General features: G+C 41.3%; 3 protein-coding genes across 3 annotated transcripts; all 3 read right to left on the reverse strand.

Moving 5' to 3' along the window:
* Positions 1–6,415: 6,415 nt before the first annotated feature.
* On the reverse strand, positions 6,416–13,699 carry LTO1 (LTO1 maturation factor of ABCE1). Its single transcript, XM_074885097.1, has 5 exons — positions 13,607–13,699; positions 12,876–12,981; positions 10,347–10,417; positions 9,269–9,386; positions 6,416–8,908 (listed from the first exon to the last, which is right to left on the reverse strand). The coding sequence occupies exons 1-5, from the start codon at positions 13,663–13,665 to the stop codon at positions 8,840–8,842; spliced, it is 423 nt and encodes a 140-aa protein (XP_074741198.1). The 5' UTR covers positions 13,666–13,699; the 3' UTR covers positions 6,416–8,839.
* Positions 13,700–17,793: 4,094 nt separating this feature from the next.
* FGF19 (fibroblast growth factor 19) lies at positions 17,794–23,436 on the reverse strand. The gene is made up of 3 exons (XM_074884725.1): positions 23,155–23,436; positions 22,966–23,069; positions 17,794–19,648 (listed from the first exon to the last, which is right to left on the reverse strand). Exons 1-3 carry the CDS (start codon positions 23,366–23,368, stop codon positions 19,316–19,318), a joined length of 651 nt encoding a protein of 216 aa, XP_074740826.1. The 5' UTR covers positions 23,369–23,436; the 3' UTR covers positions 17,794–19,315.
* Positions 23,437–52,220: 28,784 nt separating this feature from the next.
* Positions 52,221–55,267, reverse strand: FGF4 (fibroblast growth factor 4). Its single transcript, XM_074885007.1, has 3 exons — positions 54,964–55,267; positions 54,092–54,195; positions 52,221–52,397 (listed from the first exon to the last, which is right to left on the reverse strand). Exons 1-3 carry the CDS (start codon positions 55,265–55,267, stop codon positions 52,221–52,223), a joined length of 585 nt encoding a protein of 194 aa, XP_074741108.1.
* Positions 55,268–71,852: the final 16,585 nt, after the last annotated feature.

Below are 71,852 nucleotides of genomic sequence, written 5' to 3' on the forward strand. Positions count from 1 at the left end.
TTAATCCATCTGCAAGCTATATTCCAATAAATGCTTGGTCTCCTATGACAGCTAACACATTACCCACCATAAGGATGTTATTTGTAACATTAGCACCAGTCTCCAAGAAGCTGAGATGGGCAAATCATTTAATAAGAACCACTAAACCACCACTAGAGCATTACGACAACTCACCTGAGCCAGCACTGAACAAGTGACCTGGTGTCCTAAGTCACTACTCTGATGGCAAACCATCCGAAACGGACAATTGAGCTTTTTGATGTTTTATTTCTCCTTTTATTAGATTTTATCTCTATAGATTGTTTGAATAGAGGGTATTATTTCTGAACAGCTTTTTTTCTCCTTAAACACCTGCAGGCCATAGTTCTCTACATTTGGTTTCTGGCTACTTTTAAGTATGAAGACCAAATCTTCGATAAATGTATACTGTTAAATATAGCTATATTCTTTTAAATGCACAGACATAACATCTTCCCAAGATTTCCAGAAGGCATCAGCAATTACTTACTCAACAGTAAACATTATTTCTTATAAACATAATACATTTATTTCATGTTTTTGACTCAATATTTCTGTAGCTGTTTCAGTCATTCACTATGACCACTTCGTTCCTTTCAGACAATAGATCTACCAGCCACATATTAATTCAGCTTTCTCTTTTCATAGAGACCCTTGGACTGCAAAGGATCAGAAAGGCTCCTCCCTTATGGACAATCTCTTTCCAATATAAGTGAAAGAGTTCATCCGCCTTCACTTCTGCATGGTAGTGCTCAACAGTGCTGTAGACTCAAACAAGTACATGCAAAGCCTCACGTTTGTGGAACCACAAGTGTTCTCTCATCCTCAAACAACTTCCCAATAACCTAAATACAGCCCTCCATGTTGGTAAATCCCTCTGTAAACCTGCTTAAGATGTTTTCAGGGATCTCTTTCCACTTCTTCCATACAAATCACAAGTCGAAGCTCCTTGAAAAAGTCCACATTTTTCTCTAACACAGTTTGTTTCTTTCTCATTAGTTTGAGAAATAATGATGCTACTGGATTTTTTTGAAGTTTGTCCTCATCTTACTGCATAAGAGAACTTAAAAGAAGAGCAAGACATACAACTATAATGAGCCAGATTCTCAACATGTGGTTCTAACAATGTACCTATGGTGAAGCAGGGTTATGAATTCCCAAATTGTGCTCAAATCATTCTCCGTCTTACTCAGGTGTTCTGGATATGACGCATAACACGATGCCATAAGTCCATGTGGTTTTAGGTTTACAGTGCACTTGACTAACTGCCCCACGAGCAAGGTCTCCTCAAGAAGGAAATACACTGCAGACATAACCTCTAGCTCTGCTTAAAAGTAACATTGTTTATATATTATATAAATCTATAATATATATTTATATATTATTATATCGATTCTTAGTTTCAAATAGTAATTTGTTTTTTAATTGTAGTTCAGAAACTGTCAAGACCTTATTAACGATAAATTCTGTATGTATTTTTTAAAGGAGGTAAATGAGGTCTCAAAAATTCAATGTCTGCACATACATTGCAAAAAAAAAAAGCCAGTTTAGAGAACAATGTAGGCATGTGTTTTTAAACTACTGTTCGTGCAGTCTGGTCAGGACTGTGTGACACAGTATACAGTGTTTTGTCATCCAAGGAATGTCTTTGATCAAGAGTTTATGCAAGAAGGAAAAAAAAGCCATGAAACCCTAATCCGTTCCCACAGTCCAGTAAACGTGAGCTGGACAAACAGTGGACAATAGCAGTAAAGCTTGCTGCTGGAACAATAGCTGCAACTAAAAAAATTAAAGGGTTGCTGACTCACAGTTCCTACTATCAAGAAAGATTCCATGCAGTGTTGATTATTCTCCAGAATCCTGAAGATGCTGAAGGTTAAAAACTGTGATAAAGCAGCAAAATATGCTGCTAAACAATAAAAATAAAATGAAAGACAGTGACAAATACTGATGTTGATTCTGTCTAGTGCAGAGTCAGGATGCAGAGACTGAATAATAAATCTTCCTTCTGCCTAAACAATTTGCTAAAATAAACTCCATAATTTTATTATAAACAAATATCAGTTAAGTTTTTGGTCAGTACGTCACTGTTTCAGATACCATCCATACAAATTCTGCACAATTACAATCAAGCTTTCTAATTTTTCAAGACAAAAGCTATACGCTATTTCTTGTATCTATTCAGAAATCTTCTGTAGGCAATTTTGCCATGCCAAAACCAGATACACAGAACACTGTATTATTGGTCAATTACATGTATATGAAATATGATAGAACAATTAAAAACATCGTATAGCAAGCCACTTCAGAATTAACTGGCAGTTACTGTGGCTGATTTTTTTTACCTGTCATATAGTTAATGAGAATGAATGGGTAATACTTTAACTTAATAAAGATTTCCGAAGTCTCCTATATTGGCTTTGTTTCAGATAAGCTTAGTGACCACGTCTCCTTCCGCATAGTATTACATCATTTGGTAGAGTTATATGTATGTTCAGGACTTGCAAAGTCCTTAAAGAATCTTAGGATAAAAATGCTGCAAGAATGTGATTATTACACTTAGGAAATAAACACTCCTGTGATTAAGGTAGGAATATTCAGTGTGATGACAAAGAGGTACTCAAGTTAGCTACAAATGAGCTGACTGTATAAGCAGTGTTAAAACCAAGCTTATTTGGATATTTAACAGCACTGTACATCGGTTAGATCAGTGCTTTGTTCGAACATAGGGATACTCTTTCTGCTGCATTAGGCTGGCTTTAATTTTAGTCCAGATATCATCCCATTGCACAGTGTCATCTAGACAATAACAAAGAATCAAGAGCTCCAAGTTCTCTTCTTGTCTCTGCTAAGGAAACCATTATTTTCAAGTCTGAGTGCACGGAGTTATATACTTAAACTGCTTTCAAAATAGCGCACAAAGCTTTTTCCATTATTTTTCATGTCAAGAGAGGCTGAGCTGGTTCTGCAATTCCAAACACTGGGACACACTGAAGCACTTCAGTACCAGATTGCTCTAGCTGGCCTTTAGACATCAATCCTAGACACCAAAACTTGCAACTGGAAACTTGCTGCAGAACTCATTTCACACTTCCCAAATCCCCTTTTTCTCTGGTGATATATACATTTCCATGGTAATGTGTACTGTCATAACTTTATTCATTAAAAAACCAACTCTGGCAGACTGTAAAATGAGAATCTTCATGGTTACTTGCCTAAGTATGAAAGCTGAAGTTTTAGGCTGTAATTAGACTAGAACCCATTGTCATAAGAAGCTTGCAAAGGGCAGTATTCAGAAGGCACTAACATTCATAGTGAGTAGCACCAAGAATATAAAGAATTATAACACTAGTAGAAATATTAAACCTTTTGTTTCAAAGCAAAGCCTTTCTCTTTACAAAGATCAGGATGAGATATAGTATCACATGTACATTGCTCTATCTGCCTGATCCAGCTTTGTATAACCTTCTCTGGAATGCCCTGAACAAACTCCCATCAGAAATAAAAGTTCTAATCCAGAAAGACTACAGATAATTCTAATCTTCCAGCAGATTTCAAACTATATTCTTAAAATGATGCACACCAACACCAGCAGTTTGTCAAAAATGTGTAGTGCTTCATGCTGCTATCATTGCAGAAATTGTTTAAAGAAAGCAATTACTCTGACAAGAAGTCTTATCCTCATCTTGCTTGCCCACACCTTTACCTCCAGAAAATTACATTAATATCAGCATTCCCTTTCAAGCATGCAACACTGCCAAGTAATTACAGGACATTATAAAAAAAAAAACCAACACAACAAAACACCACAAATGTTCAAACAAGCCACCCAAGGAGAAGGCACCCACTTTTACTTGAGAATGAAACTAGAAAGGATCTAGCATTATTAAATCAGATCTTGAAACAGAAGGCTGTATCTAATAAAATATACAGCTTTGGCAGCTTGTGAGTAAATAAATATTAGATCCAGGCCTGTAGTTGCACGATTTTTATAAATAAAAGATTTTATTTTTAATGCTCTTTTCTTGTAATACCTTAATGCAGAGATAGGCATTAAAACTTTACATTCAAAAAGGAATGTAGATGAATACTGAACAAAAAGATGTCAATAGAACAGGATTTGTGCATTTACAACCTTGAAAATTCAGAGTATTTGATCTCTTTCTGTGGATGAAGTCATGTATCTTAAAAGGGTACCAGTTCTTACTTTAAAGCACTGTGGAGTATTAGGGAGCAGGCAGACCTTTGACAGACGGACCTCCCTTTGTTCCAATACGGGAGGCTGTATTTTCAGCCGAAGTGTAAATAAGCATTCATAAATACATCATAGGGCTCAAACTCTTGCACCTCTTCATGAAGCAAAACCTATACAAACTTTGGAACTCCTAATTTTATCTCAATGTAATCTATTTAAAAATAATCAATAAAAATGTGCTACCTTTCTAGAAATCCTAAAGACAAAACGTGTCCTTTACTCATCAAATAATCCTACAAAAACAGTGTTTAAACCAGTCTTTATTTTTCCTCCTCTAACTGGTGTATAGCCACAAAGCTAGCAACATGAGTTTGCACAGGTGCTATGTGCACATTAGAACACACTACTGCTTATATATTTCATACCTCAATGCAATCAGATCAAAAAGTCACATAAACAAATAAAGCATGCCAAACTGGGAAGTCAGACTTCCCTTACACATCCACATGTAAATTATCATAACACTGTTTCAGAAAAACATAACAGGATTTGAATGAGCCAGACTTCTCCTACAGGGTCGATTTTTAAGTGAACAATTGCATACCCAGAATTTTTCAGATTTCACAAATTTCTGTTGAATTACAGATGCTCATTCAAAGCTGAAATTGATCCCCTTCACATTACAGTTTACAACAAATGGAAAGAAAGTTTGCTGCTTAATGAAGATTTAACAAGTGCTTTATTCACGAATTTTACTAGGAAGCTTTAACAAACTCCTATTTTTTTTTTTTTTTTACTGTAGTGATGTAGTACAACAACACAGATAACCTACAAAGTCAGATTTACATGTTCTAATGAGGGCTGATTTGGTATTAGCAGCTGATGATCCCATGGCTATAAGACAGCATTGAATCAGCTTGCAATTCTGCAGAGAACGAATTCACCGCAGTCCAGAGCTCACCCTTCTCTGCTGATGCCTCAAAACTGTGTACTCATCACATATCATAGAAAGAAAAGTTACGAGTTCTGGACTGCAAAGACTTCAGTACACTAGCAGTAATTAGCTTGGTATCCACCTTTTAATAGAGTTCTGTATTCCACAGCTTCAGCTGAGAGATGATCATGAAGAAACAAAACAAGCTAGAACGAAGCCCAGGCAAGTCAGAAATTTCTAAGTTAAATGTTTCAAACATTCCTCCCTAACTACTGAGCAATAACTAGATTTGATAAATACAGTGTGATATATTTTTAAGTCTTAGCAACTTAAAATAATCTTAGCAGAAATTTTCCATTAAGAAATTTTCCAGAAATTTTCTGAACAGATCAAGTATATCTGAAAAAATTCAAACCTGTTTGAAGATATAGCACAAAGCCACAAATTAATAACCAGTATTATAATCTACAAGATTGCATTTTTTTTCCTGTATCTTTTCCACCCAGGCTTTAAAGCAATACCTAAGTTGCACAGTCAAGCATTCAAACCAGGAAATGCCTGAGCAACCCTGGTCCACAAAACTTTATTCAGCCCCTCTGTGCACAGATCTTCTGATAGGGTCTTTAATTACAGTGTAACACTTGTTTCCACCAGTCCTGACCATTCAGGACAGGATGAGTAAACAGGGTGTGAAACTAATGAAGACATTTATAAGAATTTGTTTTCATTTGTTACAGATTTCAGGAAGATGTTAATGTAACAGGAAAGGTGTCAAAAGACAAGAAACCATATGCTTGTATCTCACAAAACTGAATCCTGATTTTAGAAATTTGGATAGATTTTGTTTTTCCCCCAGTAACATTCTAGCTGGCTTAAGCACACACCTTTCACAGGTGTTTGCTAACTGTAATGTTCCTGATTTTCTAGGTGACTGATCTGAGAAACACAGGCAAAAATACAAACATGCAGAAAAGCTAGGTACTCAGTCACTCTTGATGTTGGCAAGAAGCACATTCTGAAGTATTTAAGCACTCAAAACACAAAATTTGGAATGAGCCACATTAGACATCTCGCACTGGTTAAGGCAAATCAAAGATATCCTTGATGCAACCTGGGCTATAAATAATGTATAAAAATACCCCTATAGCATGCTGTGAAGACTCCACTGTTACAGCCCTGAACATCACAGAAAAACCCACAACTCTGCTGCAGAAAATAGTTTAAAAAAATGGCACTGAAGAAAGTATACAACTACATATCCAACAGAATTTTTAACCATACCTCATTTAATAAACACCAGCAGGCCCATACAAGACATGAAACACAAGATATTCAGGAAAATACAGACTCATGCAATAAGAGACTCCATCAGTGTGTACGCACATATGGAGCTAAATTAAAGACCTAATAAGCAACCGTAAACCTGGCATATCCCAGCTTGAAATCCTGGTTGCTACAATCTTTATAGTTAAATATATGTATATACATATACTTACATAATAATTTATTCAAATAATATTAGTTTGTTATAAATAAAATTAAAGCAATACAAGAAAATTACCCACCAAACCAATTTTCAAAATAACAGTCATTGATCACTTGACCTACAAAGATCCTTTCTCAGTCAAACAAAAATATTTTTTTGATGCAATCTCTAGAGTACCACTTTGCATATAACTTAAATATCATACACGTCTATCTAGTACTTTTTATTAATTTGAAGTAAACAGGTAAAATACTCTGATTCGCACAAATAAACTGGTTTGTGGATGCAGAGACAACTTTTTCAGATTTGGATTTCTCTGAAGTGATTATGAAACCAGATTAGCTCTCTTTTCTCTAGTATGCAATCTTTTTGGTTTGTGTCTATCTATTTACTGAGATAACAAGGTATGCTATTTTATTTTGCTTCTATTTTAACATACTTGCAGTCTGGTGCTTGTTCTGATTCCCAGTGGTTTAGCTGCATAACAATTAAAAGTCAACTGTACTCAGACAGCCCTAAATGAAGAGGCCATCAACGCTGTTACGTCTCTTGCAAGGTCTCAAATGAGGAACAAGCTACAAAGTTACTTTATTTCAAAGAAATTCACCATATAATTAGAAGAGCTGTATCATGTGTACATATGTTCTGTACTCTCTATTTTAACAACTTCTATCTATATAAATATTTGTGAACTCTTATAGTTTCTTACACAACAACCTCCTCCACTAGATGGCCCTAAAACTCAACTATGTGTATCAAAGCTGTTTGAACACTTACAGATGTAAGACAAACAAACAAAACAAACAAACAAAAAATACACCAGCAACCAGTTATTAAGAAAAGCCTCTGATATTGGCATACTTGCATACTCAGGAAACAGACAAAAAGTAAATGATTATTTTGAAAGAAACTGATACATACACACACAACTCCCTCCACATAGTCAGCAAAACTGTTGGTTATCTTCAGAGTCCAAAATCCAAAAATTTTAGCAAAATGCATGTCCTTCATATCCCAGGTATGAATACACAGTGTACTTTTTAAAAATTCAAGTTGCTTATTTTCTTGTATAATAAAAAAACTGTACAAGTAAAACAGAACAGAGGTCTGGATGACATAAAGTAGTGTTGTTCGAGGATATGGCCATATTAAAACATGTCCTTCACCCCAGATACTTTACCCTGCACACAGCTTCTGACACCCAGGTAAGTCAAATCTGTCTTTATGAAGCTACACTATGCCATGCAGACTTAGCCAGACATGCATATGTTACAACTGATGAAAGGTCTTCTAGAATTCATTTTATACCTGTATTGCAAATGGTATATGCCAAGACATCCAGCAGCCCAACCCAAAATATCTTTCAGGTAAAATAACTGATGTATTTCTCTTAAACTAACATAGTTAAATAGATTTAGCTGATAGCATCCATTTTTTGGAATGAGACAAAAGAGTACATTTTCAAGACTGAAAAATAAAAAGCTATTCCTTGATAAAAGGTACTAGTAAATACAGTAAATAAGTATCACAACTCCTCTGGTAGTCATGTTTCTCTTACTGATCACTTAAGTCGCTAGCTTTTTGGGTTTGGGTTTTGAGGGGGGGTTAGGGGGATTCCTGACCCCCCCACTGGATCAGTCTTGCAGAACTTGTGGAAAATGCAAATTTCATGTTCTGAGCTGCAGTTACTTTATGAGCAGGTATCTTAATCTTTATATTCTGACTTGATTTGTCGTTCTATCCTTTACCCACAGAAGTGCTACCTACTGCAAAGTCTGCAGGCAACTGATTATATTTTACTTCACCTACAATATCTACACATTGTGTAAACTGAATGATCTGCATACACAGATTTTTAAATAACATACACCCTTTAAATAAGGAAACTTTGCAAATGCATGTTTTCCTTTTGAGGAATTAATCTATCGGTTCAAGGCTAGTGAGGAATTAAAGCAAATGTTTCTACTTAACAGGTTTACACACTAGTGTTTCAGTGATCCTAAATAAAACCTGGAGATAATAGACAATAAATGACGTATGAGAAGTACTATTGCAAGTTCAACAGTTTTCCCTTTCTCCGTTAATATTTAGCACCTCGTCACTATTTTAATTTTGTTTAAAATAAGAGTAGATAAACACTTCTCCAGTTATCTGTTCTTTTAATGTTTCTTCTTTGGTCATCCATGTTTATCTTCATCTGTTACATTCAAAATGTTAGTGAAGGTCTTTCAGTACCGATTCTAAAATCAGACTGAATATTTAGCACTGAACAAACCTAAAAAAAGAATACACGAAAGTGTTTCAAAGCATCTATTTTCCAAGAAGAATGCTCAACAAAACTCCCAATTCCTCCACTTTTCTTCTGGTCCCAGTTGTAATTCATTGTCAAACAATATTTTTAATTTTCTTTTAAAGAATATTTATCTTTTATTTTGCATTTGCTATCAGTTGGGCAATTTTCAACTATCAAGTATTTTCACTTAATTCACTTCATTTCAGGTATTTTTACTATGATTGCAAAAGGAGAACAGTAATTGCTCTGCACAAATACTGTGGTTTTGAGCAGGTTTAGAGACTAAATATTTTCAAAAATTAATACCATTTTCTGCTAAAATAACAACTTAATCCTACAAACCTGTTTAAATTTTCCTCTGATTTTTTCCAGATCTTCTTGCAGTTTATCATAGGTGGGGTCTTCATATGGGAATTTCTGAATCATCCCTATTAATGAATCCAGAGCTCTTATCTTTTTACTACAAAAAAAAAAAAAATCAAAACAGAAAAACTAATGAGCCTACTACAGAAGTTTTTTCAGTCCATCAATATGAAAATTATACTAATACTTATATATAATAATTCAGAGCGCAGAACCCAGCCCTCCATTCTTCAATTCAACTTCTCCCATCTAGCTCAGTGTATATTTGATATATATTTAAGCCATAATCAGAAATTAAGCTGCAGCACAACTGGCAAAGTAAAAGTTTCACTTTTAACTTACCTGCCAGAAGTTGACAAATATTCAAGAATCTTCAGAAATATTGATTAGATGACTGAGCAAAATTAAGAAATGCAATAAAAAAAAGCTCACCAGAACACACATTAAAATGGCTGACAGTATTGTGGCAATTCTGACAGATAATTTAATCAAAACTGGACAGAAAAAAATTATGGAGAGAAGAATGAAAGTCATAGAAAAATGTAGGTAGGAAGGGACATCTGGAGGTCATCTAGTCCACCTTCTGTGGAAGCTGGACTAACTTCAAAGCTAGATAAGGTTGCTCAGCGCCATCTCCAACCAGATTTTGAAAATCTACAAAGATGGAGCTTTTAGAGTCTCTCTGGACAACTTCTCCCATCGCTTAGTTACGTGCATTGGGAAGGACCTTCTCCTTATGCCCCATTAGAACTTGTTTCAAATTGTGAAAGTTGCTTATTATCCCTCCACTGTGCAATTCTGCAAGGAATGTGTCTCTACCTTATCTAGCACTTCCTCTGATGTGGTACAACTAAGTATCTCCCTTGTCTTCTCTTCTGCAGGCTGAAGAAACCAAGTTCCCTCATCCTCTTTTCAGTATCTCATGGTCCAGCATATGATACCACCCCAGTGGCCCTCTGCTCACCTGTCGTCTGTTTTTTGGTGTTTCTTCATGCAAAACTGAACACCATAATTTGAAACAGTATTAAAGGAAGAGTAATTTTTTTTTAAACCTTACCTGTTCTTCTCATCCGTGCAGTTCTGGAGCAGACACTGCCACGTCAGTGCAAACCCAAGGTAGCTGCCAATCTGCAAATTTATAAGAACGTCATGAGGGAAAAAAAAAAAAAAATACAGGCAGTATATATACTCAAACAAAAATAAAACACTACATTGTATCCAATTCTTCAGGAAACAAATCACTGGATATACAAACATGTTTCTGCACTGGAAAGTTCAGTAAATTAAGGTAGGGTAAATGAGGGCTGTGTTACACATTACAAGAGTCAGAAAACTTCTTGTAAGAATCTACCTAGCATCAGAGGGTAAAATATTTAAAATGCAGCATAAAAAGCAATTCTGCAAAAAATAGATATATTTTATTTGCTTTGAACCCTCAGATTTAACAAAACGTAGTAGTAGGGAGACAGTTAGAAAACAACTTATTTAAGATGTTTTGGTAAGTATTCATTTTTGCAGCACTGTCAGTTTAAGCAGCCCACACACAGCCCTACAGAAAGGTGTACCAGCTGGAAGGAGGGAGCTACCAAAGAGGAAACCACACTTTTTTTTCAGAGTTAATATGCAAACAATTCTACCGGCCTAACTCAACAGGGTAGCATGGAATCAGAAAGAAGCACAAGGAGATGACTAAGGTAGCCTTGCTGCCAGAACTTTTCATTATAACTTTGGACACCAAATGAAATAGAAATATAGGTAAGTTCTTCAATGCACCAACTGGAGTCACTTTCAAAAGTGACTTAGCATTCACAGAAAAATAACGCAGACACCTGAAACAAAAGTTAGCTGACTTTGAGAAACTGAGTCAAAAATTACAGCCTAATCCCACTCAGGTCCCTACGTGTGCATGTACATACACCTGCCACTTAAACTTACAAAACACTGTTGGACTTGTAAGCTCCTGTGGCCTGCAAACCCCTTCAGACTAGAGTGGCAGTGTCTGCTAGTTCCAGTCTTCTGTTAGGTACGTTTATTAAAATACATAGTGGAGGTTCTTTTTAAGGCCCAAACATGGGTTTGGGATTTAACATCCCATTAAGTGCTCAAACATATTTGAAGTGAGACTTCCAGTTATTTTTTTGTTGACAGAAATTTAATCTGCATTTCCCCAAACTGCTTAGAGACCCAAGGTAAATGAGGGAAATTCTCAGGAAAATTAGCACTGCTCAGGAAAATTAGCACAGGGGCACAGTGCCAATCTTCTGCTTGAGCCCAAGCACATACCGAGGGATGTGCCCGAAACAGACACCTTTTAATTATAACATCTTTAATTCTCTGTCAAGCAAGGCCAGTATTAGATCAGCATCATAATTTTGCCCAAGACACAAAATGGGCTGACAAGTCTAAGATTACCCAAATCACTCTTTCTCCCATTTAACGTGGCTCATGGTCTACAATCTTACTGTCCTCTGCAGCTTCCTCAATAAGTAAATTAGAGCACTTAACTATTATGGTCTGTCTAGGACCATTCTGTGTAAAACTATCCAGCTTTGGAGGCTGCTCTTTAATATTCTCATCTTGGAACTAGATACTTGTTGCATAAGCAGGAAAATACTTCATTATTGTACATCTCTGTATCACACCCAAATACAAACCAAAATTTTACAATAACCATCCTTTCAGAATTTGACAGTTTACCTTTTTCACTTCAAAATGGATTAAGGCCATTGCTACTGTTCTTTCTGTAGGTAAATAACTTTCTGAGACCTGAAAATATCAAAAGGGCAAATTGCCAAATTACCTAAATTTCTTCAGTAGATTGACTAGATTTAGATTTGTGGTGCAGTACCTGAAATAAGGCCTGCCATGAATCCTCTAGTACAGCTTCCCATCAAAGCTGAAAAAATCCAGTTCAGGTCCAACAGTACTGTAACTACATTGTACAGCACTGAACACACTCCACATTATGATAAACTTCGAGCTGGACATATGAGACAAGTCAAGGTGCCTCACCACCACTCCCAGGTCCTTTTATTTCCAGAAAGGCTTATTGATTCAGGGATGCCACTGTATGGCAATACATAGAATTGACTCCATCTACCAAAGAATAATTGTGCCTCAACCAACAAACTCTTCCAGTATTTAGAAATAACAATGAATAAAAACAGAGACACCCAGAATTGCCCCTTCACGGTTCTCTATCCAAGGTGTCTCAACGTTCCATGTTCTTCCCGAAAGTGAGCCACAATTGAGATGGTACAGGGGAGCCTTTAGCCACGATTTTGGGTTACAAAAATAAATGTAAAGTCCATCACAATTTTTTAATTCTTATCCTTCCTTTCAGAAAAAATTTACTCAAAATTCCATATAGTAAACAAGCTCAGAAAACATAAAACCATCTATATAACTATTCAGACCAAAATACCACCTTCAAACTAACTTTATGAGTCCTCTTGTACACATACAAAGCAGTGTAACATAGCAGGCATCAGACTACCAATATATCAGTCTTTGCCTAGCAGTTTCAGTGCCACAGTAATTTTCTAATGACAAAAACATTGCGATTCTGTAGTATTTTCCCATTTACCTCAGACCCAATCTTGGCACCATGGAGGGATCCATATCTCCTTCCCTCAACAACTCCAACGTGACTGCCTTCAGCATACCCCTCCTGATACCCCTCACCATGAAACCTGTAAAGACAAAAGTATAATTTTTTTTATCGCCTATTTTCATTTCCTATCAGATTCACCCTGCACAGAAGCAACTCACAGAAACAAAACCATACTGTATCATCTCTGAAAAGGAATTACCCATATTCAGAAATATCACATAACATTGATTTAAATTAAGATGTCACTAAGCCTACTGTAATCTTTTCAAAGAGGTTTATAATAATTTGCCAAGAACAACGCACTCTGCAATCCAACTCAGTACTTTCACCAGAATAACACTAACTACAAGCTCACAACTTCGGGTCAAGTTTGCACCCAGTGGAAGAGCTAAGATCGAGCGGGTCGGTCGCTCAGCAAAAGAAAAGAAGAGAATTTCACTCGCGTTTTTTCCTCCTCACCCCTTACCCACTCCTCACCTTGCTCACTACCCGCCCTTCACCCCTCACTTTTTCCTTCTCAGCTCCTACTGCCGGCTGTGGAAGCCCAAGCCCAGACCCAGGCTGAGGCCCAGGCTCAGGCCCGGGGCTCCCCTCCCTCCGTCCTAGGCCGACGGTAACCCGCGGCGAGCGAGGAGTCCCGCTCCGGCCCCGCCTGCCCCCCGCGGTCCCCCAAGCCCCAGTCAAGGCTCCCCCACCAAACCCACCTCTCCTCGGCCATCACAATCTCATCAAACATGTCCGAGCTCGGAGACGCGGCCGCCATCGCGCCGCCAAAGCCCAACGGCGGCTCCGGCCCAGACACGCCCACCCGCTGGGCATGCCGGGAAAGGACGGCAAGCCGGAGGGGCCGCGGCAGCCGTCGTGCCAGTGCGCAGGCGCGCAGGGCCCGGCCCTTCGGGCGGACTTTGAGCGGCGAGGGGGCGGGGCCCTAGGGTCATTGACCACGCCCCTTCCAGTCTCGCCCCGCCCCTCGCCCCGCCGCCGGGGTGGGCGTAGCTCCCGAGGGAGGCGGCGCGGCGTGTGCACACAGGGGGGCGCTCGAGCGCCGCGGCGGCGGCTGGAGGCCCGGCGTCGGGGGGGGTGTCCGCCTCCGGTCCCCTTCGGTCCCCTCCGGTCCCTTCCGGTCCTCTCCGGCAGCCAGCCTGGTGCTGGCATCGCTGGGGGAAACCTCGGTGCCCCGCCGGGAATCGCGGCGTGAGCTGGAGGTGGCCTGGGAAAAAAGTAGAATTAACAGTGAAAGGATCAATTTTAGTCTGTTTCCCGGGAAACTATCAGGAGTTGTGGTAGCGGGAAAAGTGGGAGGCTCGTTTCCAGCCCCCTAAGACCTGGGCTCCGATACAAGCCGGTTTTGCGTTGATATGAGGTGTTTCTGATTTTCAGGTAGTCTATTTTTGATGTATATACCCAAAATGTAAACATTTTTTATGTAAATACCCAAACCAAACTTTAGTGTGCCATTCTAGATTGCTTTATTAAAACATTTATTTGTTATCAACACTGGTAAAAGAAAGCATTTATACTTCTTTATAAGCCTATATTTTAATGTTAGCCTACACTGTTGTTTTCCAGATACCTAATTGAAAACGTGGCTCTGGGCACGCCAAAGTAGTCTGCCAATCCGAGCAGGGGTACAGGGTGTCTGTTATCCTCAGAATCAAACACAGGAGGGCAGAGGTCTCGAAAAGACAGATTTAAAATCCAGAGATGGGTCTAAAGAAAAACTAAAACTATATTAGAGTGAAAATAAACTCATGCTACTAAAGGTTTAGCTAACCAGGTGCAGCAATCACACATCTTTAAAAATGCTCCATCGCAACAAGTTTTACTGATTTATATAGAGCAACTGTAGTCAGCCAGCCAGCTCGTTTTCTGCATTAATTTAAAGTGTAGATATCACTGGATCTCACATGAAATCACTGAAGGTTTGCGAGATGTGGATATTTACCTGCTCTACAACCACACCATCACAGGCAAACACATTCTGTTCACTGATGTCAGTGGAAATATAAGATGTCTTTGAAGGTTTCCTCTAAGGTAATAGCTACAATTTAAATCTTGCTTTGGAAGTTATTGAAAAACAAGTTATTTGATCTCTGTGGATAGTGGGACTGATGAAAAATGCTGAAAATACAACGTATTGGCGAGAAGACTACGAGCACTAACCTCACTTGGGGGCATTCTTACCCTCACCATTACCTTCAGCAATCGGTCTCATTCAACAGGGTTCCTGATAAACTTGCTGTGTGCCTAGACTGTCACAAATTCACCCCGAATTCAGAGTCCTAATAATGTCTTTTTTGCACTATTATTTGCTTTCAAGGCATCTCTGCTTGAGATGAAAGCAGCTCTGCTTTCATTGCATCTGAAGCTGCCTGAAAGGAGGGTTGGCTTCCACACATTTTTGAGGAAAGAAAGTACATTTCTGTAATTTATCGTGTCATTCTCCATTTATATACAAAGTACACTGGCAGAGTAGAAAGAGTGGTCCCAAATTTTCCAGGAACATAGTTTCAGTGCTTTGAGCACAGGTAGAGTCGATACTGTGGCTCTTGAATGAAAGATTTATAGCTTTTTACACTTCCCCAAAGTGGAAATGGAGATGCCCAGTATCTCCTTTCCTGCAGCCTTCCCACTACTCTAACAACTCGTATTTGCACATCATAGCTTCCAACTGAGACTTCACAAGGAGACATTTGACACCTGACCTTTAAAAACCTTTTAGGGCTGTAAAATGTACTATTGCAAATGAAAGCACTGCAATTGTCCTACTGTCTTTGAGAAACTATGATCAACCAGGATGTATATCGTGAATGGTGGTGGTGGTGTTTACATTCCCACAGAACCAAAGGCAACGGTGTTTCGGGGTTTTGCACACCAAGTTCCTGACCGAATCAGGTGTCTGATGGTAGGGAAAGCATTTCCAGTAATCCTTCCATTTCAAGATGTGATCTTGTCAGATTTTATAAGCAAAACAGCCAGGTCTGGTCAGAGCTTGGATGGGAAACCTCCAAGGAAAACTAAAGTGCTCCAGGAAGTGGTGTGGGTAATTTAGCTCCTGGCATTCCTTCCTCCGTCTGAGTAAATATTGAACCAACCTCTAACCATGCTTTTGCAGTAAGAAACATTGTGCTGCTGGTGGAAGATGCAAATCCAAAGGTGTCAGCAAATAGGGTCACTAGAGAGATCAAGATGCTGTTTGCAAGTGTAAGGTTGCTCATCTTTGCTCTCTTGAGCAATGTTCACAAACAACAACGTTACATCTACATAAAATATCTCTGGTTAGATTAAACAGTGTACCCTCTGAGCTCTGTTATTTGCTGTGTTTCCCATCAAAACCATGCTTTTTCTTTAGCGGAAAAGTAAAAGTGGATTTTTTGGACCAAACTTTAAAGGTTCATATTTATTTTATTCTGTTTTCTGGTTTTTTATTTTTTACAAAAAGGTCTTCAAAGATATCTATAGTTCAAAGAAAATATAGTGGCTGATCAAAACTGGAAATGAAAAATGGAAAAACAGAATGCCTCAAGCCTGAAAACTTTTGGAATAAAACGACTGAAAAAACAGGACTACATCTCCCAGTACATAAGGAGCAGGAACCCTCCAGATGTGTGGCAGTGGCTCAGCACAAAGGAGAATGGGAAACACCATGGGAGATGTTTGCCAGCCAAGTAATCTGCAATTCCTATAACTCACAGCATTTCCAAACAGAAACATTCAGTCTCTTTCCTGACAGAATTTGACTTACTTTTCAGGCAAAACTAACCAGTTTTCTCCCTGTCTGCACTGTTGAGTATGGTTTCCACTTCTAAAAGGGAGCAGCCTTCCACCCACACGATTTTTTGCATTTTGCAGGTGGATTTTGCGCAGCTGAAGAAGAATCACAGAAACCACACCTGATAGGGAATTTTTCTATCTCCACAAGGAATCACCTCCTCCGAGCAGCTGGGGGTTAGCACTCCTTTTGGTGTCCGGCACCTCGAAGGCTGCAAGCACTGTGAACGGCAGGGTTTAATGACATAAAGGAAATATGAAAGGAATGTTTCATAGAACAGATGCAAATTCATAACTGCTTTACTGCAGATGAAGTATAACTGATGATGTCTACAGGTAGCACTCACCATCCTGGATCTACAACTACTTGAAAGGAGGTTGTAGTCAGGTGGGTGTCAGTCTCTTCTCCCGAGTAGCAAGTGATAGAACAAGAAGAAATGGCCTCAAGTTGCACCAAGGGATATTTAGATTGGATATTAGAAAAAAATTCTTCACTGCAAGGGTTGTCAAGCATTGGAACAGGCTGCCCAGGGAAGTGGTTGAGTCACCATCCCTGGGAGTATTAAAAAGACATGTAAACGTGGTGCTTAGGGACATGGTTTAGTGGTGGACTTGGTAGTGTTACATTTATGGTTAGACTCAGTGCTCTTAAGGGTCTTTTCTGACCTAAATGATTCTATGATTCTATTCTGTGATTGAATGATGAGGGATGGGAAGAAAACAGGACACAGTCACACAGCTCAAAACTGAGCTTCACTCATTTGTTATATTAAGAGAATAATGATTTAGGACTTGATGGAGTGACCTTCACATATGCTAAGGTCAAAATTTAATGAGCTGTTTCCAAAATCCTTCCATAAGAGAGCCTTTTCTTAGATTTGCTGTCTCACATGGAGCTCATCAGTAACTAGTAGCAGACAGACTTGAATTCCAGCCTTGGCATTCACTGCCTAGCTTTGGGAAAACCCCTTTGTCTCTCTGTGTCCTTGTCTGTTGTACCTCAACTATGCCACCTTCACAAGGGACACACCATCTTCACACGGCTGCAGCGGAGCCAGATGCCATGGTTTGCTAAAGCTCCTTGAAGTCTCTAGACTAAAGGAGTGACAAAAGAGCTAGATTTCTGTGTTGAAGATGATTTTTTTTTTATTGCAAATGTACACATTACACTACTGATAATGCACAGAAATTTAAAAAGCTATTGTTTGCTAAAATTTCATGATTACAAAACTTCACAAAATTTATTACAACTAAAAAACCCACCTTCAGGAGTATATAAATAGAATTTTGAGCATAAATAACAGTAACAAAATAAACAGATGTATGTATTCAATAAATTAATTATAAATATTGCATTGGCAATGAAGTGCTAGGTCAGAAGAACACCAGTATTTCCAGTAGAGCTTTTTTTGATATAGAAATCTCTATTATAAATGAACCTTTGGAAATGAGTAGAATCCCCGAACCCTTTTCACACATTGCTTTTTCTTTCTTTTTTTCTTTGGTTTCCCCTTGGTTATTCCTTCATCAAATTGTTACAACAGGAGAACAGAACTGAAGACATCAGACATCCATGTTTTGGCCACGAGGTACTCATAATCCCTTCCTGCAAGAAGAACAGTGTGGCTGACCCAGTTCTGTAGCATTTAAGTCACTAAACTGTCTCTCCACTGATTTCCATGGATGCAGAATCAAGCCTGGAAGGGACTTGAAAGATTTGCTGATGGTTAAAGGTTAAACATGAAATCTATTTTGCAACTGATTTGACCTATACATCATCCATTTTCAGTCTTTCTCTCCATTTGCTAACAACATACATGCTTATATACAACAGAACCTTAATTTAAACACTAATTTGAACTGCTCATTCCCTATGTGATGAATATAAATGCTCATTCTGTGCACTCTTCCAACCACACACTGAATTCTCACTAATGTTAGTGAGAACTGTCTGCTGGATGATGCTGATGCCACAGTGAACATAAATTAGCCTATAAAAGAAATCAAAGATCCCGTTTTCCAAAGTACCTTTAGCAATAAGGGAAGGAAGAAATTTTTTTCTTTTTTCCCTTATTTCCTAAGGGAAGAAAAAGCACAATGTACAAGCAGAATTGTTTTTTTCAGTGGTATGCTTTCAATAGAAAGTTTTCCCAGAACACTGTCAGCAGCTTTTCAAGAAACAGCGTTAACTCTAGTTTGCGTAACCACATTTGCTAGGTTTTCCTTAATTGTGTTTTGTTCCAAATGTTTGTCTTTAAGGCCTCTGAAGAGGAAAAGGTTTTCTGCATTTGCTTCTAGAAGCAGAAATAACAGGTGAACATATGTGGTAATGAAGTAGATGTAGAGGAATTTTATCATCAAATTAAGTATTTTATCATCACCACGGTAATGGATGATGAAGATGATGAAGCTGCTAAGCTTTTCTTATTTAACCCTTCTTTTCCAAATAAAACTATGGATAGGCAATTTAGACTATGGAATAGCCTGTGGGCACTCATTTCTTACAGGTACAATACATTGCAAGGAAAAGGCTGGCTCCATACTGAAATATACAAAAAAGTTCGAAATATCACTACATGAAAAGCTAAAAAGCCTGCAGTATTCTGCAGTATTTCTTTAAAAACATGTATGTGTGATCAGAGTCATTTCTGAAAGCTAGGGCTCTTCACCGGCGACAGTTTGGAGGTGATGCCAAAGGGGTCCATGCTGTCCGTTTCAAGAGGCGAGGAGTACACCTCTGGTTCAAAGCCCTGGCTGTAATCACCGTATTCACCAAAGTCTGTTGATTCCACAGGCACAGTGTTGATCATAGGTAAGAAGTGAGATAGTGGAAGAAAATCTTTTCCTTTGAACTGTTGTCTTTGCTTGGCACTACTCAAAGACACCGATATTCCGTATTTTTTTGATTTATATACATTGTAGCCATCTGGACGAATCTCCTCTTCAAAGGAACAGTCCTCAGTGGAATACCTGAGCTGAACAGCAAGGAGTAACGAGAATTACAAAGATGCCCACCAGACTCACTGTACTCAACCACAACATACAACTTTGATGCGACCAGCCCTTCTCCCTCTGCTGTCAGTGGGGGTGTCCCTCTGGCTTGTCCCGGGTGCCCCAATTTGGTGCTCCTCGCAAACCCTGCTGCCAGATCCATGCTGGTGAGTTGCCTGCTGCCTCCCTGCCTGGCTGCTGCAGGGATGCAGGTGGGACCCATTGCTCTGGCAACTGCTCTTCTAGTGATGGACCACAGCCACCAAGATGAAGTGCCCAGAACTGGTCAGGCAGTTGGGCAAGATAATTGTTTTCCATCTGAATTTCCAACTGAAATTATTCTATTCTATTCTATTCTATTCTATTCTATTCTATTCTATTCTATTCTATTCTATTCTATTCTATTCTATTCTATTCTATTCTATTCTATTCTATTCATGAGAATAGCACTCCCCACGTTGCACATAGTATGCATTTTGGGTTACAAGGCCATTAAAAGACCTAATCCAGAACTCCTGAAGCTAATGCACGTCCATCACATTAAATAAACCTTGAATCCTGGATGTATACTTCTCCACAGCTATCACACTTACCCTGTCTTGAGAACAGGGAAAAAAGAATCTCATATGACAGTGCTCATTTAGATAAATTGTCCTTAATTGCTGACAGTACTAAACTACAGTCATAAGACCTAATCTAACAATCCTCAGGTATAAAACTCTGGGTCTGTTAGAGATTTGCCTGTGTAAGGGCTTCAGGATCAGGTCTGTAGAAAGGCAGTGCTATCAAAGACAGTGCTTACACAAACATGGTCAATCAGTAAAACAATACTAAAAAGGTAGTTGCCATTTTTTTTACTCAGCGTTTGCTGAAATTACAAAAGACCAGTTAACACAGTGTTATTTGCTCACTAGACATTAGTTACAACTGTCAAATTAATAACAGCGCAAGTTAAGATTTTGTATAGAAGAATGTATTTTCTTAGGTATGAATTTGTAGAATTACATTTGTGATGTACTGTACAGATAGTATATTAGGGTTTTGTATCACCAGGTCAGACCTTTCCAGATGCTTGCACTTATTTCTTACAACTCCAGTGCTATTTCAGGCTCAGCCACTACAGGTGATTGAACTCACGGTCAATAAAAGGCAATTGCTGATTATGTCTCAGTCTACAGTGATAAAAGTGTCCTTAAATGAATGACCTGCCTGTCTGAATAGAGGGCATATTTCATACTCTTTAGTCCTTTCTCAAACACCCTCAATAACATGGAGTACAATTAAGTGCATGCATTTGGTTGTCTTTTAAAAGCACTTTTTAAACTAATCCAGTAATTTTAAAAAAGGTGTTTTCTCCAGATAAAATTATGCAATATTTATCCTTCTACACACATTATATCTCAGAAAAATATGTGTCTATGATACAAATTCATGGCTGAATTGTTAGCTGTCTTTATTTCTATGAGTGCTCAGCCTCACTAACAAGGATGATGAAATAAAAAAGCTTCTTGAGCAAGTGCACATTACAAATAACAGTTATTGATTACACCTCCCATGTCTCAACTATATCATCCCCTCTTCATTTCATTGGGATGGTCTCTAGTGTATTTTTCTAAACAAGTACCAAACGCACTTTAAGTATTTCCAGATTATTTTTTTCACAGGGGGAATTTACTGTATGTCAGTATATTAGGCAGCTACACAATTTCCCCCTAAACTACGGACTACAGCACACTGCACATTCGAAAATCAACCCTAGTTACCAATTTTCCAGTGTTAAAAAAGGAGTGCAAGTGGTTGCCCAGTTCAGTCCCCAGACACCGTATCCGCCCCTTCATTCTACTCCTGAGCGTAGCACCGGTAAATCAAAGAATTGCCTGCAGAGCTGCCTGCGTGGGCTGCTAGCAGAGAGCTGGCAGTAGGTGTCCACAACATAGAGATGCGACGGCATGGCTACATGCCGTTGTATTTTCAGAAAAAAACCCTGCAATTAATACTGTACACAAACACAGTCTCAGTCAAGGCATATTCATATGCCTTCAAAAACAGTGTTATATGAAAGCTATTTTAAAATTCTGTGACTGCTAAACTCCAGCCAGCAGCTCTGATGGGAGTAGGATCCAGGTTCTGCTTTGTTTTCATTGATTATTTTGCTTTGGATGTACATTAAAACATTAAGCTAATAATTGACCTACCATATTGTCTGAGCCTATGCACCTTATCACAGCATGGATTGATTCTAGCCCAGAAAAGCAAGGAAATTCAGAAAGAAAGGCTTAATTCTATGTTATATACACATTCAAAAACATCACTACATCAATATTGCTCTTATTAAAGATACTGGGAGTTTTGACAATGGGCCAAGTCCTTGCCCGATTGAAATCAGCAGAAATTTTGCCAGAGTAGTCAAAGCAGAATCAAGCTGTATCTTTACTATGGCATAATAAAAAGCCGCCGGCCGCTCTGTGAAACTCAGGCTCCCGTAAAGCAGTTATACACAGACTGAATCTGAATCTTACTCTTCATATTCTAGAGTTGGCTATTTATTCATGTGGCTTAAAAAACAAGTTTATATTGCTGATGATGCCTAGCTGATGCGCTAAGGAAAAAGCATGACCTAACAGTGGGTCACTCAACTCCCCAAGCTCTTGGGAGTCCCACAGGTGTGTGGTTGTCCCAGGTCAGGAGTGGGACAGTGGCTCCCTACTTCTTCCCCTCGAAATCCTCTGGTGCTACCTAAGAGATGGCAACCTCCTGTTTCTGGGACTTGCATGCCTGGCAGCCATCTGGCTGCATCTCCTTTCCAAAGAAGTAATCTTGTTTTTTTTCCAGAATATCTGACCTGAACAGTGAGAAATTATTCAGATTCTACGGCATGACTTAATCTAGTTCTGTGGCAGAAACGTAGCCACCCACCAATGAGATTTTTTAAAAATAATTTTGCCCTGGACTGTATTTTCAGTATTTTTTGGCGGTGGAGGTGCAGTACAGACTTTGCTTTCTAAATTATGTTTCCTTGCTGCCTTCTAATAATCCCGGCGGTCTCTCAGACAGTAACAGTGACAAGAATCACCGATCCCATCGAGAAAAGGGGGTGGGGGGGGACGGGACCTGAAAGCTTTGTTAACCCATCACCAACCGCAGCCATAAATAACTATGTCAGCCCTTTGGTCTCGTCTGCCCTTCCCGCGCGGCGCCCGGGCTGGGAATCTCCCTCGGGAAAGGGAAGCCCGGGCAGAGCCTCCGGGGACCGGCGGGACCGGGGGGACCGGGGTGTGTGTGTGCGGGGATCTCAGCTCACCTGCCCGTGCAGCCGCCCCGCCTCGTCCATGCAGAGGTACCGGGAGCTCCGCACGCCCTTGATGGCCACGGTGCGCACCGCCACGGCGCGGATCTCCAGCAGACCTGCGGGGGGGGGGAGAGGGAAGAGCGGCATTAGCTCCGCGACCCCGTCCCGTCCCGCTCCGGCCCCGCCGCCGCCGGTACTCACTCTGCGGGCTCTGGCTACCGGCGGCGTCCACCCGGCCGTCGCCGCCGATCCGCAGGAAGCAGCTGAACAGCCCGTGCTTGCTGGCGGTGTAGAGGTGCCGCAGCCGGATCGGCTCCCCCCAGCCGTAGTTAACGTGCGGGCCGGCGTCGGGCAGCGGCAGCGACAAGGCGGCGGCCAGACCCAGCAGCGCCAGGGCGGCGGGGCGCGGCCCCATACCGCGGAAGGGGCGCGGAGCGGCGCGGAAGGGGCAGCGGAGCGGCGGCAGGGCGCTGGCTGCGTTGGCTGCGCTGGCTGCGCCTGGGGGATGTAGCGCGGGCGAAGCCACCCCCCCGGCCTTTTATAGCTCCTCGTTATCAGCCCGATCGATTCTGCTGCATCCAGCTCGGATATAGAGCCCGTTTCATAGCGGGAATTGGTCGGATCGGGCACTCCCCCCGAAAATATTGATCGGATGACATCATTTCGCAGGGGACACCCTGAAGTCGCTCCGTCCCCATCCGCATCTCCGAGCTTCCCCCCACCTCCCCCCTCACACACTTCGAGTCTCCGGTCGCGCCTTTTCCCGCCCGGCCGGACCCCGCGGCCCGGGGTTGCCCCGAGGGGACGGGAGGGACGGGACGGGACGGGACGGGACGGGAGGGGCGGCACTGCCGGTCCCGCAGCCCCTGCCCCGGTGTGAGAGCCGGGAAATGGGCCGGGGGTGGGCGTGTGTAACCCCAAACCCATCGAGCGGCGATGCGGAGGTGGGGGACCTCACACCCCCCCCCGGTCCTCCCTCACGGCCGCAGCTCGACTCCTGCCTCAGCTCTGGCCCAGCCTTTATTTCCCTACTCAGAAAGAAAAGAGCTGCGTCTTCGGGAAATGGTTTTTAAACCTCGGGTCACCTCGCAGGGCAGGGGGGGCCGTGCCGCCGCGGCGGGAGCGCTGGGCGAGCGGTTACCGGCAGCCCTGTTACCGGCAGCCGGCGGGGCGCAGCCGCGACGGGGCGGCCCGGTACGGCCCGGTACGGCGCCTCTGGGCGGGCCGGCGCTGCTCCAGGGCTTTATTACCGCCCGGCCATCCCCGGCTGTGTCACTAGATGGAGCCTGGCACCTGGGCTGCGGGCTGGCCTCGCCTTTGGGGAGCTGCTGCCTCGGAGGGGGTCTCCGACTCCTGTTCGTCCCCATCTGTACAAAGAGATTTGGGGGGAAAAACGTGTGTGTAGCAAAAGAGCATTGCCCCCAGCCAGCGGCCCGATCTAAGCATCAAACAGGATTTTTTCTGGTCTGTGTGTGGACTTTTTCCACACGGGCTCCTCCCTGGGAGATCCCTCAGCAAGTGCACCAGGAGAGATGGGAAGAAGCACCCACACTGGCATTTTGGTTTGTTCCGCGCTCTTTGCATGTCAGGCACACTTCAGGGGATTGTTGCTGAGTTTTCTGCTGTCCATCCAAACTGAGCATTAAAGGAATTTTCTCAGATCTCAGGAGATAAAATGGGTACTGGCTGGGATTTCATAAAGAAAAAAAATCCTTCCTCCACAGGACACATTAAATAACAATTAAGAAAAATATAACCCCATGCCCCCAGGAATTTCTCTGAAGCAACAAAGTTCCCATCAACTTCAAATACTGTTTTTATATTTTGCTACCTGTTTACTTTCATCCTTTTGTCTTTACACTTGCATTTCCCTCCTACAAACACTCACAGAAATAACTTTGCTTTATGATCAATCGCAGCTCAGTGAGGCTGTGCACATAGGCAAGGTCATACAAAAACACAGTCTTCAGGGTGGTGGCCTGCACTTGTACAAATGCTTACACTTATGATCATGTGTAACTTTTGGTACTGAAGTTAATGACATTGATCAATCAGAGTTTGAATGATGAAGGTCTTGCATCAGAAGCTCCCTGGAGCAAGGGATTGTATGTCACCAACCATTTCAAAAACAACTACTGGTTTTGATTACCTTTGGGTTTTTTTGATGGTTAGCTTGAGACACCCAAAAAGGAGACCAGTTTTCTCTGCATGCTCGATGAACAATTAATAAAAATGAGGACCACTTCACTTTCAAGTGTCTCCTGCTGCATCCTCTAAATCATGGGCTGATTTGAGATACTCTGGCCTTTCAAACATCACAGAAGTTCACAATATTATAAACCCAGTAAATAATACCAAGGCATCTGAGACCCTAATTTTTTTTTCCTCTACAGAATTCTGCAATGTTATTAGATGACTGCTACAAAGGCAGTTCACTGCCCTGCAACCCTGGGCCCCACAGCAGTTGTGCATGTAACTCATCCTGGCTACATATGCATTCTTCAAGGTATCGAGCACCCACCACACACAGAGGTTATGGTCTGAAATGAATCTGAAAGGCTTTTTTAGTTCATTTTGTTGTGCATTTCGGTGAATAGAAGCTATTTTATGATTACTATTTCTGCTATACTATGATGTGAATAATATTCACAATCGTAAGTATTCATTTTCTTCATCAAGAAGTCAAACCTTTCAAGCGGTAAGGAATTGATGCTTGCAACTTGTTTATTCACTTTGAATTCCCTTGTGAAGATCAAAAATTGAGGCAGAAAAGGCAAATCATTTGCACTAAATAATATTTCAAATCAGTGTAAGGTGACTGTAAGTAAGAATTTCCTAACAATTGATGGAAAGTTTTTAAAAATTATTTTCATTGTTTCTGTTGCTGATGGTATGTGGACTGATGTTTAAAGGTTCATATCTAATCAAAATAAAATGAAAAGAAAGCACTTAATTAATTTTTTGGAATAGTCTCTCTTGTTATAGGAAGCTTTCAATCTAAATAATTTGTCCAAGTTCCTCTGTAGTCAGTGACAGAGGTAAGTGCCTCCAAGTACTTATCTGGACTGGATAGTACCAATCCTATCTCAAAACAGCTGTTTAAGAGGTATGAGTTAAGTAATCTCTGGAAGTGCCTATTTCTTTATTGTCTCTGGAAAAAAAGCCTAGATGATTAACTCAGGTTAAGTACCCTATTTTTAGCTAGAGCTAAATGAGCTAATGAATCTCACTAGTTTCAAAATATGAGTTGCAACATGTGATTTTAATTTCTGTTCCTATCTGTGTCACTGAACTTTATCATTTATTGGCATCTTTTTACCAGAGTTCCATAGAGCGTGTTCGTTTGCATGTTCCTACAAATGTATTTGCAGAAAAAGAATTATTTGCAGAACAAATGTATTATAGGGTAAATCACAATATCACTTCCAGTGCTGGACCTGCTCCCTATATAAACAGAGCCTGCCACAAGGAAACCTGGTAGTGTAGGGCTTTTTGATTTTATGAAGATAGGAAAAAAGCAACAACCAGGAGGAAAGTCTCGTAGAACAAAAATACCTCCTGACCAAATAGTACACAACTGCAAAAGTATTTTCACCTGTTGTAATGAATCATTTATTTCCACTGCACTTTTCAATGTCCCAATGTAATTTCTGCAGAACAAGAACTTCAGCTTTCTGTAACCCTGAAGATGAACTAAATGTGTTTTGGAGGAACATAATTACCTTTATTTAAATTTCAAACATCCAGAGATCCTGGAACATACTAAATAGATAATAGAGGGCTTGTGCCTCACTGGGCAATAACATCATTGGAACCAATGGAAATGAAGCCAAGGAAGGTGGTCACAAATGATCAGAAGTGGGGCATGAAGCCACCCATGAATAGAAGGTGGTCATAGTAGGCTAATTGTGGTAGAGATCAAAGGTAAAATTACATAGGTGAGTCACTCAAGGGTGAGGGAGGGTCAAAATGTGATGAATGAGATGTTTTTCAGATGAAGAGACATCTACTCAATAGTAGAATAACTTCAGAATATCATGGCAAAAGCTTTGGATATGTAAGTCATCAAAGAAAGAGGAAAAGAGTACAGAAAGTTTAAAGACTTCCTTTGGGGTGTCTTTGGGATCTCCTGCAGATTTAGCAGTAGGCATTACATGAATGTAATCCAATATTACTTTTGAGAAGAGATTTGTAAGTCTTTTTCCCTTTTCTCTGAAGTCGGAAGTGGGAGAATTACAGAGTCTGTAAATACTCTGAGGGAAGTAAGGTCCCAAGCAGAGCTAGAGATGTTAGTGCTAATTCCTTTGGTTTCTGATTTCTGCTGTAGTTCCTGCATGTCATCCCAGAAGTGACAGCAAAAAGAAAGCCTTTATTTTCCCCATGGCAGAGGGCCAGTTGAACAGTCCAGTCCTTTCTCTTGCTTCTGGAAGAGAAGAGTATGTCAGACAAATGAGAGAAGGCAGAAGTGAGGACATAGTACACTGCGATATGTGGTTATTTGAGCACGAGGTTGTTCTATAAAGAGCCTTATCAGCACAGCACAAGTTAAAAAACCTGCCTAAGAAGGAGAGGTTACTCCACCATATGTCAAGGACTGCTCTGCTTCCCAGCTGCTTCTGCAATCCAAGAGGCATAAAGGTGACAATATTTCTCCCTGGGCTGTGAATGAGCGCAGAATTGAGATTCCACAGCTCCCGCTGTGTGCGCCCACTGACAGGATGTCATACGATGGGACGAGCATTCATGGAGGCTCTTCCCAAATATCACAAGTGTAATAGTCCCCAGTGAATTTGTAGGATCCAAATGCATCAGATGCTTAAAGATTTTTCAAATGATCAACTTCTGGAGGGGTTCCTCTTCTAAAACTGCTCTGCTAAAGAAGGTCAGCTTGCTGGAGAGATTGTTGCTACTGTAATTTGTAGTTGCATGTGTTATTGCTGGTTCTTTCCAATGAACACAGACAACTAATTTCAAATATCTCTCACCATTCTGTTATCTAATGCTTTCTTAACTATTGCTATCAGTCAATGCATTCCTGAGAGCAATACTTAGCCTGGAATTGACTTGAAGCTTTCACGGTCAGATGATATCTTCTGATTAAGTCTACTCTAAAGCTCACAAAGTCCTGCCAGCTTCAAATGGCCTAAATGCATTTTTTTGTCACTGTAAGCATTATTTCATACTTTGGAAGTACTTCATCCACTCCATCTTTTCTCTGTGCTATGAAATCTTTTGTAATTCTGGTATAGAAGAAGCCTTACTGATATTCTGGGATCATATTTGGTACAGTAACTCTCCAGCACCTTATTTACACTAAATCAACGAAAGGGCTTTTTTATTATTTTTTAAGCAAACCCGCATCCTGCAGCAGAAATGAATAATTGCAAGTTTCTTGGCCAGTAGGTTACATTTTAGTTTCTAACTTGACCTAGGAAGTAATGCCTCTGCACTTTGTTTATGCAATGTGTTTGTGAAAATCATGAGGAAAGCTTTTTCAGAAAAGAGTAATTCTAGCTCACCAGCTTCTCAGTCAAAAGTGGTATCCGTGGAGCATTTACCTGTACTCTTTTCTGTCAGTGGCTAAATAATGTTGCCGTTATGACAAGTTCCAACTCTGTTGGAAATATTTTTCCTTTAATAGACAGACAATGGGCCAGTAGAAGAAGATGATCACAGAATCATCTAGATTGGAAAAGACCTTGAAGATCATCCAGTGCAACCATGAACCTCACACTGACCGTTCTCAACTCCACCAGATCCCTCAGCTCTGGGTCAACCCCACTCTTCAACCCCTCCAGGGATGGAGACTCCACCACTGCCCTGGGCAGCCCATTCCAATGCCTAACAACCTGTTCTGTAAAGAAATGCTTCCTAATATCCAGTCTAAACCTTCCCTGGCGCAGCTTGAGGCCATTACCTCTTGTCCTATCACTTGTTACTTGGTTAAAGAGACTCATCCCCACCTCTCTGCAACTTCCTTTCAGGTAGTTGTAGAGGGCGATGAGGTCTCCCCTCAGATATAAGATATACCACAAAAAGAAGAGAACAGATATGTTACCAGAGTTTTGCTTCAAACTCACAAGAGTGCATACTCAGAGCTGTGGTCAAATGATGTTCAAATACATCTGAAGCCCTGGAGAGCCAGAGTTAATCAGGTGATCCTATTCTGTCTGATATAGTGACACTTCCCACAAAATCAGTCCCAAAGAGGTACTAGGAAGATGGGATGTGCAAGGACTTCTGCAACGAGACCAAACCTGACCCTGGAGCAATTTCACTGGGTTATACCTGGGATTGATTTGTTCCATAAAGGTCTAACTTCATTTCACTGGAGGTAGACAATTGTTTTCTTTGTTAGGAAGGACACTGAGCCAGGGGCTCTCAGGTAGTGATTTTTGGGAAGTCAGAAGGAGTGGGATGAAAGGGGTTTAACTATGCCTGTTTGCTTGGGGAATGTCATTGTAACTCTGCTTAAAGGCAGACTTTTTCTCAAAGCGCCTATGATAATAATCCTGATCTGTTGTAAAATTGATACCATAAAGACTTTTAGTCATGAAGATGATAATGAATTATATTACTAATAGTATTTGGTAGGCTTATGTCCATCTAAGTGGTATTTTAGCTAGACTCAGGTTTGACTGAGAACTTACGGGACAATTGTTATGGCTTATGTAATGTTGAGGATCAGACTACTCTATAGTTGTCCCTGATGGCCCATAAAGGTAAGATGCCTTTGAGAGGTTCATCTGAGGCTTTACAGCATGTGCAGTTTACACACTGTAGCTGTCTCAGGAGGATGATTCCACACTAGAGTCATAGAGTCAATGGAACTGTGTATGTACAAACACATATGTAAACAGGTGTGTGCTAACAAAGAGCTAGGTTTCCTCACGGCTGCTGTCAGCTCAAACTACTTTCTAGGCTTGCCTTTGTGCTTTCTTAGGGAAGGTTTGAGGGGTCTGAACTGCTGCAGAGCAAGACACCTCCATTCTTTACTTGCTGTTAAATCACCATTGTATTGTGCTAAAAGTTGTGGAAGGTTTCTAGTCCTGCCATGGTTTGATGAAGATGGCACTGATTTTTTCTGTGAGAATCCTACACTTGCCAATATATACGTAAGATCAGCAGATACTTGGCACAGTGAGTCTCTTGAAGAACAGAGGTGGAGAAGTGCCTGGCTTCAGATTGTTCCTATACAGGTTAGTTCCTGATTGCTTAATCCTGTTGAGACTGAAGGATGTGAAAGGTAAGAATCATGTGTGTCTGGGGAACTTCTGCTTCTATTCCAGTGTAGATAGCTGTGGGGATTTTGGATCTGGGCTTCAAACACTTGACCAAGATCAGATAAAAAGAAGTATGAGGTCTATGCTGAAAAAATTACAACAATTTACCATGTTGTGGAGTAGAAGAGGCAGAAAGGGGGTTAAGGAAATCAGCTAAGACTCACAGTTTTCTTGTTGCCTATTATTTCATGCTATACTCTGCTGCTTATCATTACTAGGAATTGCAAGTCACCAACAGAACTGTATAAACTGTTAGAGAGATGTAAATGATTAGTGAATGCAGTTGAACGTTGTGTCAAAGTGTCAATTCAGTTCACAAGTGCTTATTCACCTACTGTCATCACTTCTGATTATTATGATACTACAGGAAGGACGCTTACTGAAACGATGAAGCCCTTTATGAAACAGTTCTGAACAAATGTAAACTTAAAAAAGTACAAAGTTTCCTAATGGCATCATTTAAGGCTGTTAAGAACATTTTGTACACAGCCATATCCTCAGCTTCTGAAAGGCAAAGTGATTCAGCTGAATCAGTAGAAGTCTAACTTTCACCCCAGCCCATATTCTGGGCCTAAAACCATGGAGAAATATCTCAGAAGAAATAAAATTCTTGTGCAACTCCTCCAAAATCTGTTTAGTAGATGGAGTTAGTTTACCTGGATTTTAAGGTGTGATGGTATCTTCCCTCCCTCTTCACAAGACACCCAGACTCAATCTTTAATATAGGTGACGGCCATCTAGAAAGTTTTTACAGTGGCTTTGCTCAGGAGGCAGGAGATGAAGATTACTGATAACTCTTCTTCCAATTGGAGGTCAGAGGAAATAATTTTCTGCTGAAAGGAAGCCTATAACATAACCATGGAGTACCTGCACAATTTACCAAGAATCAGGAAACTGAGTAACTTTCCCTGATGTTCCTTATTGCAGCTTCTTAACTAGTCACATTTGCTACCATGAAACATGGCTGTGGGACATCTGGGGTCAAGAACTGATGGACAAAGGTTATTGAAGCATCCTGACAGTGCAGCTAAAATTGACCTTTACTTGACAAAGCAGAAGTAACATGGGATCTAAGAGAATGGTATTCAAATAGCCAGTCCATCCAAAACATTGCATTTGGATTGATCCTAATCAGCCATAATTTCCTAGTTTAATGGCCAATTAAAAGGCCATTTGAAAGTAAGAGAAGCAGAACAAATCAGCATGGAAAGAGCCTGGATGGTCTTTAGAAAGTGATTCAAGTTTACTTAGGCTTTACACATCTGACTAGTGAGAAAATGAGTATGTAATGGATGTCTTACTCTAAAAGTAATTCAGATTCATTAAATAACTTGTTTCAGTATGAGATAAAATCTGAAGCATCGCTGAAAAGTGAAATGAAATACCTGCATTAAAACAAGGAATTTATCTACCTAAACATCACAGCAAATATTAAATGAAATGTAAAATTCCCCACTATCTGTCTCTTGAGTACATTATGTACCTCAACTTGATGTAAGAAGCAGAATTAAACTCAATATTTCTTTTATGTGTATTTACAAATGTGATCAGACATATAATGGTCAGAAGGATTCTAATTTACCATCTTTAAACCCCAAATGTTTTTATGTTAAATGCATCTTCAAATTTTTTCATTTTCCTGGAAATTTAAACATTACAGGCCAAAAGTGAGAGCCACGTTGCCTTTGGTTCTTTCATGGCTGGAGGTCCCAGGAAGATCCTTGCATGATAAGAGTCAGGGGCACTTCAGTTCTTGAAGTGAACAAAGCAGACCAAAGTGCTGAGGATGAAAAAGTGGAGTCATGGTGCCTCTTTCATATGGATTGGTCTCCAGTTCATATACTCTTGAATATGGATCTATTGATTTAGGCACTCATTTTGCAAATGGAATTGTAAAGATAGACCCCCCAACTAATTCTGAATATAACTCGTTTCAGAAGATTTCCAGAGCAGGGCAGGAATCATTCTTATAGCTGTGTGTGGGGCATCAAGGTCTCATTCAATAGTGAAGGCTCCCTGAGGCCTGTATATTACTCTTTATCAGAGGTCTCTACCAGATAAAGCCTGCAACAAAACAGCTACTGATTTCTGTTCCTGTAGCCTCACGCTGCAGAAGAGCTGCTACTGCTAGGCAGTAGACAGCCCTTATTCCATTCTCCTGACTAATAGACCACATATTGCCATCAGTGTGATTTGGATTCTGTTAGGCAGATGTGTCATTGATTGTATAATATTGTAGAAGGAACTAGCCAATACTAATGAAATAAAGAGCAACAGAACTATAAATGGACCTCACACAACCCCTTCCTATTTATGGCTTCAGTGGCAATATCAGTATCCCATTCCCAAAAGACAGGAATCCCCAAATTTACTTTTTCCTTAAACACACATGCAGACACCAATGACAACCCTTTGCACCATCATGACAAATAGCAGTGATACGAAAACTCATTGATTAACCATTCACCCCTCACACTAACTGCCTGATTTACTTACATTTCCTTTAGTGCTGCATTTTAACTCTTGATTTCCTGAGAAAGGTAGTGACAGTCATATCAACTACAGTTGTCGCTGGTAATTTATAACCCTTGCTACTTAAGTTCCTTCTGCACTGTCCTTAGGAGATGATAAGACTTTCCAGTTATGTCTAGTCACAACTTTGCACTGAAACAGATCTTACTACTTGGTTAATGTGGTGGTTTGTCATGGCTAGTTTGTATTTCAGGCTGACTTCACCATATGGTACTGATTATTAATATTAATATTAGTATTAATATTAACAATAATAAGAAGGTAATGTTCAGAACAATATTGTTAACACTTTATTAAGAAAAGGAGCTAAGGCCCAATTATGCCTTCCGTGGAAAAAATTCATTTACTTCAGTGGGAATAGTCAGACATTTGGCAACAATTCTTGGTAGTAAATTATTAGAGTATCAATTAATATTTATAGTTTAGGCCTGTTAAGGCCTCATCAGAATGAAGGCTGAATTTTGCCTCACATTTTATGTGCCTGAGCAAATAAGGAACAATGTTATGTTTTTCCTTATGCTTCCTAGCATAATGATGCACAGACAATGAGTGGATTTTATAGTCTCCCAGCCTGAACACTTATTCCTAGAGAGTTTTGCTCCTGTTACAGATGTGAACATGCATGGCTACAGCTTTTCCAATTTTAGATCAATGAGCCACATAGCAAAGAGCATCAAGTTGGCAGGTCCTCTGCATTCATCTGAATGAAATGAAAGGGAGCTCAGTTCTTGGCTCCAGTTTTCTGTCAATCCATTGTCATTCAACAAAACGGACCAAAGAGAAAGGCGATCAATCCATAAACTCGTGAAGCCTCAGTCTCCAGCTGTCATCAGCTTTGAGGTCCCTCCACTGATCTTATCTGTTGCAGAGTGATTGAAAGTAATTTGTTTTGGTTGAAAGTAATTTGTTTTGGAGAGTAATTAGATTATCTCTTGGGGGGCTTCCTACCTGGTGACCCAGTGTTTCTCCTTGGCTTGCTGCTCATTAACATCAATTACCATAGAGACACTCTTCAAAGGAAGGCTTGCACTGCCCAGGGTGGGGAACCTATTAAGAAATATGCTTCTCATTCCTGCTAGGAGATAATAAACCTTCTGATGTCAAACAATTATTTGTGGGTCAGACACATATGATCCCACTGGGGCTTAAGCCTTTCATTTGCCATCCAGTGTGAAATGCTTAGTAATTAGGAAATGAGCTAGATCTTTCTATAACGGTGCATATTGATGTGAATATCACAGGCTCAAGCAAACTGCTATGTAATATTTGTGAGCATTTACTAACACTAGACACATATTCCACATTTGCAGAGGTATTGGATTGGCAAGCAAAATACAGCTCTGCAGGGGGAAGTGCAGAGGGGCTCAAAAGTTCATGCTTTGACTCTTGTCCCCAGGAGCAACTCTTTTTAATTGAGACAATTATTACAGTTATGCATATGACACAGCACTGATAAGCTTCATAATAACAGCAGTATCTATTTTTTTCTCTAATCATGTGAGCTTTAAGTGAGTCATTGCCTGACTGTGATATTTACTGGTAGTGATTACATCATTACTACTATGCCATCCCACAGAACATCACAAAATAAACAAGAACCTTAATGATTCACCTATTGAACCACATCTCTTTTTCAGACACAGCAAATCTGAGCAATAAATCACCCAGTTATGCATTAATTTACAAATATTTACTCTAAAACTTTCCCTTGTTACATCTGATATTTGTGCTGCTTGGACAGTAGAAAAAGGTTATAGAGGGAGCAGAAATTATCTTTAAAGGTAAGGTTGGTTGTTGGGGCTTCCCCAGTTGTGTAGAGGTCCTAGTGTCACAGAAAGCCCCGGGCTGGCCCTGGGCCTGCAGGATGAGCTGGGGTTGACCACAGGGAATCTGGGGAAGAAACACAGTGAAAACATCCTTGTTCTGCAGCTGCTCAAGGCTACCTGGTCCATAGGGAGAGGAATGTAAGTTGGGGCAGCCCAAGAGTCACAGTAGAAGGGAATCCTCACCAGTGCTTGTAGTCATCAAAACCCACCCTGTTAGGTGATACCGGCTCTCACATTTTAAACATGTGCTACAAGTCCTTTAAACCTCTTTTCTGAAGGGCTGCTAAATGCTAACATCTGAAGTAAATAACTGCCATTTTGTTTTCATTTGTCTTGTTTGAGTAATTAGGTCATTATATCTGAAAGTGATTGTTTTATGCGTGCCAAGAGCGAATAATGAAGACCTTTGATGAATCCAGCGAGCAGCATGTAAATGTGGGGAAGGAATGCAGAGGCAAATGAATGACCTTTCTGAAACAGAATTTCTCCCTGCGCCACCATTTTTATCCGCATTAAAGTCAGTTAATGCGTTTACTTTTTCCTGCTGTGTATATTATAGTTGATTCTTCAGTGCTTCCTTTTCCTAATAAAATGCACATTGTCCAAAGTGTTTGCAATGTTCTTTAAATAGGCTACTGTGGGCCTGTTTATGAGCCAGTCAGCGGCTGCTCGTATAGAGCTAAACATTTCCTCTTCCCATAGTTTTCAAGGAGTGCTTAGAACTTAATTAGTTTGTCAGATTGCATTTATATAATTCTGATATTAACGCTGAGCTATGGATGGTCTTTAGCCACCTTCCCAGCTCCTAAATGAAAGTAAAAAAATAAACCAATTTTATTTCTCATGATGGTGTTAGTTAGAAGGACTGAACAAGCAATGGAAAATAAATAACCTTTTGTTTCTCAGGACTGATCCTCACAGGAAAGGGCAGATTGACTGCTTCCACTTAGCTGCTCATGTATGGGACATTACAGCCCAGTGAAACCAGATCGACTTCGTGCACTCACATTATATATCAAACTGAGTAAAGCAAAGCAAAAAACCTGGAAATATCATGAGAAGACTGGCAATGATTTTGTTTTGCAGGCCTTTACTTTGAGTCCACGGTGGGAGGAGAGCTGCTTGTGCCTGTGAGCATCTTCGCCAGCAGTGCAAGGGTACCTTGCCTGAAGCAAACACCTTGAACTGTGTCCAGTGTGGATGCTAGGTCCTCAGCACCTAGGGGCAATTTTGGAACAATTCATGTTTCTCATACCATATTTGTTTTCTTAAATAAATATTTTTTTCTGTGCGTGACAGACAACAGGTCTGAAATTAATGAATTTCAAATCTTGACATGGCATCTGATGAACTCTACTATAGATTTCATTTGTTTGCTCAGCAGAAAGCATGGTAATGTTTTACTATGCACTTTAGATGCTTTGACTCTGTCCTTCATATCCCAATTCATTGCCCTGCCAGCTTAGGCTAATGAAGTGAAGAGTGTGAACCAAACTGCAGTGAATTCTTCACCTGAGCTTTTATATCAGTCTGCCTGCTCTTGGTGGGAGCTGATCTCTGTTTACAAGGTGATTTCTAGCTCTTTGTTCTCATGTTTCTGAAGTGTAGGTCTAAGGAATTATGGAGGGGATTATCAATGACTTCTTATTTACTTGTGGGAAAGCTACCAAGGTAGGTATGCAAAGCAGGCTTCTAGATAAAAAAAAACTATATGTGGATCAAAAGGGATGAATGTGGCAACATCCCCGAATTTCCTCTTGGGAAAATGTCAGTTTTCCCAGTCAGAAAACTGCAAATCATACAAAGTCGTAATAGGGAAATAAGGCAGGTCACATATCTCAGAAGTCTTGTGGGTAGATGCTCCTGTTTACAGCTGGTTTACGGTTTTGAGATTTTTCTGGGACTAGAGAAGATAGAATCAGAGTTTAAAGAATGAACCTCTTATCTGGAATGCAATACAGCAAGTAGGAGCTAATTCTGAAATGAATTTCTCATCCATGGGATCACAGGACAAGATGGTTCCTTAATGGTTTTGTTAAACAATGTGACTCATGTGGGTCTTAAATCTCCTGTCTACAGAAAACCTGTGTCCCTTCTTGATTCACCGCCACATTAGTGTAAGAGAGGAAAAGATGGATAAAGTGACAGAGGTATCCATTTGTATTTTTTTATCCACTGAATATCTTACAAATGTAATTGCCAAATCATTTTCTGTGAACGCTACAGAGCAAAAATATTTTTTGTTTGGATGGTTGATCAGGAACGCTTTAGAAGCAAACTTTGAGTCATTTTTAAATGCGTAGGTTACTCAGCCAAGGCACAGAAATGCCAGTGTATGAATTAGGGAGCCACTTGCCCAGAAGGGTAGGAAACACCATGTCTGTGCACATCCTAAATACAGAAAGTTCAACAGCTTTTCTCTTTGAAACAGGTACCAGCCACAATTCTAGATTCATATTAGAAAGTATCCACTGGGTACTGTTTGCATGGGCATGCTGAACAGTTGATCATAGGTTAATTAATTAATAAAAGTAATCATCTCTTTGTAGGCAATTTACAAAGTCCCATGTTACTGTCATGGAACATTCAACCATCCTGAGCTACAAGGTGATTTCTTAAGCTCCAGAAAGTAAAGTAACCAAATTACAAAATGCCAAGTGCAGTTGTGAGGGGTTTATCAGCTCATGTTTCCCTTTATCCCAAGATCTGAGTGCTGGCCTTTCCACATTTCCAGTTTATGGACACAGATTTTGCCCACCATGCCCCTTGACGGCTTTGCTGAGTCTGCCTTTTCCAACTTGATGCTGCTCTGTAATCCCATTCAATATCCCACATGAACAGCAGGGCTGTGAGAGAACCTACAGACATTAACAACTCCTAGTAGAAGAAAATAAAATACCAGAACCCTCTTTATTTGGCTGACACAACGATCCTGTACTAGCTGGTTCATTAAAGGGATGTTGCAAGATAGTGATTACAGGGAAAGTTCAGCTGGTTTCCCTTTGAAATATGTAAAGGTGCTGTTCAGGTAATGGTTTTTAATGTCAGTCCTTTTGATGTCTGCAGGCTTTACACTCACACATCTGGAAGCCTGCACACCTACCTATAAACAGACTTTGCAGCTATGTTTCACAGCTGGCTTTACAAAAGATCAGCAGGACGCACATCACTTACAAATGCCACTCTTCTTTCTCTTTAGCTGGCTTGAAATTGTATGTTGTTAACTTGTTACTTGCTTTGGTGATTGTTTTATTCATTTTCTTTTTACTCACCTTCAAAGAATAAGCAGGCTGGCCCCACAGACTTTGCTGTGTTGCCATAGGAATAGCCGAGGCTGGGAACCAGCATTTGTTCTTGGAAGCTGATTCAAGACCTGCTGAGGAGTGTGTGAAGGCTTTGCTATGGTGCTGGGTGCCCCCAGCCCACCATGAAAGAGCTGAGGATATCCTGTCAATCAAAGGAGATGTGGTGGGGTCAGTTCAGACACAAATCTTACTAATTCCTGTCTCTCTAGCCTCATATTTTATTACATTTTACTTCTAGATTCAACTTCAGTCCTTATAAGGAGTGACAAAATTTCATTATCATTCAAAAACTGCTTTATGGAAGCAATGTCTATGGAAAACTTCTTAGTGTCACAGCTCAGAAGCAGTATGCATGTTCTTACCCAGAAATGGGAGTAACCATCATTACTTTTTGAAAGACTTGGCAAAAAATGCCATTGTTTTTTGAGATGTTGTTTGATTTAGAGAGTTGGCCATGTCTTCCCAGGGAAATGCTGTATTGGTCATGCTGCCTGGTGCCAGTGACCTACCTCATGAATAAGCAGGTTTGGGGCTTTAAGATTGCTATGTTAAACATAAGAGCTTGCTACTTAGGACATAAGATGAAGGATTTTCCAAATTCACAGTTTCCCTGCTTTCCAATTGGGTCTCATGTTGAGCTATTTGAGTTAGGGATAGGATAAATTAAAACACAATTAAAACATTATCTATAGAGAGCTTTTAGACCAAACTGGCAGAATGTGTAGCAGGAATTCATCAGCTCATCTCTCTGTGGTACTCAGTTTGGTCTAAAACCTCCATCTAAATAATGCTTTTACTACATCAGTGCCCACCCATTGCATTTTTTTTTTAAATAAACACAGAAATGAGGGAATGTCCCATTTTATTCTCTCATTTCAAAAAAGTACCGTATCTTAGACAAGACAGGTTTTCAAAGAGCCCGTTCCCATCCAAGTCCATCAGTTCTCCCTCCCCTTCTCCTCCCTAGGAACACATTCCTGCAAAACTTGAGTTGAAATCGCTTTGTTATTTTCCAGTGTGCTCTGCCAGTTTGCGGCCCATGCCATGACACAGCATTCCTCCTGCTTTGTTTGGGCTGCTATGATTTTGAGCTGACATTTAGCAAAATTGCATTAATGCCTCCCTAAGACAAGACTCCTTGTTGAATGCAGTTAGCTGAAGTTGCAAGTTTTAGGCACAGGCATGAGTGGGGCGTGCAGCCATGACTCCCAAAAGAGAGTTCCCCTCTTCCTTGGAGGGGTATGGCTTGTTTTGCCCTGGAGCTCACCTTGAGCATGAGTTGCAGATCTGAGACAGCTGGATAGAGCAAAACCATTCATTCTTGGAAAAGAAAGACTGCCATTTACCTTGCATTTCAGGGAGCAGGCAATGTGGGGAAGACTTTTCCAAACCCTATAAAGACACTCATCATGCACCTGTGCAAGGCTGAGTGCGGATTCTTTGGATTGATTATTTTGGTATACGGATCTGGGTCAACATGCTGAATATATTTCCTTTCCACCATTTGATTTAGGGCTTGACTTTACTGAAGTCAATAGAAGCTCCCCTTCTTGCTTCAGTAGACCTAAATCAAGGCTGCAATATATACTGCAACTATAAATTATATCACTGTAAGAGTATGTTTGTTACTTAGTCAGTGCTGATACATCTTTAAATTAGCAGCAAATGCTCTTTTAAAGCCATCAGAGTAAAAGTTGTTCACAACAAACCATCCACTCTGCCAAAGGAGGCAGCTTTTGCTAATAGAGGCTTATAGGTGTTAGCTGGATAGGTGAACTAAATAGTAAATGTTTGCTTTCTACTTAGCGAATGTCTGTCATAGCCCTGCTAAGTAGCCAGAAACAAATTATGTGTGAAACTCAGCATCCCTCTCCCTCTCTCTCTTTCTCTCCTGTGATAGATATTTGCTTATGCAGCCCAAGTCCTTAATTTAATTAACAGGAATATGCTTATTTTACAAATTATAACCTTGTAATCTCCTTAGCAGGAAAAAAAATAACATTTTTACCACAAGCTATTCTTTGTTGTACATCATTTTATTACCAACATTGTCGTGGCTGTCTATTTATTAAAAACTAAATTAGCCTTTCTGACTATTTCCATTAACTTACAAGTGGAGTTTATTTATAGAAAATAGATGGGAAAGCCACAAAAATATCCTGAAGCTGTGTGTCATTAAACAGACTTCTAGAGTAGTTCAATTCTTTAAGTGCTTGTGTCAATTATAAAATGAATTAGCATTGGCTGGTTTTAATATTTGCTTTGACAGAATAATTGAGTGGATGCTCCTTTAGTGTCACTGTTCTGAACAAAGCTGTAAACTGCACACTTCAGTGAAATTTTATAGATCCCCATGAAAGGTAAAAAATAAATAGATATTGATAGCTAGCAGAGGTATTTTTAAGTATATATATATATGTTTATATCTATACACACCTTCATAGAGCTGCGGCTGTTTACTTTTTTGTGATCCTTCAGCACAGCATATAAAGGATCTGTGCTGGTTCTGCCTTAAATGTGGATTTATGACTGTCAGTTCATGCACTCTTCCCTTTTATCAGGAATATATCCTCTAGTGCACTCCCACCACCAACATAAAGAAATATTTTTATTGAAGGTCACATGTAAAGGCAATTCTGTTAACACAGCAACTTGTACAGGTGAGTGCCCGACTGTCCCTATGAAATCAGTAGACATCTGTAAAGCTAGTGGAGCTTTCCGCAGAAACAAGAGGACAGCATGTTTGATGCTTCTATAAATAGAGTCAGAACAAATCGGCAAGTGGATGCATATTTGCTTCCATAAATTTCTTAATTAACTTTTGGAGAGTGTAAACAATGAACAAATGCAAATTTATACCACATCATCTTCCAAAAATCTAATAGAAGGAAACCTCAGATTTATGTCACCAGGAGAAGTGAATATGATCATTTTCAACCTGCAGCTATGGTACCCACCTGAACATATACAACTTTTTATTAAATGCATATATAGTCCTTGTTTCTACATCTGTTCACCTTTATGTAAGAGTCACAACAAAGTGATTACAGCAGAATATTTTCATGACTATTAATCTCTAATTCAGTGTGGGTCATTCAATGACTGCACTGGTAGCCTTATTTATTTTCTGTGATTTTTGTTCTGCAGAAGAGCAAGAACATTTGTTTAAACACTGAGCTTTAAACTAATAATGTCGAATATGCTTCCAAGTACATGCTTTCCCTCATTCTGTGAGGACACCAATTTGCACTCACCTGACTTGTAAGCAGAAAGTATCAGGAGACCTTTCTTCCACCAGTTAAAACCCAAAGAGGTATTTGTTGATTTTTCACCCTTTATTCACAAAATATTTTAACTAGTCTATTTTTCTGTTCTTCATTTTGCTGTGTACCTGTGACCACCAGTAAGCTGAGGCTTAAAGGATCCAAGTAAGTCCTAATGATATGCACTAATTATTTTACTAAGGCCACCCAGGTATGCATAGGAGGACTTTATTTAGAAACATGGTAATTACAGTCAATTTTCTAGTGTGAACATTGCCATTGTGATATTTACTTGTCAATAAAAAGTGTAAAAGCCCCAGACTGAAATGAAATGTCTCAATTTTTAACCTCAGGAAGTATTTTGACAGACTTTCAACACATTAACCATTGTGCTTGTATTTACTCTTTTATTCCATATTTTGGACTAAGATGTATTCCAAAAATATAAAATTTACTGAACAAGCTCTAGTCTATTACAGCCTGAGGAACAATCATATGAAGTACCTCATTCCATGAAGTCACATTGTTTGCTATTTACTAATCATTAATCCGAAATATTAACTCCAGGAGTTATTTGCCAAGGCATGAAATAACATGGTATTTTATGGCTAGAATACCTATTCTATAATTTAAATTTTGTATATATGTATATAATATATATTTAAATGAGCAAAATAAATAGCAAGAATTAATTTTAAAACAAGTCACGGTCTTGGGTGTGACTAGTATTACTAAAGATTTGTTCAAGATGCTAAATTTCTGAACTTTGAGGTCAAAGACTTTCAGTTTGTCTTACTATATAATTCCTTAGGTTTCCATTTATAGATCTGACTTCAGCAGTGTTTCTACATTCAAGTTCTTTAAAATGTAATCACTATTTAACACAAAGCTATGTGTAGAGATGGCCATCTATATAGATATCTTTCTGCTTAAAATACACTTTGCTTTGATTATTCCATCAAGGCATACCTCCTTTGCACAGCATAAGACTATCATAGATATATTTATAACTTACATAGTTCTATAAATACATAAGTTCTTTTCCTTGACCATCCTAAGCATGCTAAAAAAAACCTGTGCTGAATTGCCCACACTTTGATTGCCAAAACAGATACGATCCGGTGAATCATATCTGATAACATATCAGGGAGCACAAATGACCTGGGTTTTATGCTTTTCTGGCTGGTAAACAGACACTTGATGATCTAATTCTGCTTCTGCTATGCTTTGTGCCTAATACACTTTGTTCTTCAGACAGATGCGTGTGTTGATCTCTCCACCACTGAGGCTAGGCCATTGCTCGCTGAAAGCTGGTTTGATTACCTGTGCAGCCCTCACACTGGGGAAAGAAGCTGCAAAGGACTGAGGGAAAGGAATTATGTGGGTCGAAATAAAATACAGGCAAGTGAAAAGTTCTGTGCTAACCTGAAAAGGGGCTTGAACTTAATGCAGAAGATGAAAACCAAGGGCAGATATGGACCAGAGCAGTAAGAAAGATTTTTAAACTAAAAGAGGGTAGATTCAGACTAGATATAAGGAAGATTTTTTTTACGATGGGGGTGGTGAAACACTGGAACAGGTTGCCCAGAGAGGTTGTAGATGGCCAGTCCCTGGAACCATTCAAGGTCAGGTTGGACAGAGCTCTGAGCAACCTGATCTAGTTAAAGGATCATAGAATCCTTTAGGTTGGAAAAGACCTTTAAGATCAAGTCCAACCATTAACCTAGCACTGCCAAGTCCATTACTAAACCATGTCCCTAGGTGCCACATCTACACATCTTTGAAATACAAGCACATCCCTGGGCAGCCTGTTCCAATGTCTCTTCTCATTGCAGGGCAGGTAGGACTAGATGACCTTTAAAGGTCCCTTCAAACCCAAACCATTCCATGATTCTATGAGAATAAAGGCACCCTGACAAGGGTCTAGCAGATAGTCCTTGCATATTAACATTTGTGGGAACAAACCTGAGTCACAGGGTCGGATATAGACACAAGTCGCTCCCCTTTTGGCAGAGTTTGCATCACCGCTGTTCTGACCCATGCTAGCCACAGCAGGCAGGTCCAGTATCTTTGCGCTTAACATGATTAACAAGGTCTCCAGAATAATATCTAACAAGAGATCTCAGGGAAGGAGAAAGAGTAGAAAAGGCAGGAGAGAGAGGGAGGGTGATATGAGGTAATGCAACTAAGAAAAGGAGAGTAGAATATCAAAGCAGGAGTATGAGGGAAAAAGAAATGGCAAAACAAAAGGAAAAAATGTCAAAATGGGATAACGTGGAAGAAGGAAGGGTACTGGGTTGAGTGGGGGATATCTCTGGGCAGAAGCAGGCTGCTGTATGCAAGGAGGAAGCAAGGTTGCTGGGGAAAGGCAGTGCCAGTCACCCTGCCCTGGCAGAGGAAGGTCAAAAACAAGGGAAAAGGCAACTGAGGTCATTTTCCTTAGGGACTGTGGAAAAGCAATAATAAATTGCAGCCAAAGTTATGGCTGTTGGCAGGTTGAACCTGCCTAGCTGTGTGGGCACGGCCACTCCCGGAGCAAGCACCACAGGGGACCGGAGGTTGTCGTATGGCAGTAACCTCCTGGCTGCAATGCTCGTGCCCAGGGAAATCAGCCCACTTATCTCAAACCTCATTTGAAGGAAAGGCACCAACGAAAAGACACTTTGGCTCCAGAGCAAGACAACATGGGTGAGATAGCAACTTAACTGCCTTGGTTAATGTGTAACTCCTCATGGACGAGCTCCTACTTGCGGTAGTATCAAGGTTTCTTGGGGCAGGATTCGACATGGAAGGTGAGTGCTGGGGAGCTGTAACGTGCCCTTTCCCCACCAGGTAATACAGAGCCACTCTGGTGGTCTATGTTAAACAGGAGGGAGAGGAGAGGGACACCAAGACCTGGCAGAGCAGTAGTTCTCACCCCGAACGGTGCCTGGTGGAGGAGCTGAGGCTCTCCCTGGTCTTTGCTGGCTGGGGAGGCTGCCCCGCCACAGGGCTGGGAGCAGGCTTGCACATGGGAAATAGCCATGACGATGTTGGGTTTCAGTGTTGATGGTGGGCACAGGGAGGCACTGGAGCAGCCTTGGCTTAGTGATGAAGGAGCCCTGTGGAGGCCATCCATCTCACTGTGCTGTTCAGCCACAAGCTGCTGTGAGCCAGCCTGGGGCAATCCCCACCACCGACAGGGATCACAGTGGGGACCCAGTTATCACCCGGCCAAGTGAAAGAGCTTATAGAAGAGGTTTGCGCAATAAAAGCTCCAAAATGTTCCTCATGGATGAACTTGCCGAGCAGCCGTCAGTCAGAGGTGCACGGCTGGACATTTCTGCTAACCTTCTTCGACAATATCCCCAGAAGCTTGGGGTCTCTCTCATCTCTAATGGATGCTCATCCCACAGGTGGTACTTCCTTTCTTCTCACAAGCACCCTTAACCTCAGTGACATTAAACAGCTGTATTGGCCCCAGCTAGCATTACAAACACTTTTCTCGAAGGCACTGGAAGCAAACAGATGTAGCTGTGGAGATAATGAAAAAGTATGTAAATAGTAGATCCCCAGAAACCACAGAGTTTTACCAAGTGGCTTTGACACTTGCCAAATACCTTTAAGCTGATAAAGATCTGATTTGTACTTCAGAGGTAACCTGATTAGCAACCAATTTGAATCTGGAATATGTTAATTGGTACAAACATCACTAAATCACTTTCTTTAACCTATATGAAGTAGTGTGAATGAACGATAGTGAAGGTCAACACAGCCTGGGGAGTCATAGAGAATGGGTACTTCTGTATCTACCTACAATAAAATAGTATGATTAGTAATAAAATGTAATTGCATGTACACACACAGAATGACACTAGTAGGTACCCAAGGTCAATCCAGCACTTGGAATTTAAGAAAAACTTAATTAAACCTGCCCATGCAACAAAAATCTGGTCATGCACCACCTTTTTTGTCAAGAATCCTGCCCCATTCAGTGCCTAGTAGAAATGGTGTTCACTAAATGAACAGCCATTCCCAGTTTTATTTTGCTCAGCTGGAAGCTGTACAGCTTATTGATCCCATGCTCTCGCAAACTCAGTATCTGTGCATCTCACAAATTTTAATATATTAACGGATACAAATTTGGACACTGTTTAATGAGAGCTTGGAAATGGGGAGCTAAAGCACAGAAATATTAATGTCAAAAAAGTACATTAATGTAAAACTGCCCAGGTTGAAACCTTCTTGGCATGGTACTTCATAGTGCTTGTCATTAACCGTCATCTGTAGCCACAATAAAGCTGCAGCTGAGTTAAGTTTCAGGTGCTCACCATCTTCATCACACTTTGTGGTGTCCCATCAGGCATTCGGAAAGGAAGGGCTGGACCACTTGTTGCACCATGTTGCTGGCATTACAGGTTACCTGGTGGCAGAGATGACACTAACATCTGATTCTCCAGCATGGCACTGAATTATTTTCTCCTCAAAAACCTATTCACTATATAATTTCTGTCTCTGTAACAAAACATATGAGGAACCTATTAACAACTGTCTTCATTTTACTTCCTTGCTTCAATCCCAGCATGGGATCATTCAGGTTGCAGGTCCATTAGCAGCAGGAGACTTTGCTAAGGAATGGTTCTCAAAATTCAGTTTGTCTTTAGCATGGACAAGACATATCTTCTAATATCATACTGAAAAGGGATTGCACCATTTTTGACATGCTTGCAAAAAGGAAAAAACAATCATTGTCAGTTTTCAGGAACATTTATTTGAATTTTATAAATTTTAAAGTATATATAAATAGTCTTAAAAATGAAAAGACAGTCAACCTGTTCTATAGATATCTCTAAGTAACTTCTTTTTAATGTATAATGAAACTTACAATATAAGAAATTGTCATTGTTTTATATTAAGAAATTGTCTGCCTTAAATGACTGGCCGTAGACAATTCTTGGCATCTCATAAAGCTATTTTTTTTTAAGTAATCAATTTTTAAAACAAACAGTTCAGGGTAATATTTCTTGTTTGAAGTCCATAAATCATGGTTGGTGCACAGGAAACTGAAATCGTGCTGTGCCTCCCTTTTGCTTGTTGTATTGCCTGAAAACAGCTAGGTATTACAATTTTGTACTATCTAGATTATTTGGTAGAAGAAGAATTGGGATGGGTTTGGTTTTGGTTTTGGTTTTTTTAGCTTCAGACTGGGTTTTCTACATTAAAAATTTGTTCCCATCTGTGCTCAGCAAGCAACAATACTTTGTGTCATATAAAGGGAGCTGCAGCGTTTCAGGCAATTCCTTTTAACTTTCTTGCTGAAGTGTTTGATAGTCTTTATCAAAAGAGTCCTCTCCCCTTAACAGACTCTCTTTAATTGGCCACTTGCATGGTCAGTTAACATACTGTGGTGGAAACCAAGTGGTAAAGTGTGAACAACCGAATCTGGCACTATAAACTCAGTGACCGCGCTGAAACCTGTGGCTATTTATATACAAGGCAGTGTTTTGTCATGCTGATTTTTATTAGCACAGATTAGATACAGACAACTTGGTAGATGTCACGGATGAGTCAGAAAATGTTAAGCACGGACCATTTATAACATGCAATTCTGCAAATGAACGATGGGGCTTGGAGCCTTGTCTCTGTCCTTCCCCTGGCAAGCAGGGACACGGCACTGGGCCAGGCTGGCACTGCTCCTCTTCTGTTTATTCTACAGAACAGGCGGGACCGATCACTGGATGGGGGGAAATGTGCCTGGCTTACAGAAGGGATTAATCCATCCTCAGGAAAGATTCTCTGTTGTTCTGTGCAGAGAAATCATAGAATCATAGAATCCCAGGTTGGAAGGGACCTCAAGGATCATCCTGGTCCAACCTTTCTGGCAAAAGCCTGGTCTAGACAAGGTGGCCCAGCCCCCTGTCCAGCTGAATCTTAAAAGTGTCCAACGTTGTGGAATCCACCACTTCCCTGGGGAGATTATTCCAGTGGCTGATTGTTCTCATTGTGAAAAATTTTCCTTTTGTGTCCAATTGGATTCTCCCCAGGAGTAACTTGTACCCATTACCCCTCGTCTTTTCCTCATGACTCCTTGTCAAAAGGGAGTCTCCATCTTCCTTGTAGCCACCCTTTAAATACTGGAACATGGTGATAAGGTCTCCCCTAAGCCTTCTCTTCTTGAGGCTGATCAACTCCAGTTCTCTCAGCCTTTCCTCACTGGGCTTCCCAGTGCCCTGCCCATCCCTGGGGACCTCCTCTGGGCCCTCTCCAGCCTGGCCACATCTTTTTTGTATAGCGAGGACCAAAATCGGACACAGTATTCCAGGTGTGGCCTGATGAGTGCTGAGCAGAGTGGGATAATGACTCCTTTATCTCTGCTGGGGATGCCCTTGGTGATGCAGCTTTCTTGGCTTTCTTTGCCACAGCAACACACTGTTCACTCACGTTGAGCTTGTTGTCCACCAGGACCCCCAGGTACCTTTTCACCGAGCTGCTCTCAAGCCAGGTAGATCCCAGCCTGTGCTGCACTCTTGGATGATGTTTTCCCAGGCACAAGACCTTACCCTTGTCCTTGCGGAACTTCATACGTTTCTTGTTAGCCCACTCTTCCAGACTATCCAGCTCTTCCTGCAGGGTGGCTCTCCCTCTGAAGTGTCCACTTCCCTGCTCAGTTTGGTATCATCAGCAAACTTCATCAGGGTACACTTGGTCCCATCGTCCAGATCACTTAAGAAGATACTAAAGAGAGTTGGGCCCAATATCACTCCCTGGGGGACCCCACTTGTGACAGGTGATGTTTGGTAGAGGATGGCAGGAGCACTGGGCATGTCTGGAGCATGGCAATGCTCTCAGTAATCTCAGAAATGTTGCTACATGTAATGTATCAGAGCGTATTTTTGAGGGTTAAAATTCATTTTCACCTTTAACGCATTTCTTTTACCACCTCCAAAGGCAATGTGCAGAAAGCTGGCTTATCAATGAAGCAAAAAATGGGTGATGACAGAGGAGGAACATTTCTCTAGTTCTCTGGGACATCTCAAGCTGCTCTGTCTGTGGTGGCAACAGGCCCTTATGTTTTTGTGTGGGTAGGACCACATGTGCAGCATCAGTACTTTACGTGCTATGAATCTGCAAAGCTACTACTCTGAAATCTCGCCTTCCTAAAAAACAAGTCTTAGGATTTATCTCCAATCTTAAAATGATAATTGGATATCTCTCCAAGGCTGAAAAGATTTTTAACTCTGGCCATAAGTTTTTGTTATAATTTTGGAAGACCTGGCAGTCACAAATTAATGTTTGTTCTTTTTTACAAGCAAACAAAAAGTTAATTATGAAAAATGATTGTATATGTCTACGTGCCTATTTATTCTGGTTCTATTCATAGGAGTATTAAACACGCTGCAGCTATACTTGTCCAGTTAAAAAAACCACTTGTGCTACGTATTTACAGAGCCTATACAACTTTAGAGAGAAATTGCTCTTACTCAGAGTGAGGGCACTGGACATTCCCAGATCATCTATTGCCTTCCCATTTCTAGGAACAGGAAAAAGAGCATTACTCAGTGGAAAATAAAGTGGAGAAGTCTGTATCTTGGGGTCTGTCTTTTTGTTTTCTATGATCCTTACTTATCTGAACAAACTCCCTTTGCCATCAAGATGTGTAAGATCAAACCTGAATATTTTCATTCCCATTATATATCCTTCCCTAATCCTAGGAAGGGCGTAAAACTGAAAGTACAGAGATCTGATGTAGTGTGCACCTGTGTGTACAAGTGCATATGTGTGAGTCTATAAGTAAAAGTTCTGCAAAAGAATCTTGCCGTAAGGTGTGTGCGCGCTACAAAGCACTTCATATTTCTATACACTTGTATGAGTATAATCACTAATTACAAAAAGAGACAGTATCTCAAATCAAACAGGTAGTCCTACAACCTCTTGTATCAGTGTGGTCCTACTTCACAGAGAGAGAGCAACACTCATTAAAGCCAAAAAAATAGGCAATCAGGTTTCATTTGTAACATCAACATCCAGCAACATAAACTCCAAAGCTGGTTTGTGTCTCTGATCATTAATATCAGATGCTGCATGAAAAGCTGCCGTCGTTAATAGCCACACAAATGATACAAGTATTCACTAGCGTGTGGCAGATGCAAGCGTGTGTATCTGTTACCGAGCTCGTGAAGCTGGGCTTTCCTGGACAAATTCCAGCTTTAGCAGGGGGAACTTTAGCTGAGTAAGAAATCCAGGCTGTCATTCGTGAAGTAGCTGGCATAGGTGCAAAGACTCCCCAGTCTTTGGGAAAGTGAAATAGCACTTTTTTGTCTTTCATTGCAGCATGCATTCCCTTCTAAAGAGTTAAAATCAATACCAGGGTGCCATACGTTGCAAATGTTTATCATTTATTATGCATTTAAATGTGCACAGCACATACACCACAGTCTGGAACAGCACCTGTATAAAACTACAGACAGATTCTGGTAAATAGTGAAAGCTCATACCATATAACATTGTTATCAAGGTTTTATCACAATATTTCAAAGTTACAACAACTACCTCTGAGCATATCTTGTGTGAGGCCGTCAATTGTGGATTTAATGGAGTGAAAAGTGACAAAATAGAACCATTCCCAGAGAAAATCTTTGTGATCTGATTTTGCTATCTGAAATCTGGAACAAAATCATTGGTTGTCAGAGGTAGTGGTGATAATTACACAATGATTACTCACATATAGAAAACACAGAAAGTACAGAAATCCCCCAAATTACAGAAAAAAATATTAAAACTCCTTAGGCATGATATTTCCTAGGTGTTCTCTCTTGATTTGTCTTCCTTTTCTTAATTATTATTTTTGTTTTGACAGCAGCTGGCTTAAGATCTGGTCCTGATCTGCTCTAGTCTTACTGAACTTTGGTGAGTAGATTTTGTCTTCAAGGTCATGTGTAAGTAGAGGATACAGGCAACTCTATACCATCACAAACCATCACAAAGGAACAAAGGTTTTTGTGTAGGAATGTAAAGAGAAAAAAAAAAAAACAAAACTGAACTCAGATTTGCATGTAGTCAGAAATAACTAGTTTAGATTGGAAGATGATCTGTAAACATCCTCTAAGTCATCAAACATTGTGGTTAGTCCTGGTTCCCACTTAACATATTGATGCCCCAAAGGCAATGTATCTTAAAGAAAAAAGAAAGAAAGAAAGAAAGAAAGAAAGAAAGAAAGAAAGAAAGAAAGAAAGAAAGAAAGAAAGAAAGAAAGAAAGAAAGAAAGAAAGAAAGAAAGAAAGAAAGAAAGAAAGAAAGAAAGAAAGAAAGAAAGAAAGAAAGAAAGAAAGAAAGAAAGAAAGAAAGAAAGAAAGAAAGAAAGAAAGAAAGAAAGAGAAAGAAAGAAAGAAAGAAAGAAAGAAAGAAAGAAAGAAAGAAAGAAAGAAAGAAAGAAAGAAAGAAAGAAAGAAAGAAAGAAAAAGAAAGAAAGAAAGAAAGAAAGAAAGAAAGAAAGAAAGAGAAAGAAAGAAAGAAAGACAAATGGATCCTTTTAGTGATTCCCCCATAATCAAAACTGTCTTTTCCTTCATCACATTAGAGACATGAGTTACACTTGCAAAATATATAAAGAAAAATATAGAGTTACTTGATGACGATATAGTACTGCAGCCTGACAGCTGTCTGCAAATATTTTCACCATGATTATCCTTACTAAAAGTAAACCACTGGGTAAAGATAGCTCAAACGTGACAAGGCTCAAATAGGATGCAACCAACTCTATCCTGAATACTTTTGGCTACATATGGAAAAAAAGAGAGATTTGGGATTACGATTGTTCCCCCAGGCCCTCCTCCAGAACTGTAAGACCAAGCAGAAAAGAGTGTACCTTCCTTCCATGCAGATCTTGTTAGGAAACTGGCTTTGAGAGTTAGTGAGGTAGAAATTAATCAACTTTGTCAGGGAATGAGACAGAAAAAAGCAGCATATTTCTCCTTCTAAATACTGCACCAAAAATAATAAATAGTACAAAACAACCCCAATTCCTTGTGATAATCTAAATTCTCTCTGTGGAGCTTGCGTTTTCTACAAACCAACAAATGCTTTTGCCTTTTAAAAACTTATGAGTATTACAGAGTTTCACAAACTTTGAAAAATGAATGTAGTCTCCAAATGTGAAAGGGAATTTGATTTGAATAGAATATAATTGATTCACGGTAGCATTTCACAGTGCGCTTGTTGGGGGAAGGACAGACACATTTTTTTTAGCCTAATGCCAAGCAATTGTATCAAATATAAACTTCCATTAAGGGCCACAAAAGATCGTATGCTCCTGTTTATCTAAATAGAAAAAAAACCCCAATCCTGCTGAGTTTATATAGGTGTTTAAGCCTCTCTAGTGCCTGGCAGCTCTAAGAAGACGGACTGCAGCAAAGTTCAAAGTTCAGCACTGGCAGATCTAAAAACAGATTTGTGGGGTAGCTCTTCAGCACCGTGCTTTCTGCACCGAGGTAAACCGATACTGTTCCAATTAAATAGCAACGCCGCACAAAGGAGGTCAAGCATTGTGTGTGGCTCTGCGCTGGCATCCCACCCAGGCACCTCCGCCACCGCTCCTTCTCGGAGGCCAAGAGCTTCTTTGGGAGTCACGGGGGGTTTGGAAAACACACAGAGGAGAATAAAGCCACCATAACAAACAAACAAACAAGCATGTGTACAACGATAAACACCGTACAACACACAAACAGTGCAAAACATTGTAATAGAGGAATTGAATTTCACCTGGTTTAGGACATGGAGTAGCAGCACACCTGTGATAACTTAGAAACGAATTAAATAAACCACAAAACAGAAACCTTCTACTGTTGCACCATGAAATGAAATACCTTGGGTTGGAGGTTTGTTTTGTTTTCAGAAATTAAAAAAAAAAAAATCGGAACTATAAATAAATTTTGTGGCAATATATACAGATTTAAATAATTAACTTAAATATCTTACACCTACTCTTGCATAAAACTCTCCAGTAAAAGTGCACTATGTTTCTTTTCCCCAAACGTGTTCTGCGTCTTCCCCTGTGCTGAGGTAGGTCTGAAGGGTGATGTCTCAGATTCTAGGAAGAAAATGTGTCACTGTCATTGTGGGAGATACTTTATTGCCTTTCTTTGTTCTTCCATTTTTGCTCAGGGCTATGTACATCCCGGGATAAATCCTGGATTCATAAGCATTGTAGTTGTTTGGCAGGAGAATCTCTTTGAATTTGCACTCATCATTGAAATGGGTCTGAAATGAAAAGGAAAGAATGAGAGGGAAGGAATTTTAAACATCAGGTGTGGAAATATTCTTGCTACCAGGTGTAGAAGGTGTGCTGTGGGGAAATGTGCAGCTGACTCCCCCCCACTTAGTAATCTTTTGAAGTGGTCGCCCAAACGAAGCTTCAAACAGGACTCAGGAGTCAGAGGATCATTAAGGATGCTGTGTCCAGGCCAGGCATGTACACCTAAAGGTGGGAAGGACACCCACAGCTATGTCTGCACTTGTGAGGGACACATTTTAACAGAGCTGCAGTGGGGTAAGGCCCAAGCCCAATTCTGTTGCCCTGCTCATCTAATTGCTCAGTGGTTGTCCTACCAGCAATAAACTGCCTGAGATGCTTGAGAAAAATCTGAGTGCTAGCACTTGCTCATGTTGCTTAAGGAGAAAGAGGCATTTTAAAGACACTCAGCATAGACAGTATTATCTGCTTCTTTAGTTTTAAAATTGAAGGAATGATTTGGATAACATGTTAATGGATCAGGAAAGCAGAGCTGATAAAAGGCAGAGGTTTCATTTGCAAGTAAGTACAAAGAGGGACAGGTGTTACAAGTGTGTTATCTGCAGAGTAACAAATGATCTCGTCCCTTATTATTGGGCAGAAGCCTAGCATTTTGTAAGAGAGCTCTCAGCCTACCAAGCTGAACGCTGCACTGGGAATTACCTTATCCAAGACACCAAAGCAGCAGTCTTCCTAAGAAATTATGCAAATTTGCAATTTGGTGACTGATTCTGCCTGGCTTTTGTATAAGTCAAAATCCTCTGTAACAGAAATGGTGCCCCAGAAAATAATTCTGCATGCTTCATGTCTTCATGTGGAAATGCCCTAGTTAACTTTGACATAGTTTGGCTCTTCCTCAGCTCAGCCAAGTTTCTTCAAAGCATACTTGAAAACATGGAATAGAAAAGCCATGGGTAAGGAAGGAGATCCAGGAATGTGGGTTTGAAATGATGCTGATCACAGTAACGTATACAGAGGTGAACTCAAAAGCAGGAGGACAGCTCAACATGGACAAAGACATGCACTGTTATTGTCCACCTCAAGTATATTTTATAAGATGCCTCTATCTTTTTCAAAGATTCAATGTAAAAAAATATCTGTATTGTCTCCTAGTAGATCTGCCACCTTATAAATAGAAGTCCAAACCCTGAGGATGCTGAACTGTCATGGGAACAGACTCTCCCATCAAGAGCATTAACAAAGAGTGATCAATAGCTATGTGACAGGCACTGATTCATCACATCATAAAGGTCATTTGCGGGGGCATGGCTGATCACAAGTTCAAGTGCCCTTTGAGAGATGGAGTGAGTGATTGCCATACCCACTTAAGGCTGTTTATATTGAAATACAAGAAAGATATGGACTGAGGCTAGCTTGAGCTCTTGCCACACAAATGACTACTCTGTTGGTCTATGTGGTAGGCAAGGTGGGTAGCCATGGTTGGGTGACTGTAGTTTTATGGGGGAAGCAAAAGGGTGGGTGTTACTTCAAAAGCTTGGTGAACAGCATCCGTGGGCAGCACACTTTCTGTTGGCAGGACAGCAAGGGCTGCTTGGTGTTGCCTGACCCAGGAGGGGGCTTGGGCAGCTTCTAGCACCATGCACACCTCTCACCCCAGCTGACCATCGTTCCCTCCCCAGGCATACAATTGGTGGCTACTTACAGATCCATAGAGTTTGCCTTTGCTATTCATGGCCACGAAGAGTCCACTTCTAACACCGAATATGCTCACCACTCCTCTTTCCACCGGGGAGATTTCCAGCAGACCTGGAGAGGAGACGCAGGAATCAGGGGGACAAAGGGCTGTGCCCTGAAGGAGTGTGTGGTGTCTGCTGCGCTCACCCAAAGGCTCCCAGCCCCAGTTGGGGTGTGGATCCCCGTGCCCCAGGAGTGCTGTGGGTGGCCACAGAACCCCAGCCTCACGCTCCACGTGCTGCCCCATGTCCCACGCTGGGACGCCTCTTCTTTTAGCCAAGTATCTATTTTTACTTTGCCCCCAGGCATCCTCCTGTGTAGACGAGGTTAAAATAAGCCAGTGCGCTCGGGGCGAATGAAACATTTGTCATCAGGCAGCTTAGATCCCCCCTCCCGGATCTCTTATTGTTTCAGTTGGATATCAGAGCCCTGGGGCCACGGGGTTAAGTCCCCAGCAGATGCTTCTCAAATTTGGGGGAGAGCTGGGCAGCCCAAACGGGCACCCCAGGGCACTGCGGGACCCTCCAGATGTTGAGGCAACCCCAACACCTGATGCTGCCGGCTACAAGGAGACAGAACGGAGCTGAGCAGCGCCGGGCGAGCTCCGCCGCCGTCCCGCTACCTCCGGGGGAACCCGGGAACCGCGGTGCCGGGGAAGGGCGGGGGGGGGACGGACTTTTTAGGGGAGTTCGAGGTCTGCCACGCACCCACCCTCCTTCTGCCACATACCGCTCTGCGGGGCAGGTGAGCCGCTCCGCGCCCGCGGAACCGTCCTTAGGGGCTGTTCCGCTAGCGCGGAGCGGCTCACCTGCCCCGCGGCGGGGGTCGTCGCCGGCTTACTGTATCGATTCTCGCTGTGGATCCCGTCGATGCGGCCGTCGGGCAGGACCTGGATGTGGAAACCGATGCCCACGTTGCAGTAGAGGCGCCGCAACCGTTTGATGCCCAGGAGGTAGTCGCCGTCGCGGGCGGCGTCGCGGCGCTCGGCCGGGAGACGAGCGACGGAGCGGGCGAAAAGAGCCGCGTCCCAGCGGCGTTGGCGGGGACCGGCGGGGAGGCGACCCGGGGGCGACCGGCCGCGTATCCCCCCTGGCCACAGTAGCCCCAGGAGCAGCGCCGGTAGCAGCGCTGCGGGGAGAGGCATCCCGGCTTAAGGGCGCGTAGCCAAGGGCCGGAGGCCGGTCGCTCCGAAAAGACGCTCGCCCCCCAGCTCCCGCTTTATACTGAGGTCAAAGGGGGGGAGAAAAAAAGAAAACCAACAAAAACCAAAACAGAACAACAACAACAACAACAAAAAAGCCCCAACCCAAACCCAAAAAGCGAGGCGGGGGGGATGGGAAGGAGCCCTGCGCTCAGTCCCCCGAGGATCTGCGGTTTCCCTGGGCTGGCTGCATGGAGAGGAAATCCCGGGAGCAAGAGCTTCTGAACTTGATCTCAACTCCAGGAGTCTTGTCTGAAGTGCTGATCTTCTTCTATAGCTGCTCAGCCATAGCGCTTTAGCCCTGGCCACGATATTTATATATCCATGTGCGTTGGTACCTATTACATCACCACCTACTGCTGTCTGCTGCAGCCCTCCGGTTTAGCTGAAAGTCAAATTATCACCCCTAGATGCTTAACAATTCCAAAGCGTCTTGAAGGGAAAGGTGAGCAGCACTGGTGCTAAACAAGAGAGACAGCACAGACTTTTAAAAAGAAAAGGTCATATTTTGAACTCATCACAGCAGCTTCCCTTTCTTTCTTTCTTTCTTTCTTTCTTTCTTTCTTTCTTTCTTTCTTTCTTTCTTTCTTTCTTTCTTTCTTTCTTTCTTTCTTTCTTTCTTTCTTTCTTTCTTTCTTTCTTTCTTTCTTTCTTTCTTTCTTTCTTTCTTTCTTTCTCCTTTTTTATTTTCTCTTTCTTTCTCTTTTCTTTCTCTTTTTCTCTTTCATAAGTGCTTACAAATGCTAATGCTGGACACAAAAATCAAAGAATGCCTAGCACACTTTCCCCCCAACACAATGTATGACTTTGTGGAAATCTGTGGAATTTCAGCTTTTGCTGTATCCAAGCGACATGGTTTACAGTTTGCTGGATGCAGAAAAATTCCCTTCATTAAAAGCCAAAATAGTTGTTGCATGGGAGGTTTAAGAAATGAAAAATGAAAGAACTTGCAAAAAAAGGAATATTAACAAAGGAAAGGGCCAAGGCTTTAATAAAGAGGAACACATTTAAAGAGGCAGCATGTGCTCAAAAGCAGTAATAAAGTTTTTGATTCTAAATATCCCTTTAAGAAATCAGAAAGCACAGCATTGCTCTGGAGTACAAGACATGTGGAGCTCCCTCTTGGTCACTGTACTGATCGGGGCTGTAGTGACATAGTTTATTCCTCAACTTTAGAGGCTGCCCATTCATGCAAGTATTGCTGTGCTTTTTAATGGTATGTTTATTTTCTAATCTTTACTATGCGTGCACTTACTTAGATGTTGCTGTTGTGTCTTAATGATGTAGTTGTTCTTAGGTAATTCATTTGGTTTAAGTTAATGAAAATGAAGCTCAGTATTTAAAAGTAGGAGAAGTTTTGACCCCATCAGTCTAGAATTACTTTGTTTAGATCAAATCCCATATGTTTTGTCACCTCCCTTAGCTTAAGCCTCAACCCTCGACAGGTTTTCAGAACCAACATGTGAGGAGATATTAGGACAATTTTGGAAGGTCCTGAATTAATACGAATGTGTGTGTGTGTGCACGCGTGTGGGAAGTGGTTTGTGACTCAAGTCCTTTATAGCCTGAGGACAGTTTAGTCTTTCACGCCAGTAAAGCTCTCCTGCTGTTCCAGCAAAGGATGCGAGAGAAAAGAGAATTGCCCCAAGCCAGATGACAGCTCACCTAGGTGCGAAAATCTCTGACCTTCGCTAAACCTAAGCAAACTCAGATGATGTGATTCTATTTCTTCTTGTGAGGTGCATATACACACAGAGAGAGAGAGAGAGAGAGTGTGTGTGTGTGCGTGTGTGTGTGCGTGTTTCTCCTACCACACCTCTCAGGATGGAAAAGAGACTGCCGCTGCTTGGTGGGTGATTGCAATCTGGTGCTAGAGAGGTAAAAGACTCCTAGGTGTAGTTTTGTCTCAAACTAGTTAATTTCTCTGGGTGTGTTTAAAGACACCAGAATTTACATTTTTCTCTGTGGAGGTTTACAGGCTGATAAATCTGTTGAGGTAAAATGCACAAACATTTACTAAATTTCTGTTTGCCTTGGGTCCATCCAGACCTCTCTTACACCTGACAAGCCCGGTGGATCAGTTCTGGATGAAGGGGCTGTGCATCAAGAAAAGGCCAGCTGCTCATGGGTTTGGAAATTGCCCTGCTCTGCAGGGGTAGGCTGGACACCTTGTCTTTCCCCTGGGTCCTTAGAGCAGTGCGATCCCACCTCACTTCAAAATCTGAATTATTTGCTGTTAGCAAACAGCAGTGGATGAATTTGGGATTAAGTTTATTTACCCTCTGAAGGATAAGGCCAAGGAGTGGTACTTCTGCCAACAAACCTACCCCACAGCTTCCCTCCTGCAGCAGAAGTGTAGTCTAATGTCCACAGCTTATTCTTAAACTTGTTACAGAATTAAATGGCAGTCTTCCATAAAGGCTTCAAATGAACCTTTCTGAGAGGAAAAGCAACAAGTTTCCAGCTAAGAATGAAACTATTGGGTATGATTTAAAATTTTATACATTCATGTGTGTGCAAGCTTGTGTACAGTCTGCCTATGAAACACTAGTCCTGTCTGCTTCAAAGCCCTCTGATTGCCGAGTTGTTTGTACCTGTGAAAAACCCATAAGGATGAAAGCAAAGCAGAACTGCAGCATTTTCAGTTTGCACCAGGTGTAAACGGCAGGCAGAAGCTGCTGACCTTCAGGGTCTTTATGCTGCAACACAGACATTTCCAGTTGGAAATTACTGTCACAGGAAACCATTAAAACAGCATATTCCCTATGGAAGCCATGAAACTGTGCCGGGAAGGCTCTCCAACACACCATCAGCTCTCATGCAGTGAAAGGGAGCTGGGTGTCTCCAGATCATCCATAATTAACTATTCTGACTCTTCCATATCATACCATGTTCCACTGCTGCGTGCCCCCTATGCCTGGTGTCACGCACTCTTTCACAGTAATCATTTAAATATTAAACCAGGTAAAATGTCTTCATCTTTGTTTTGGCTATGTTCCCTAAGAAGCATATGTGGATGTCACAGTTCAGACAGCTCTGCTTTCCAAATTCCTCTAGGCTTAAAGTATAGAAAAGAAGAAAGGATTCACAGAATTCAGGTCCACACCCAGGTTGAAGCCCCATATCATGTATTCTGAAAGAAAAAGGGAAAAGAAGAAGGAATCTGGAATAGCTTTACAACCTTTATGGAAATTATTCTGCAATTGCACTGGCACAGCAGTCATCCAAACTTGTCTCTGTGTCTGTATCTCTAAAGGGGTCTAGGTCCACAATTTAAAAATCAATTTACATATTTATTAACCCCAGTAAATAGATGTAAATGACCCTGAAAGATATTGCTCATGAGCTTTTCTGCTGAAGGCAAATATTGTACTGAGACCCTTTGATCTGGAAGGATGGGGAGTGGACTGGAAGGGGCATGGAGAAGTATATTGTTAGGAAAAAATCCCTTTCACCGCTTTGCGTGCTATGAAGACATGGTAAAAAAGCAAGCCCGTACCCCAGCTCCCCCTTTGCGTACGCCCCTTTTAATTATGATTATTTTGGAAGACAACTACCCAGCGATCTGCAGAAGTGACTCGCCTCAGAAAGCTTTCTCACGTTCACGTCTGGCTGCCTCTCTGTGTGAGCAGGGGCAGTGGTCCCGGGAGAGGAGGCAGGCTGGAATGCAGCGCAGTGCTGGGGGCCCAAGCCCCGAATGGCCGGGGTCGCTGGGAGACCTTCGCCATCCAGGCCTCTGCTGCCCGCATAACATGCATACCCACACACAAGCTAGCAAGTCATATGCACTCTTTTTTTTTTTTTTTCCTCTGTTTGCAGCTGGTCTATTTGATCTCTGTGTGCCTGGGCTGTTTGCTGTTGCGAGCGTCTTGCCATGATCAAAACCTTATTATCTCGAGTGATGTTGTAGTGTTATACATTGGAAAAGGGCAGTGGAGTATAGCAGCAGGCAGCTACAATACTGGGCAGATAACAAAAGCACCAATAACCTCTCTCCAGTGTATTCGGATTGATTCAGTGAGAGAACTAAACATCATTTTGCCTGTGATGGGTATGGGCTTTTTCAACAGCTACTCTCTCTGCTGCTGGTGAGCTTGCGCGGTTGTACACCTCTGTGATCTCTGTGTAAGGCAGAGATCAGAGAGGGCATGACTGCATCCATCTGTGTGGCTCCTGAAGGTCTTCAGCAGCTTCGATGTTGCAGTTCACACTTCCAGCTTGTGACTGTGCTGCTCATATACACCCACAGCTGCAGGGATGGGCGCCAAGGAGCTCCAACTGGAAGATCAAGTCACAGACTTTTGACTTTCTGTGAACTACATTTGGTGTCTTAGCAGCCTTTTTACTCAGCTTCTGTGCTTGATTTATTTGTTTAACTGTTTTTGAGCCATAAGGTTGCTGCGACATCAGCTCAAAGGTGCGAGGTGGTGGCGTGGTGATAGTGACCCTCTGGGAGACCCAAGGCCATTAGCCAAGCAACCTGAGGTGGTCACGGCAAGACTTTTCCTTGTCTTGCTGGTTCTTGTCACTGACTGACATATGAACAGCTCTCAGGTGAAGAAACATGTCCGGACAATCTATTACATCCTCTGCTTTTCACTCTGTTTCTACAGGCTGCAGCTTTGCTTCATGCTTTTCTTTCACTTTGCATTCCCCACAGCAAAAATTCCCAACCCTACTGTCACCACTGCTCCATATTTCCAGCAGTTTTCTTTGCTCCATTGGCTTTTGCTCTGTTATCAGCTCTTTTTGCTGCATGTGCTTCCTGTCGTCAACTACTCTTTCCCTTTTTCTGTAGCTGTTCTACTCTCCTCTCCATCCTCAGGACAAGATGACAGGCTTACAGAATCAAACGTCTTTCATGGGAGTTACATTCACGGTAAAGGATGACTAAACAACACCCAGACCTTAACTGCAGGGCTGAAGGATGTGTCCTACCTGGTGGATCTTCTGCAGTCACCTTTATGGTGCTGCTGCTTCCTTCAGTGTGTGAGCTATGGCTGGCATGAAAGTGAGCTTTGGGGAGCAACGTCATGAGAACCAGCTAAGGGAGGAATTCTTAGCAGTCTTAAGTGGGATTTCTCTCTGATGTTGTGATTAGTGTCAGTTCCTGAAGCCTGAGATGCCTTTCTATGGGGTGGTGGTACGACTGGAGAACATGGAGTATCTGAGGATACCTCAGGATTATCACTGGAGTTTGTATTATTGAAGAGTAGGACTCAGTGGGATGGGACAATGGAAATGTCCTGGATATCATCAGTCAAGCCAGATCATTTTTGAGGGCAATCGTGTCCCAGAGTCTTGTCATAGCTTCACAGTCCTCATCCTCATGAAGTTTGAACCAAAGCTTGGAAGGGAAGTCTGCTAAGAACCTAGATGGAGAAATACATTCAGAGGGCTCTGCTTATTAATGCAGGTCTGTTTTAGAAAACTTAGTTCCCAGCCAGGCTCATTCTTACTCTAAAACTCACATGTGCTTATACTTTCATATTCATTGCTGACACTTCCGCATGTTATTTTGTTCTTCCTTGTCCTGTATTCTTTTTACCTATTGAAATTATAAACACTTTAAAACTAAAAATACACATTTTTTTCCTTTTGTCAGATTATGGCACACATACTTTTGCTGATACATTACTTGACACTCTGCCAAACAAAACTGGTAAAAGGAAACATAATAGAAAATGAGTTTTGAGAATCAGGGCAAGTGTTTGTTAAGCTTATTTTTATTATTATTATTGTGGGAAATAGTAGCTTAAGTTAACTTTTTGTGTGAGAATGTTTTAGCTGACTTTGAATGTAGCATAACTGGTTTACATGAGTCTGTTCAACATGTGGCCTCTCTTGTATGAATCATTTTTCACCAGTGGCTAATGTGAAGAAAACTGGCTGTTGTAAGCAAATGACGTGTATTGCTGAATTTTAAAACTTCCCAGCAAAGCACCACTTAAAATCTGTCAGAACTTATATGGACATAGCTGTACAATTCATAACCTCTCTGAGCATGTAGGAGACTAACTTTTCCAGTTGACCTTTAGTGTCACAACTGTGAAGCAAATGGATGTCTCTTTTCCTTATTCACTCTTGGACTTTTCACGGTGCTTACCACTGCAAGGTCTGAGTCCTCTGAGGAGGTAGCGGCTGTATGCTCAGAATACCTCCATGAGCTGGCAGTTGCTATCCTCTTCCCAGCCCATTGCTCACTGTGGCAGCTGTGCTGCCATCAGATGAGGCGACTTTATGTGTGTCTGAGGTAGCAGAGGGGAAATCAAGACCAGAGAGGTTGTGGAGGATCTGTGTGATCTGTTGGGGTTGAAACTACTGTGGTAGAGGTTCTCAAAGCCTGGTCTAGGCAAGTTGCTTTCCCAACATGGCACAGCATGGAGAACCTACATTGTTGACTTTGACCCCCAAGGACAGGACAGCTGCACAGGTCCAGCAGGACCACGTCACTCACCTGCACCAGGAGACAGCTGGACTCCTCTGATTGTGGCCAAGCCCTGCACTTTATGGGCTGCGTGGGGTGGGGGCCAGAACACAGACGTCCTGAAACCTCTCAGAGTAATCTTTCCTAATAACCACCAGTGGTACTGGCAATGGCAAAAATTTTATCTTGCGCTCTGGCACACAAAAGGCCCTGAAAACATTTATAAAAACACAGTTTAACAGACAACTCGCTCAGAGAAGTGCCCAGTTCACCACTACGTTACTCCTGATGAAGTCAGCCAGAACAACTGCACGGTTTGCTAGGTGAGTTTTTGAAAAGTAAACTGCAAGCCATGAAGTATACAGAGATAGCAGCTCTAGAGCTTGAAGACCAACCAACATGGAGGTTACTCATCAAATTCTGTGTTGTTTGAAGGTAGTGAGAACAGTAATATATTAGGTAAAATGTAATTTCTTCCCCTTCAAGGCATTTGGAAAGTAAAGCTAAGAAGCCTGATATATAACTAAGCAGCATATTGCAGAAGTGTGTAAAACACGTTATCTGTCAACAAATGCATCAGACATGTCTAGAAGATTTGTCTTAGGTTTTGACACATTCATTATTCACACTCTTTATGCTGTTTAATAACAGGCCTTATAGATTACAATGGGAGCCAGTTCTTGCTCCAAGTTTGAATCACACAAGATGTAAGTAAATACGCTTTGGATGAATGATCCTTGCCCAGAAAAATAGCCTTGACACCAAGAAACCTGCGGAGATGTCATGCTGCATTGCTTGATTTTTGACTTAATCATTTAATTCTTCTTGCCATTCAAGGACCAGAGCAACTTCATTCTAGTCAACTATTTTAATATTACCTCTGTTTCCCCTCCATCTTTCTCACTTCACTAATAAAGCTACGAGAGCTACAGTAACATCATCATTACAGGAACTAATACATGCAGGTTAAAAAATAAACAGGCAAAAGAAAAAGAGAGAGACTGCTTATCTCCTTTTGGATGATTCCTGGTACTGCTCTAAAAGTACACTTCTTGCAGGGTTCTCTTTCATTCCTGCAGATGAAAGAAGGGACAGGACTGGACTCTAGGTCTGTTTGTTCAATGAAGCCGCACAATCTCCTTAACTCTCAGCAATGAACATTCAGTTTATGATTTTTCTTCCATTTCAAAATATGCTTATATTTGGACCAAGAGAATGCACAGTTTCCATACTGGTAAATACTACTTCTACTGTGCTGTGCAGGAAGAGATCCCCAGGAAACCAGCTTAGGTACTTACATAGCTTAGGACTGCTTTTTGTTTTTAAAATGTGGAATGAGTAAATGTAAACTTGAAATGACCATTTTAAAGATTGTCTTGAGAAGAAAACAGTCTTAAACCAGGCAGATAGCAACAGAATGAAGACTTTGGTATTCTTAATAGTTTCCTAGGACTAACCCATGATTCCCTCCATCAGTGGACTGGAAACCACTTGGAACTAAGCCAAGTCTCCTTCCTGAATATGTATGTCCTGCAAACATCGAGTGTAATAGCGTAGTCATCTAAAACCTGTTAGCTGTCATGCGCAAGCAGAACATGTCCCACAGCTCCAACATTTTCACTTTGCTACTACCCAATTGGAATAATAGGTAAGCTATTGCATGAAAGACACTGAGCTGGACTCTATTCTCACTCTTTTCCATGTAAGTTCCTGAGATAATGGGATAAAAAGGAAGAAGTTGAGCCTACAGAAAGTCTGATTCCTACCAGAGATATTGTTTTTATGTTCAGAGCACACACTTTCAGAATGATTATTTTGATATGAATCTCCATGTACATTATCATTGATATTAATGGAATGGAATATACATTATCAATGATATTAATGGGATTGGAGGATGTACATGAGAGCTGTTGGAATCAGGACAGTGGGATGGGAATGATACATAACGAAGGGAAAACTCCCTACCCAGGGAATTCAGACAGTGCTGTGCAGTCACTGCTATGCTATTTGCCACGTGCTATATACAGTCACAAAATATTCCACTCAGTCAGAGACATGGCCAGAAAAAGCCCTGCGAACCCCAAAGTCTTACAGTCTTATAATAACCACTGAAGCACACCCTCCACCACAAAAGGAGAGCAGCAGAGCTCCTGTTGACCCGCATGGGACAAGCTGTATGAAATTTATTCCAGCATGTAAAGAACCAGGCAAAACCAGAGGGGCTAGTTTCAGTACGTCCATGGCCATTTAGCATCGATCTGGAACTGAGAAGCAAATATTTTTGTCTACCTTAATGAAACTTCATAATGCTGGAATAACGTATTATAAGATTATCTGGACTTTTCAGAATATCCATTTATTTCAGTGGCTAAAAACTGAATTTGGGTACCAGTATTTGGTTGAAAAAGGATTGTCGTTAAAAAAAAAATCATTTTAAAATGAATCTGTCTTCTCCTCCCCCCTCCTTCCACTTTATAATTTACAAATTTTTATACCTGGGAGATTTTGGACCAACATACTAGGAGGCTACTTGTCACCTGAAGTTCAAATGCAAGATCTTAGAAAAACAAAAAGCGTTGGAGTCTTCATGAATGCTTCCCAGATTGGAAGACATGATGATGATATGATAGTTCTTACTGTAAAATGCCATTCCCATTGTCTACAACACTCTGCATATTATTATCATTCCCACTATTATTTTTCTGGAAAAAAAAAAAAAAAAAAATCAGTCTGAGGCTTCAATTACAATCGAACCACAAACAGGAAAAAACAGCAAATACAGTAAGACTGACTTGTCTTCCAAAATGCTCAGGCAGCTGCTAGTCTTCAATAGTGTTTCTACATGTTGTAATTACAAATTACTGCAGTCAGGTCATTTGCATTTAGTCTTTATTGGCCAACACCGGCATAGTACCTAACTATTTGTGTATTGGTTTTAAGAAGAGGATGGGGCAGGTCATGTCTTCTCCCACACAAAAGAGTGGCTGTAGGAGGGGAGCTGAAGCTGGTCAAGACATTGTGCCAGGACTGCCAGGAACTAGAGCACCATGTCAAAGCAGAGCCACCCTTGGAGAGACTGGACCAGTCCTGAAGGTCCTGTCAACCGAGGGAACCCAGGGAAGGTGGGCGTTTGTTGGTGCTGACTCTACCTTACGCTAAGAGGGTAGATGGAAAGCCTGACTCAGTGGCCTTTTTCATGGAGTGCCGGACTGCGGCCCCAGTAAAAATCCCACTGGCTGGTGACTGGAAGGTTTCAGAGGGAGTGAGAGCCAGGGAAACCTCAAAGCTACCCTGTTTGTTTGCCTGGAAGTCCCCACTGAACTGCTGCCAAAATGAGTTAATAAGAATGTTATTTTTGGTGGTAGTGACAGTTTTCACTATCAGTATTTGAAGAGGCAAGCAGTATCATTCATATTAAACGTACTGCAGTTTGGGGATGCGTTTCACCTGCAGTCAGATTTCTTTTCCTTTCCCTCTAAAACTCCCCTGCTCTTTCTCCCACTGGCTGGGACCACTACTGCAGAGCTGGGAGGATGAAAGAGAGGAGGGAGAACTGTGCTGGCAAGTGTTGTTCTGGGTTAGATTTTTACAGATCTTAGAAAGTTTCTCTCCCCGTTCCCCCTCACCACAGTAATTTATCTAAATTGCAGCAGAAAAATTAGAGTGTACTTAAAACAACTACCTCAAGACTCCCTCCTGTAGAAGCTTTTGTGCAAGCTCAATCATAATTCAGAATCATAGGAACAAACCTTCTACACAGTTGTAGTTTATCATTTAACAGTAGCAAATCACCATTATTTTTTAACCAAGACTGAGGGGTGGTTTGCAACCCATTCTCATGCTTCATGGTGCTTTCAACTCAGCGTGAACACAGGCTGCAGAGTTAGCTCCCAAATACCTCAGATCATGATCTTATGGCATTGGCAAAATGTCTTCAGGAACTCTTCCTTTTTGGGGCTGCAACAATTTGTACCCAACACCCTGCGAGTACTACCCCTGCTCCTTCAGGGGCTTCAGCACTTCCATTGTCAACATCATACTCATTTATGACAAAGTTGCATATTACTATATATTCTTTAAACCTCTGTGATGATTAGGGATAAGGGAAGGACATTTCCATTAGCTGCAGAGGGGAATACACAGAATACCTTTGCTCATGAACTAACCCTATACTGCTGGAGGAGCTGCAATACCTCAGCAGAGAGCTTATAAGAAATCAGCCAGACGTGTTTAAACAGCAATTTGGAATCACCAAATACTAGCCAAATATATCTTGCTGTTGTTATAGTATAAATATAATTATTGCTATTATTAGTAGTAGCAATAGTTACTATTACTGGTTTATTATTAGTCATAATTTTTACTGTGGTACCACTTAGGAATTCCTTTAGTAGACCAGAGTGCCACTGCAATATGCGCTGTAACGCTGTTACCATGACAATTTTTCTCTGTTTGCCAGTGTTTTGGCTAGAGAGCCAGCTGCTGACTAGCTGTGCTCCAAGTTGCCGAGCAATAAATCCCAAACCAAATTCACGACCAGATTTCTGCTCCAAGTCTCAATCTTGTGACTTGCTGCATAGGCTGCTTTGCAACTCCACCAAGTCACTCTGCAAAAACACGACTCTGTCACTGAAATAAGTGTCTCCCAAATCAAATTTTTGAAAATATACATTGCATACTCATTCATACAGGTAAGCATAGGAGATGCTGCTGGTGAGACCGACAATGCAGAAAGTATTTGTGAAAGGCTCTAGGAAAACAAGGGAAGATTGAGAATTATTTCTTTGCAATAAAAGAGAAAAAGCTTGTAGAAGCAACTGTCTCCTGGACTGCATCAGGAGAAGTGTGGCCAACAGGTCGAGGGAAGGGATTCTCCCCCTCTACTCTGCTCTTGTGAGACCCCCCCCTGCAGTGCTGTGTCCAGCTCTGGGGGCACCAACATCAGAAGGACACGAACCCACTCAAGTGGGTCCAGAGGAGGCCACTAAGATGATCATGGGGCTGGAGCAGCTCCCCTGTGAGGACAGGCTGAGAGAGTTGGGGGTGTTCAGCTGGAGAAGAGAAGGATCCAGAGAAACCTTAGAGCAGCCTCCCAGGACTTAAAGGGGCTACAGGAAAGCGGGGGGAGGGACTCTTGATTAGGGGATGTAGGGATAGGACAAGGGGTAATGGTTTCAAACTGAAAGAGGGGAGATTCAGGTTAGATCTAAGGAAGAAATTCTTCCCTGTGAGGGTGGTGAGGCACTGGCACAGGTTACCCAGAGAAGCTGTGGCTGCCCCCTCCCTGGAAGGGTTCAAGACCACGTTGGACAGGGCTTGTCAACCTGGACTTGTGGAAGCTGTTCCTGCCCATGGCAGGGTGTTGGAACTAGACAATCTTTAATGTCCTTTCCAACCCAAACCATCCTGTGATTCTATGCTATTAAGAAAAAGGCATTTAACTAAGCAGGATGAGACAAGCTTTGTGAAATGTCAATAGTTTCTTATAGATGAGGAGAATTCCCCAACAGATTGTCAGTCTCGAGAGGTCCACAAACTATTGGCCTGGCTTCCAGCTTGATGTTGAATGTTATTAATTCTTCCAAGACAATAGAGTCATTTGACTTTTTTTTTTCTTCTTGTAGCAACATGTGAAATTGGTCACTGTGAACAGAGAATGAATTTCACTGTGGGGTTCACTCACAAATTATGTTCCCCTTAAAATTTTCATAACCTTCAGGACAGAGGTACACGTCATGCGCTGAGCAAAAAGTGCATCAGAGGTGTGTGGGGAGTCTTCAGTTGCTCACAAAGACCCTGATGATTCAGCTGTCCCAGGAGCGCTGGGGTGATACAGCCCTGTTAATCACCAGGACTACAAGCCATTAGCATCTGAGGGCTGTTGGGTAAAGCCACGGTATGTGAACTAATGGTCCCAAGCTATTACCTACCAAGTTGAAACCCTTATCACAAAAGCACTGTGGCTGTGATTTGCATCTCTCCAATGTGCGGGTTCAGTAACTTTTCCATCTGTCATCCAGATCCATTCCATCAGTAATCTCTCTTCGTAATCTTCCTAGTACCTCCGTGTCACCAATATCCCCACTATAGGTGTTGTGTTTTCTAATGGTCCACTTAGCACATTCAGAAGTCTTCCATGCTTGCACTATTGTTTGATTATGTCTTTTAGGGTTAAGATCTGATCAGTGTATGTACACCCTCTTCTGAAGCTAAACTGACTTTCCTTAAGCCTACTATTCAGCTGTGCCTGCGTTCTTGTTCACAGGCACTCAAGCAAACGTATTCTCAAACACAGCAAACAGGCTAATGCCTCTTGAGTTTTATATTCCTTCCTGCCACCTCCTTTTCTTCAGCTTGTTGTAATCACATCTGAATACCAGCAACAAGTCCTTCCGCAGCTTTAAAAAGCACTGGGAATACCTGACACTGTCCCACAGGTGACACCTTTGTTGTCACCACAGCCAGGAGGATGCGATGCTTTGGGACAGCTGTCCGTGTGTCACACCAAGGGCTGGATCCAAGGAGCAATGACATCTGTGGGGCTACTGCACTCTCCTCAATGCCTTTTGGTCTCAATCCTTGTGCTTGGCACCCCTGTTGATTGATTTTTTTTTTTTTAAATTTCCCAGTATAGATTACCAATGCTTTTTTCAACAGGTTCCCACTCTCATTTCTAGCTTCTCACCTAAAGTCCTGAGTTTTCTTGTCTCCCTCTTCAATAAGATCAACTTTTGAGAGATGACCCATTCTGACAGGTTTCTGACTCTGTTCATGTGGAGGTGTGGAGACATGTGACTTTGTGACCTACTGCATCTGCCACTCATCTTCCGAAGCACAGCTTCAGAGATATGTCTCTGAAAGGATCTATTTCGAAATACTGATGAATTAAAAGTACACCTGGAACTTGGTGTTAGGTCCTGATCTAATACATACTCAGCCTTTATTCAGGCTAATCACAAATTTGATCTGTCTCTTCACACTGAAGACTTCTAATGTCAAGGGGACTTTTGTCCTTGATCAGAGTTTACCTGATTAAATACCGATAAAGGTGTATCATGAGAGGCAGACAAAAGATTGCATTTAAAATAAGATGAGCATTCAGACTTACCTGTTGTGATCAAATGGAAGTAACGAGCCTTCGTTTCCTCCTTTGGGCAGCTTGATGGTAGCTTTCCGAGAACGCTCTCCATCTCTGGAAAAAGGCTTTCAAAACTCACAGGTGTAGTGGCCAATCTCCAGAAAAAGGCTGAAATCAATTTAAGTCTTCTTGAAATTAATGTCCAGTCAATATGCCAGTGTTATTGGTACTACAAGAAAAAGATACCAAGGAAAACAAACTGTTTTATTAATTCTCTTACATTTCTGTATGGTTCAAATGCTGCAAACGTCATTGCGTGAAGCATCACACAAACATGCACTGTAAGACACTGATCTGAAGAGCTCATTAGCTTGATTAGTGCTGATGTAAAATAGCCATACTGCACACTTATAACAAAGTAATACTACTCATGACAAAAGTGAAACCCATTATAAATAAGAAGTCCAAAAGTTATTTACACCAATCATAAAAAGAGTCACAATAGTATTCATGCCTTGGCATTTTAGTAATCAAACCTGTGTTTGATTAATTACATAAAATGAAACAAAAAATATTTCACTACTACGTGATTGATATCATGTTTAGTAAAAATATCTCAGGATCATGAGGAAAATCTGATGTTTTATTTCTGCTGGAAATCAGTACAACAATTAGGGCTTCCAGCTCAGGTTGCAGGGAGACATCTTTCTTCCATTGCATTTTCCTCTGTTCCTTCTGTGCCAACTCTTATAAAACAAGATACCACAGGCTTTAATTCTAAAAATCTAATATTACTCCCTTGTGGTGAACTGAATACTACAGATTCCTTCTTGATAATATGGTCTCATGGGATTCCTGTGTGGTAACAGAATCTCCTGGGATTCCTGCCTGGTAACCATATCTTGCTGGACTTTGGTAGTATTTCTCCCATTGGATAACCCCAGCCCCACCAAATAAGCAGTCATAAACCTTACGCTCTCATTATTTTACATGACATTATTTCACTAATGTCAGATCCTGAACTGTTTAAATCAATGGGGTGTTTTTTCCCCACTGATTTTCACTAAGTTAGAATCTTGGCTCCAAGAGAAAATAATATTATGAAATATTTTAATTGTTTGACAAGCATAACATTAAGAAATACTTTTAAAGTAACAATAATAGAAATATTTCATGGCTGGTTTATCTACATACTGCTGCAGGACTTACACTTAGTCTTTAGCCATACATGGGCTAGAATGCTTTTTGTTGTTCTGAAAGTGAGATGTTATAACAGCTCTTCCTCTTCATCCCAGTGAGAGGAATCACAGCTCAACATTTTTTAAAAGGAATATACTGAACAGTTTTTGAGAGGTTTTCAGTGAATGCTTCTGCTGCAACTATAGATCAGCAATAAACCAACAGCCATAAATCACTTATTATTCTGCTTGATTTTATTGTACCCAAAAGGCTCACTAAAATATTGGGACCACATTGCAGCAGACACTGCACCCTTAAATAACAAAGCAATCCAGCTTTTCTGTTCTTAGCCACTCTCTCTACCCAGTTGTTCATAGCAAATTGACAGGGGATAAAGTTGTTCCCAAAAGCCCATGAACATGCAGAATTTTGTTCTTACAGTCCTGCCCAGTATCTCCAGACACTTTTCCAGCTTCTCCCAGGATGCAGGGTCACCTGGGAAGCAGCAGTCAACCCAGTTGCCCGGTAACTCTGGCATGAGAGGCTGACCCCCATGGTTGCACATTTCACAGGGGTCAGACCTGTTTCATCAACCTGTAAAGCTGAAAGTGATTCAGGAAAGTCTGCTCTGGTTCATTCTGTGAGATTTCCAGGCACAAAAGTTTTGGCTTGACCTTTTGATTTATTTAGTGTTTCTAATGGCCCACTTTTGAGAAGGTAATGGGATTTTTATTGTTGGGGTATCACCTTGATGGAAGGATTGCTGCTGAGCTGAGAGCCAGCCTTGCTCACAGGAAGAGCAATTTCATAGTGTTATCATATTGACATGATACATCTCTTGGAGAACTCAGCCCTAGCAATGTAGATGAAATAAAACAGTGATGAGCCCTGCAAAGAATTACTTAGTAAGCTTTGTGTCACTAAGCTCGAGATATACCAGCAGACATCAGGGCAGGTCTTGACTATTGCCTTCTTGGCACAGGGTGGCTTCAACAGAGCTCTGACCAGCTGAAGCTCTGACCCAATAAGAGAAGGAAAGTTGTAAACCCAGACACTACTATGGCTTGAACCACAATGAAGGCACCTGAAGAATATAAACATTAGAGATGAAAGAAGGTAGGCAGGGAATACCTTCTACTAAAGCACTCTATCTCCTGCCACGTGTTCAGACAAGAAATGGACATATGCCATTTTTCCTTTTCACAGCTGTCTTCCAGTCCAAATATAACTCTCAACTCCAGATCTTACAGCTGTTCTGAGCCCCTTTTTTGAATCCAGAACATGCTTCAACACCGGCTTTTCTTTGGTCTTGATCAAGTCATTAAACCTCATAACTCTTGGAGATACAAGTATCTGCAATAACAATCCATGACTACTTGTTATTTTTGAGAGGATCAATAAAGTCTTTGAAGAAATTTCTGAAGTAAAAAAATATGACTAACACACTTGATATCAGATCTGCCAAGACACCTTTATCCCTAAACCCTTGAATTTCCATGGCGTTTGGCTGCCTGAAGTACCACTGAAATTGGCAGGCAAATAAGCAAGTGAAAGGCATTCAGGAGCTTCAGTGGCTTTGGTCTTGGCTGGCACTTTGGTACCCTCTGCAATGACTAGAAGGGCTGTATGTTCTGGCCATTACTATAAGGTGGGAGAAACAGGAACAGTGTCACATTAGGGTCTGCACCTCTGCTTTGTTACCTCTTAGGGTACAACTTGCTCCTTGGACAATGAATTGAGAAAACCAGGTTGGAGACTTGTGGAAATACCCCCAGGCAGCCTGGACAACGAAAACAGGAAAAACAAAACACTTCTTACCAGGGGGCTTTTGACAGCCTCTT

The sequence above is a fragment of the Strix uralensis genome, chromosome 15, assembly GCF_047716275.1.
Source record: "Strix uralensis isolate ZFMK-TIS-50842 chromosome 15, bStrUra1, whole genome shotgun sequence".
Classification (NCBI taxonomy): domain Eukaryota; kingdom Metazoa; phylum Chordata; class Aves; order Strigiformes; family Strigidae; genus Strix; species Strix uralensis.

What these genes read in the sequence shown, in the direction of transcription:
- FGF19 (XM_074884725.1), bottom strand. Translation starts at nt 23,368, where the DNA reads ATGGGGCCGCGCCCCGCCGCCCTGGCGCTGCTGGGTCTGGCCGCCGCC. An exon ending in CGGTAGCCAGAGCCCGCAGA is followed by an intron (nt 23,070 to 23,154) that starts GTGAGTACCGGC and finishes CCCCCCCCGCAG; the next exon opens with GTCTGCTGGAGATCCGCGCC. An exon ending in CGGGGCGGCTGCACGGGCAG is followed by an intron (nt 19,649 to 22,965) that starts GTGAGCTGAGAT and finishes CTTGCTGTTCAG; the next exon opens with CTCAGGTATTCCACTGAGGA.
- FGF4 (XM_074885007.1), bottom strand. Translation starts at nt 55,267, where the DNA reads ATGCCTCTCCCCGCAGCGCTGCTACCGGCGCTGCTCCTGGGGCTACTG. An exon ending in CCACAGCGAGAATCGATACA is followed by an intron (nt 54,196 to 54,963) that starts GTAAGCCGGCGA and finishes TCTCCTCTCCAG; the next exon opens with GTCTGCTGGAAATCTCCCCG. An exon ending in AAGGCAAACTCTATGGATCT is followed by an intron (nt 52,398 to 54,091) that starts GTAAGTAGCCAC and finishes TTTTCATTTCAG; the next exon opens with ACCCATTTCAATGATGAGTG.
- LTO1 (XM_074885097.1), bottom strand. Translation starts at nt 13,665, where the DNA reads ATGGCGGCCGCGTCTCCGAGCTCGGACATGTTTGATGAGATTGTGATG. An exon ending in ATTGTGATGGCCGAGGAGAG is followed by an intron (nt 12,982 to 13,606) that starts GTGGGTTTGGTG and finishes TTGTCTTTACAG; the next exon opens with GTTTCATGGTGAGGGGTATC. An exon ending in TGCACGGATGAGAAGAACAG is followed by an intron (nt 9,387 to 10,346) that starts GTAAGGTTTAAA and finishes TTTTTTTTGTAG; the next exon opens with TAAAAAGATAAGAGCTCTGG.